Source organism: Miscanthus floridulus, chromosome 6 (assembly GCF_019320115.1).
Source record: "Miscanthus floridulus cultivar M001 chromosome 6, ASM1932011v1, whole genome shotgun sequence".
Classification (NCBI taxonomy): Eukaryota; Viridiplantae; Streptophyta; class Magnoliopsida; order Poales; family Poaceae; genus Miscanthus; species Miscanthus floridulus.
In genome coordinates this window covers 15,746,336-15,818,233 of record NC_089585.1, presented here as the reverse complement: position 1 = coordinate 15,818,233, position 71,898 = coordinate 15,746,336, and the positions used below count along the sequence as shown (strand labels likewise).

The 71,898-nt window shown below is 47.3% G+C and overlaps 3 protein-coding genes and 2 pseudogenes across 6 annotated transcripts; 2 read left to right on the top strand and 3 right to left on the bottom strand.

Annotated features, from left to right (window-relative positions):
* Positions 1-38,847: 38,847 nt before the first annotated feature.
* On the bottom strand, positions 38,848-47,232 carry LOC136460264 (uncharacterized). The gene is made up of 2 exons (XM_066460035.1): positions 46,811-47,232; positions 38,848-39,016 (listed from the first exon to the last, which is right to left on the bottom strand). Exons 1-2 carry the CDS (start codon positions 47,230-47,232, stop codon positions 38,848-38,850), a joined length of 591 nt encoding a protein of 196 aa, XP_066316132.1.
* Positions 47,233-48,814: 1,582 nt separating this feature from the next.
* LOC136461747 (uncharacterized) lies at positions 48,815-49,792 on the top strand. The gene is made up of 2 exons (XM_066461053.1): positions 48,815-49,599; positions 49,689-49,792. The coding sequence occupies exons 1-2, from the start codon at positions 48,988-48,990 to the stop codon at positions 49,788-49,790; spliced, it is 714 nt and encodes a 237-aa protein (XP_066317150.1). The 5' UTR covers positions 48,815-48,987; the 3' UTR covers positions 49,791-49,792.
* Positions 49,793-49,794: 2 nt separating this feature from the next.
* On the top strand, positions 49,795-52,913 carry LOC136461745 (probable L-type lectin-domain containing receptor kinase S.5; annotated as a pseudogene).
* LOC136461746 (carboxylesterase 15-like) lies at positions 52,758-54,739 on the bottom strand. 4 transcript variants are annotated; one of them, XM_066461050.1, is made up of 2 exons: positions 53,433-54,739; positions 52,758-52,905 (listed from the first exon to the last, which is right to left on the bottom strand). In XM_066461050.1, exon 1 carries the CDS (start codon positions 54,515-54,517, stop codon positions 53,537-53,539), a length of 981 nt encoding a protein of 326 aa, XP_066317147.1. In that variant the 5' UTR covers positions 54,518-54,739; the 3' UTR covers positions 52,758-52,905; positions 53,433-53,536. The 4 variants fall into 4 exon arrangements, with proteins under 4 accessions (XP_066317147.1, XP_066317149.1, XP_066317146.1 ...); XM_066461052.1 differs by having other exon boundaries at positions 53,470-54,739; XM_066461049.1 differs by having other exon boundaries at positions 52,778-52,913.
* Positions 54,740-70,636: 15,897 nt separating this feature from the next.
* On the bottom strand, positions 70,637-71,825 carry LOC136457740 (carboxylesterase 15-like; annotated as a pseudogene).
* Between the last annotated feature and the right edge of the window lie 73 nt (positions 71,826-71,898).

Here is a 71,898-nt window from a genome sequence, read left to right as displayed (position 1 = left end):
AAAGCATCTATAACAGCCTTATGCTGATACATCCAATTCATTCCCAAGATTACATCTATATCCTGATCCTTAAGGATAATCATGGTAGTGGGAAAAATATGCCCACCCAGGTTTACGGGTACCTGGTATACCATTTCCTTAGTACACAGACATCCCCCGAGCGACTATATAAAGAAATTTTCCTTTATTGCCCCAATTGAAATTTCATGCTTCACGACAAATGTTCTATTGATGAATGAATGCGATGCGCCAGAATCAAAAAGTATAACTGCAGGGTGATTGGCAACAAGAAACATACCCACCATCACTGGCTCCCCTTCCGGAATTTCTCCAGCTTGAATATAGAACACCCATCCTGTCTTCCTCTCATCTTTGCCCTTCTGAGCATTCTGATTGGGGTTCTTGTTTGGTGCATGACCCTGTTGTTGATTGGCAGGGGCCTTCTGATAGTTTTGATTAGCCTACCTAGGATACGGACATTCCCTAGAGAAATGACCAGTCCTTCCATAGTTGTAACACAGATAGTTGTGACCCTAGGACGTTGGAGCATTGCCACCAGGAGCATTGGTCGACTGTGAATTTGGGTAGGTTATAGCAGGACGGACATTTGATTATTGTCCGGCTTGGGACTGCGGCGGATGATAAGGAGGACGATTAAGATGTACTAGATGATAAATCACCCTCTGCCTCTTCTGATTTCCCTCAAAGGATCTAGACGGCATACTCTTTTTCTTCTTGAGCTCCTTATGCTGCCGATACTTTGCCTCTGAAGCAATTGCAATATTTACTGCCTCATGGTAAGTGACATTGGTACAAGTGGTCATCATAGTCTACAATTTGGTATTCAGGCCTCTCATAAACCACCTCTTCTTCTTGGCATCAGTATTGACATGTTCAGATGCATATTGTGATAGGTGATTGAATCTTCCCACATACTGCATCACTGTTTGATCTCCTTGCTTCAAAGCAAGGAATTCATCTAGCTTCATAGTCATAACTCCTTCAGGGATATAATGAGCTCTGAAGGCAATACGGAACTCAGCCCAAGTTATTAGAATGCCAGCTGGTTGCATAGCCACTAAGTTTGCCCACCAAGCACTTACTGCTCCTCTAAGTTGTTGAGCGGCAAACGCAGGTTTCTGATACTCCATGCATGGAATAAGATCAAATTTCTGCTCCATGGTTCAAAGCCAGTCATCAGCCTCCAATGGTTCATCTGCCTTGGTGAACACCGGTGGTCGTGTGTCTGTAAAATCAACATATGTAGCCTCATGTCTGTTATGGTGGCGACCACGGTTTCCGTGCATCTGATTCTGATTACTCTGAGCTATCTCATGAAGCAAACGAGAATTTTTGGCCGTCACATTGACAAGTGCGGTTATAGCATCAGCCAAATTTATTGGAACTGGTGGTGGATCTAGAATACCATCCTCATCTTGTGAAGTTCCAGGAATATATGAACCCCGCGTATGACGCATCTGCTCATAATAAACCAAACTTTATTCATAAGTCTTTATTGATTTGCACCAAAGCTTACTCCAGACACATTACATAGAGTTTACTTAATATAAACACAAACTCACAAGTACCAAAACAAGACTACATAACTTAACTAGAACTAACTATTATACAACTCTACTCCTTTCCTTGATTACTTCAAACTTCAGGCTTGGTATCCATTCCTGAATTATTACCGCCTTCATCATCACTTTCATTGATCATTACTAATTCTTTAGGATCTTCTTCTTCTTCCTCTTCCGATTTGTTATCATCGGCAAGGATGACACCGGGGTCCATTGCATCGGCTTGGGGCTCATGATTTGGATTTAGTAGATTGCTAAGCCTATGAACTTCCTCATGCAGATAAGTATTATGTTCTTCTAAATCTTCTACATAGAATTCTAGCTCTAGCTACATTTTCCCTATGCCAAGCTTCATTCCTTCCCTCCACCGTACGAACTAACATGCTTTCGTAGTTCCTGTGCGCGGTGGTGAGACGCCTCAATTGATCCTGTAATTCTCCTACCTGTATAGCATCCAAAGCCCTATCTCTAGAAGCTTGTGCTAACTCTACAGAAATCCTCTGTATCTTTGCCTAGGGATCAGGCCTAGAGCTGCTACTGCTAGCACCATCATTCCTAGGGGCAAGTTGGTGATGAGGAACTCCTTTGGGTCTAGTGGACTTATGAGGCGTCATCTTGGTACGAGCCATACTATAGGAAGCCAATTTAATCCAAATAAGATCATTTGATCAAAGTCTAAAGAGCAGCTAGGATGGATTACATTACTCAAACCAGACTCACTACTCAACTCCAGACTCAGAGGGAAAGTAAGTAACGAATGGATTAATCATGATGCATGAATCGTTCTTACGAACAAAAACATCAAATTTATAATGCACATAAACAACATTTATTTTTATATAGGGCATAGTAAGATTACTACTCCACCACGCAAAACCTTTTTAATCAAATAAGGAATGGTGAGAAAGAAATAAGATAAGTCAGAAGCAATTTGGACCAAATTATCAAGTTAAATTTAGTCATCCAAATCATTTTGAAGTTTTTGTAAAACAATACTACAAAAACCTTGTAACGATCGCTCTGATACCATTCTATGGTAGAACCTCATAAATTATAGGGCCCATATGCACCTGTCACTATCCGACGACCTTTGACATTTATGCACATGTTTCCGTTAACTTAAGAAGATTGTCGGGTGTCCTTGGGGAACCCCGAATCATCCACGATTTCTGAGCAGGATCACGTTATAGAGTCATTGCAGTATTACAACATTTATTCAAATATCTACACCAGAGTAAAAACAGCGGAAGTCTTATAATAACATAATTTACAAAACAGTAGTTTCAAACCTCACAACTGAGTTCGATGATTATTACAAAATGAAATAGTGGAGTGGCATTATAATATAATACAAAACACACAATAAAACTGCCCTACCCAAGGGCCACACATTTACTTCTCATCATCATCACAAGGAACAACCGTCATGCAGCACGATCCAAAACAGATCTGCTCATGAGGCTCACCTGCAACAAGGGTCAACAAACCCTGAGTACAAAAGTACTCAACAAGACTTAACCAAAATAAAACTGAGAAGACTCAGGAATGCAGGCTTAGGGATTCAAGGTATGGTTTTAGCAATAATCAAAGTTATTTTGCGTAAAAGCTCTTTAACAAAATTCTTTATTTCAATAGTTAAAACTTCATAAAATCATATACAAAGATGACACGATCTGTAATGAGATCATGAAACTTCATATCCAACACCTTTACAAACCATTCTCAAGTTCCAGTTATTAATACTACGATGATGAACAGTGAGTTGAGTCTCCATAACCGAGGAGCAACAATGATTCGAACCGATTAAAACCCAGCTGGGAATTCCAGACCACACGACATATGCAGGTCCCTGACCTACATATACCAACCTGCACTCAGATCCTCTAAAACAAGAATGGGTCCACGCCACTTGAGAATACAGTACTCCACCATTCCAGCCTATGGCCATGTGGGTACACACTACTCTCGCCATCTCTCCACTCCCAGTGTGCGAGTAGCCATTCTCTTAATAGAATAGCCGAGTAAAGGCTAACCAGAGTATATGGTTAGTACTACAAAGTCTCACCTCATGCAATTCAACAACAGTATGGACCTTACTCGACACAGACGGAAAGGACCCGCTCACAAGACCTCCATGTCTTGTGGCTCACACACACCGAGTCCGCCCGGTCTAGATTTATTACTCCACATCCCCATATCACATGATAACATAAGTAACCAAAGTTCCATTTAAAACTTGCAGGTGGTAGGTAATCACCCGACTTTCATCGTTCTAAGCATAGCTAAGCAAAACTAGGCATATACGAATTTAAAACTGGTAATATGGTAAGTATGGAATAACAAGGTTGGTAATGTACCAATTTGGTTTGTACTTGACTTCTAATCACTTAATGCAGTAAAAAGAAGCAAAAGCGAAATCAATTTGTAAAATACAAGGTAGGGTTGTATGCATCCGAGGCTTGTCTTCGTTGATGGAAAAGTCCGGTTCCTACGACGTTGCACAAGTATTCGATCTGACCTCAACAGACGGATTAACCTCCTCCGCAACTTGATTAACTACCACGTGTTCACCTTCATTCACTATACGTAGTAACAATGCCATGTTTAACATGATGCGGAATACGAAACATGATGCTCGATGATGGATGCAAAAATTAAGAATTTGAATACAACTTTCCTTCGCGGTACAGTTACAAGTCAAACTAACTAAATCTTTTTTGTATTACTTACATCAATTGCCAAGGATCATTACCACCTAATAACCCAAGGACATCATTCAATCAAAAATTCAAACAAAGCCTAAATCACTAAAGGTTACTATTTGCTTTTAAGAATTAATTAATTAAGAATTATGAAATAAATCAACATGTTCCAATTGACCTCAAAATTTTTGTAAATGTTCATTACATGATAAGTAAGTGACAAAACAAATTTCATAATTTTTGGACAATTAAATAAGCCTAGAAAAACCATGGAAATCCATTTATTAATAATTTGAGCAATTTTTATCACATTCAAAAAGTACTGAAAAACAACATTTCATATTTTCTTAAATATTATACATCACAGAGAAGTCACACAAAAATTTTCATAATTTTTGGAGCTCTAAATAAATCTATACAAAAATAACAAATTGCATCACTATTCATTCATTTATGAAAATAGAAAAATTCCATTTGAACGTTGAGTCACTGACAACCCGACCCCACTTGTCATCCCCTTCCTCCCGCGCTGACCACGGCAATGACGGCGCTGACTAGCGATTCCTCGCCGACGGTGAGACCAATGGTGATGACCAAGGTACCAAAACACTACCCTCGACTAGGCGCATCGATCTAGGGCACAAGCTGGACTAGCTACGAACTGGACCGAGCACTATGCCGGCCATGGCGGATGCAGTGACACGACAGTGCTACGTCGGTGACATGAAACTAGTAGAGCTTAAACAAAGGATCTAGGAAGCACCAGTAGCTCACCCCGAACGCGTTGAAGCAAGGAACAAGGTCGGAGAAGCAACGGAGAGGCGTGACGACGACCACGGTGATCACGGTGGAGCAAAGATCGTCGGTGAGGGAGAACCGGTGATTGTAGTGATCAAAATGAGTAAACAACAACATATTAAGTACTACAGCATCGAGACGAAGCCGTAGGTACCCTGATCATGGGCAACGGCTCATCGGAGGGCTCTGGTCACGATGACACGCCCGCGGCGGTGAAGTTGCCGGCCGTGAGGAAGAAAGACGTGGACAGCGGATTCTTGGCAATTTCAGGCGACCAATGTTAGCTGGCTGGATTCACAAGGAAAAGACAGAATTGGGATGGCCTTTACCGAGATGGCAATGGCGCTGGGGATACGATGTGAGCTCACCGGAGCGATGACAACGGCGGCGGCGGTGAAAACAGAGGAAGAAGAAAAACGACGACGACGGCGTCTCGGTACTTATAGCGCGGCTCAGAAGCTCAAGGAAGCCACGACAGAGCCATTTCCACACTAGCGCGACACCACAGACGGCCACGACGCGCCTGGAACGCCAAAGAAGGCCCACTGGCAATGTAGCTTAGACGGTGAACACTGTTCATAGTATTTACAAGATTACCATTTGCCAAAATTCACAAATTACTGTCTACTCAAAAATATCCAAAAACAAAAGTTGTTCAAAACCAAAAGTTCTACAACTTTGCTTTTATAACCAACCCCTAATTTGGTCTACATTTTGAAATGAACTTTTGAATCCAAATAGGGAATATTTAACGAATTACACCTTTTCGAATTACTCCAAATTTTTCATAACAACTTTGAAAACTCCAAAAACAAACTTTGCATAACTTGTCAAGCTCTACACTTTTGCTTTTGGGCTCAACCCCAAAATATGCTTAGATTTTGAAATGAGTTTTCAGGGTAGGATTTAAATGCTGAAAATCAGGGTTTTCTTGAAAATTTAAAAATCCAAGCAAACTTTGAACTTGAGTCAAACAATACAATTCAACACATACCACATAAATATAAACTTGTTTTAGTGTATGCATCTCAAAGTTTTCACCAAATGCCAAATGCTTTGCAATGCGTATGATGACATGTCAGGTTTTAGTATTTAAACACCCGGGGTGTTACAGTTTGTGGCGATATCTGAACATCAAAAGTCCAGTGTATGTATGCTGACAATTTGGTTGTATTGGACGCGATGTGTGCATTTCAGTAATCTAATTAGTAATGTTGTGTTAATTGGAATGGCTTATTGTGCCCCTATTTTATTTATGAATTTATTGTCTCCAGTGAATTCAGTACGGCATAATTTTTCATTAACCTGCAATTTCCACAACATCACCTAATAATTATTGTTGCTGAAATATGCAGATGCTGAACACTCGTCATACCATGTATGATGCGACTGAGGCAGGTGGCAGTGCCACCGGGAATGAGAACCGTGATCCACCACCACCGCCTCCTCCTCCACCGTACACCGCAGAACAGTTCTTCGCACAGTTCCTTAGAAGTCAGCGCAACATGGAGGGCATGCAACAGAACATGGAAGCTGCATTGCGCCATATTGCCGACAACACCCGCCGTGGGCTAAACCCAGGTGGACATGAAGCAAATCAGCATAGCATTTTTAAGGACTTTATGGACACCAGACCACCAATTTTCAAGGAAGCGGCAGAGCCCTTGGATGCAGAAGAGTGGATAAACACCATGGAAGATAAGTTTCACGTTCTAAGAATGACCAAAAGTATTGAAGATGGAGTATGCAGCTCATCAGCTGCAAGGCCCTACAGGAATGTGGTGGAAGCACCACAGCACCACTTTTCCTCCCAATGCCCACATTTCTTGGAGGGAATTCACTAAGGCCTTTCGTGGAGTTTACATTCCCCCAGGTTTGACAAAAATGAAGTTTGGAGAATTTCTAGCACTGAACCAAGGCACCAAGACTATGACCCAGTATCTATATGCATTCAATAATCTAAGTCGCTATGCCTCTAACATGGTGAATACCGATGCCAAAAAGATCGCTAGTTTCAAGAGAGGTCTGAATCCCAAGATGATGAAGCACGTGGGTACTAACACAAGAACTGGTTTCAATGACTTTGTTAGTGACTGCTTAAAGCAAGAAAAGAACAACAATGTTTATGCTACATCCAAGACTCGTAAGAGGGCTTTTGAGTCAGGTCTGTCCCAGCTAAGGGCCCCGATAGCAAATCATTCTACGTATCGTCCGCCTACCCCTGGTGCAAGGTTTAGGCCACCCCAATGGAGGAATCAGAATGCCCAGCAAACTCAGAGGAACCAAAAGCCATTTAAGATGGTGGTGCCACAAGCCAAGACCGGACAAGGCAGTTCATCTGGAGCTGCTACTCAAGTAAGAGGACTGTGTTTCAACTGCAATCAAACTGGGCACTTTGCGAAGTTTTGCCCATATCCCAAGGGGCAGCAGGCTCAGTACCAAGCTCGTGTGCACCACACCACCATTGATGACATCCCAAAAGGAGAGCCCGTGATAGCCGGTATGTTTTCTATCAACAATCATCCTGTAGTTGTTTTGTTTGATTCTGGATCATCGCATTCATTCATAAGTCAAGCATTTGCAAGAAAGTATGAGCAAAAGATAGTTGAATTGGAATGTGCTTATCAGATCAGTTCAGCTGGGGCTGATCTGTTAACTAATCAGATAATCTAGGGGATAACCCTGTGTATAGCAGACATGCAGTATATGCTTAACTTGATAGTTATGCCAAGACTAGTTCTGGATGTGATTATAGGAATGAACTGGATGACTAAGATGGGAGTAGTAATTGATGTGGGAGGAAGAAGCATTTCTCTCAAAGAACCTGTTGGAGAAGGTACATTTCAAGTAACCTTACCTCGGAGAATAGATCTGACCAGTACAACTTGTGTAGTCCAAACTACTCTTCTAGCCAAGATTCCAGTAGTGTGCGAGTTTCCGGACGTGTTTCCAGATGAGTTACCCGGTCTTCCACCGAACAGAGATGCTGAGTTTGCCATTGAGTTAATCCCTAGAACACCACTGATCTCAAGAAGGCCTTATCAGATGCCTCCAAATGAATTAGCCGAGTTGAAGAAACAACTCCAAGATTTGTTGACTAAGGGTTTGATTCGCCCAAGTTCATCGGAATGGGGATGTCCCGCACTATTTGTGAAGAAGAAGAAGGATAACTCCTACGGATGTGCGTGGACTATCGGCCACTAAATGCGGTGACAATTAAAAACAAGTATCCTCTACCTCGGATTGATATCTTGTTTGATCAATTGTCCAAAGCCAAAGTGTTCTCCAAAATAGATTTGAGATCATGGTACCATCAGATCAAGATTAGACCATAAGATATACCCAAAACCGCGTTCTCCACCAGATATGGTTTGTACAAGTATCTTATCATGTCCTTTGATTTGACAAATGCTCCTGCATACTTTATGTATCTGATGAATTCGGTCTTTATGCCAGAGTTGGATAAGTTCGTGATTGTGTTCATTGATGACATTCTAGTGTACTCAGAGAATGAACAGGATCATGAAGAGCAACTAAGAATTGTCTTGACTAGACTTAGAGATCACCAGCTGTATGCTAAATTTAGTAAATGCGAGTTTTGGCTGAAGACAGTTCCTTTTCTCGGTCATGTGCTATCTAAGAATGGAATCTCAGTGGATCCTAGTAAAGTACAAGAGGTTATGGACTGGAAGGCACCAAGCACAGTTCATGAGGTTTGGAGTTTTCTTGGATTAGCCGGTTACTATCATCGTTTTATACCAGACTTCTCGAAGATTGCCAAGCCAATGACAAGTTTGCTACAAAAGGATCATAAGTTCATTTGGATAGAGGAGTGTGAGGCAGCTTTCTACACCTTGCGGAATTTGCTAACCACTGCTCCTGTTCTGGCGCAACCGGATATAGAGAAGCCGTTTGATGTGTTTTGCGATGCATCAAAGAATGGCTTAGGATGTGTTCTAATGCAAGATGGAAGGGTCATTGCTTATGCCTCATGTCAGTTGAGGAAGCATGAGGTTAACTATCCTATGCACGATTTAGAGCTTACGGCTGTTGTGCATGCTCTAAAGATTTGGAGACACTACTTGCTTGGGAATGTGTGTAATATCTTTACAGATCATAAGAGTCTCAAGTACATATTTCCTCAGTCTGAGTTAAATATGCGACAAAGAAGATGGTTAGAGCTAATAAAGGATTATAATCTGAATGTGCACTATCATCCAGGAAAGGCAAATGTAGTGGCAGATGCCTTAAGTAGGAAGTCGCATTCTCTTGTTGTGCGACCATTGTTTGAAGATGGGTTCAATTTGTTGCATCCTGCTGTGCTGCATAGTATCCAGGTTAGTTGTACCTTGGAAAGCAAGATCATTGAGGGTTAGAAAATAGATAAGGGAATATTCCATATCAAGGAGAAAATAAAGAAAGAACCATCCAAGCACTTTAGAGTGGATGAACAAGGAGTGTTATGGTTTAATGACCGTCTGGTTGTACCTAAGGATCAAGAGCTCAAGAACAAATTGCTGGATGAAGCTCATCACTCTAAGCTGTCTATCCATCCTAGAAGTAACAAAATGTACCAAGAATTGAGACCTCGTTATTGGTGGACAAAGATGAAGAAGGAGATTGCAGCGTATGTTGCTTGTTGCGACATGTGTTGTAGAGTGAAAGCTCTTCACATGAGACCCGCAGGAATGTTGCGACCTTTGTTAGTACCAGATTGGAAATGGGATGATATAAGTATGTATTTTATCATCGGTTTCCCCACCACACCAAAGGGGAATGATTCGATTTGGGTAATTGTAGATCGCCTTACCAGATCCACTCACTTTTTACCAGTCAAAACAACATTTCGACCACCTCAGTATGCTAAGAAGTACATTACAGAGATTGTCCAATTACATGGTATACCAAAGACTATCGTGTCTGACCGTGGGTCACAATTTACCACTCATTTTTGGGAGCATCTTCATAAAGGTTTGGGTACTAGCTTGATTCGGAGTACAGCTTACCACCCACAGACAGATGGGTAGACAGAGCGAGTTAATGTTGTCCTAGAAGATATGCATAGAGCTTGTGTGTTATCATCTAAAGGTTCATGGGAATCATGGTTACCTTTGGCAGAGTTTGCTTACAACATCAGTTACCAAGAGAGTATCAAGATGGCTCTATTTGAAGCATTGTATGGTAGGAAATGTAGGACACCATTGAATTGGGTTGAGCCTGGAGAAAGAAGGTTTTATGAAATTGATTTTGTTGATGAGGCTGAGAAAAAGGTCTGTATTATCCAACAAAACATGAAAGCGGCACAGTCACGCCAGAAGAGTTATGCCGATAAGAGAAGGAGACCGCTTGAGTTTGATGGTGGTGACTACATTTATCTGAAGGTTACTCCAATGAAGAAAGTACAATGGTTTGGAGTAAAGAGAAAACTTGCTCCTAGATTTGTAGGACCATATAAGATCATAGAGAAGAAGGGTCCTGTGGCTTATAAGTTACAGTTACCAGAAGCGATGGGTTCGATCTTCCCAGTCTTCCATGTATCACAGTTGAAGAAGTGCTTGCATGTTCTAGAAGAGAGAATAGAACCTCAGAGCATTCAGCTCAAATCAGACTTGGAATACCATGAGCAACCGGTTCAAGTTTTGGACACTAAGGACCGAGTCACTCGGAACAAAGTGGTGAGAACATTTAAGATATAGTGGAGTCATCACGATGATGGTGATGCAACGTGGGAAACAAGAGAGTATCTTCAAAATGCTTATAAGGATTTTTATAACAAATGATTCGTAACTCAAAATCTCAGGACGAGATTCTTATAAGTGGGGAGGGCTGTAACACCTCGGTGTTAAGCATGCATTACCATTTCATCCCATGAGCATAATCATCATCACCTCATGCATAAGCATCATTCATGCATTTCATTTCGAAAGAAATGAAGTATCATTTCATGTGGTGCTTAAATTGATTGAAATTCATTTATGTTTCAAACAATGTGAAATGCCATGCTCATGTTTGGATGCCATGATTTCTTGTTTTGATCACTAAGATAGCTTATAAATATTTAGGATACAATTTGGAGCAAAGTTCATATTTAAATTTTTGCCAAATTTTGCTTTTAAAAATAAGTCTTCAAAATTAGGGTTTTGAATTAATATTGATTTTTATTTTGTAATTCAAAATCTATTTGGAATTTGACTTTGGTCATAAAAGCAAAGTTGTAGATCTTGAAAAATGGAACAACTTTCATTTTTACACCAACTTTTGAAACTGCTTTGAAATTGCTCAAAATTTACATTTATTGAAATAGGAATAGAAAATAATTTGGAAAAAGATCATTTCAACTTGGTGGGCCTCGCGCCTTGCTTCCGGCCTAGCCGCCCAAGCCAGCCCAGCCTGCCCCATGCCTCGCCCGCTCACCAGTGCGCCACGCCTGACCGGCGTCAGGCCCAACCACTCCACACGCTCGCCTTCACCTACCCAACCGCGCTGTGCTCCTCCTCAATCCTCCACTTCGCTCTCTCATCCGCCAGCGCAAGCAGCAGCCACTGCACTCGCCTCTGCCACGTGCCATCGCCGGAGTTGGCTGTTCCGGCCGCTCTAGCTCACCAGGTCTAGCTCCGTCTTGCCCTGAGCACCGCCTCCTCCTCGCGCACCTCGTGCTCACCTCGGTAAGCCATGGGAAGCTCCCCTTCCCCGGGAATCCCTCGCCGAAGTCATGGCTGAGCTCGCCGGAGTACTTCGCTCCATGGACCTCGCCCCTCCATCCTCCTTCTCGCTCTCCCTTCACGCGCACGAGCACCGCCCGAGCTCGGTGAAGCTCCCACGCCACTTCTCGTGCCACCTCTCGACCGGAGATGGCCGGCCGACGGTGAGCCACACCACTGCGCCACCATAGCCACTAGCTAGCTCGCTCTCGAGCTCCTCTGGCCCTACCGCTTGCACTGCCATGTCCGCCTTGGCAAGGTGGTCATGTTGGTGGTGACCTCGTCACCGGCCACCTCACCGACGGCGAGCTCACGCCGGTCAGCGTAGCCTCCTCTGCCTCAGCGGCTGGCAGGTGGGCCCCGGCTAACCCGCGGGGGCTACTGTCAGCCATAGGGGTGCACGCCTGGGAAGAAAGCCGGGTGGATCTAGCAGTTTTGAACAGGGATTTTTAGAAAGAATTTAAGAAATGATTTTTAGATTTCTATTTAAATGCTTTGGGAATTTATAACTTGCTCAAGATGGCTCCAAATTTGTTGAAACAAATTTTGTTGTGTTCCTTGTCACCAGATCTACATGATAAAAATATTGCATGTCATTTTTGAGATACTTTAATGTAGAGCTTTATTTAATTCTTGATATTGCTGATATCTTGTGAAATGTGTAGTAAATTCTATATGTATCAGAAAAATATGATTCCAAATTGGTTAGTCTATTCTTGAGATGTACTTTCTGTGAAAAATATATGTCACGTAGGTTATGTGAAAAAATATGGCTAGGTAGGTTATGTGTATTAATTGCTTATTTCTTGTAAAATTGCTAGGACTAAAAATATGAATAATACATGTAGGTGAAACTTTTTGTACAGTAATTTTATGCTCTGTAGATCATGGGAAAAATACCAAATCTGTTGTTTGACACTTTTCGTAGTACAAAGTATTTTCATGCTCAATTATCCACCATAGCTTGTCATTTTTGTGTAGGTTGTTATGCTTATCTAAATGCAATGAAAATTTTATGGTAGTATACTTAGAGTAGTACTATGCTACTGTAATTTTCTCAGATTTTTATGAGCACCAGAAATATATGTTGCTGTTGTAGCCCTAGTTTAACATGAAATAAACAAATCTTCTTTAACGCATGATTAGTTAATAATGTTTGCTTTGGTGTATCTTTGAAGCATCTTAGATTGTTGTGGTGACTTGGCATGTTAGTACCGTGGTTGCAGTAGTAGTATAGTAGTACATGTTCTTGGATGATGTTGGCTACCTTGTAGAAGGGCTTTACTTCTACTATGTCCAATACAGTTGAACATGTTCATCCACATTTCATGTATCATGATCATTACCTATCATCTCTTCGATGCACCTATGCATTAGCACTCATACATCTGCATCATACAGGTCACAGGAGGAGTTGCTAGTAGTAGTTCAGGAAGAGCAGACCGGGACAGATCCACAAGATGTCTAGGCACAGGAGGTGCTAGAGGAAGAGGAGTCGGGAGAGGACTTGCCTGAGTGCGTGGATCATCAACCTAGTTCATTCAAACGAGGCAAGCCCCAAAGCATTCTAAGTCTCCTACTTTATACAAGCAATTCTTTCTATATATATGAGTTTATATATTGTTGCATTAAGTGGTAGGAGTTGATTGAAACCGTTGATGCATTTATTACTATCCTTGCCCACCTTACTACCTTGTCACCCTATTAGGTTAGGATCGAATAACTGCTTAGCCTTACTTAGACCGGTAGCGATCGGTGATAATCCAATCACCTACATTATAGGTGGTTACTGGAAGAATTTAGCTATGGAAAGAATGATATCCTGGAATTAACCATGTGTGATGGATAATTGGAGACCGAACGGAAAAAGTTGGAGGCAACTAGATAGGGTTCTGGGGTGCTGTTAGTTTCCATCTGTGTCGATTAAGGACCGATCGTTGCTCATCCCTCTTGTCATGTTGAACGCATGCCTCACATTTAGCTGGCCGAATAAAGTACCTTTCGACCGCGAAGCTTGTGACACTATTTGAGCCGGGATAAACCCAGATTGGCGGACTGGTGCTGAAGGGGGTATGATGGGGATGCGAAGAGTGAGCCCAAGGTGCGTCCTAGCAGTCAGGCAGTCCCTGGGTAGTGCGGTCCCCGCTGTTATCCCGCGGCTACTTGGAAAGTGTCATTGGTGATCTAAGCGACCCTGATGGGGGAAGCGTGGTTTGTGTGAGGAATAAATCACCAGCTGGTTAGGAATCGATTCGAATCGCCATCGCTCCTGGATAGTGAGCACTTGACTTGAGCTACGGCATCGTAGTAATTATTATGGAACAATGATGGTTATCTAGATGGTATGGGATATGCTAAATCTAAATTGGTAACTAGATGTTATTGGTTAATCAAGTGATTGCTATAGTACAGGTGCTTACCTAGATGGATAGGTTATAATAAAGATGATGCAAAGTACTTAAAATGGTTTCTTCATGATAGCTTATGCTTTTGCAAACAAGTCAGCTAGTCCACTCAAGAAAGCCTTGCATAATCCTTGGTGTCGTTTTATTTTGGTTTAAGACGGGTAAGTCTGGCTGAGTACCTTCTCGTACTTAGGGCGTTGTTCCCATTGTTGTTGCAGATGGTCAAATGTACTACGGCTATTGCATTAACTGCCTGTACCCGGCGATGGGTGACAACTAGGACCAAGGGCAATGGTCACTCTGTATCTCTCAAATGATGCTTTTGTTAGAGATGACTACTTACTGGCATTGTATCTGAACTAAGAATGTGTGTGTGGTTTTAAAACTATTTGCTTCCGCTATTTTAGATTGAACCTGGTTTGTAATAACTTTATATTCTAAACTATGATGTATCCTACTGTCATTGCGAACTTTATGTAACATGTGACGGTACTTGCTAAACTTGTACGATCTTGGTTTGTATGTCATTTGGTTTGAAATCCTTCGTGGTTTCACGGACTACCGGGTTATACGGGCTTAAGTTTGATAAATTATCTACTTCGGCGGAAGATTTCCTTACTTAATCTTGTATAATTGGTCGGTTCTATTACAGCTTTGCCCTATAGAGGAAGCCACGTGCAGGAGGCTCATATCCCACGTACTCCCCATGTGACTCCAACCGGGGATGGCATGGGGAGTGGTTCTACATTAGGAATCCGGTGGGGGCGCCGTTTCTGGCATTTACCGGCGGGAGGCCGGTGAAGCAGAAGAGTTGGTCATGGGGCTACGCCCACATGGAGAGGCACAAGGTGGAGGCCATCAAGGAGGAGCTCTAGAAGCTTGTAAGGGATGGCCTCGACAGGGTGCGGGTGTTCCACACCCTTTACTGCCGCCGGGTCGCACCATTTGCGGAGAGGACGCACCCGATGTGGAAGTATAACGTCCGGTCGGACCCAGACCGTGCGTCGTCGTCGGAGCTACCAGACAATGAGATCTAGAGTCGCGTCGGCCAAGTGCTGCAGCTAAGGCCCAAAGAGATGGTGGTGGCCATACCGTTTAATGCCTCGATCGTGTCCACACTGGTATGCTCCCTTACTTTGCTCTTGCTTTTTTCCTCTGCCCCTCTTCTTTTTTGATTTCGGTTCATTCGTTCCATATAGGCTTGGGAGGTACAAGTCCCGGCCACACCTCCCCAAGGGGCCAGCAGGCCGAGCTCGGCAGGCTGCCTAGAAGGAGGCGGCAGACGCCCGAAAGAAGAAGAAAACCAAGGAGGTTTATCGGAAAGAAGAGAAGAAGAAGGAGGTCGCCCGGCGCATGAGAGCCGGGGAACATGTGAGCGACGTCGAGTCAGAACTTGCATCGGATGATCCTACAGATCTAGACAACATGGTCTTTACCGACAAGGAGGAGAGTTGGGAGGTCGTTGTGACCTCGGCGATGCGTCGTGACCCTATGGCGACGTCTGCTGGTGAGGAGCAGGAGGCCATGCGGCGCACAGAGATTCCTGCATCGAGGAAGCATGCGGCTAGCGTGGATGCCATCGGCGAGCGAGCGGTGAAGCGGATGCGGTCACTGCGCCCCTCGACGGCATTGCTAGCTCCATCGTCGCCTGTGGTAGACATGGCTGGACGAGCCGGGTGGTCCGAGGGGCGGCCCGACGAATGCGCGGCGACAGGACCGGTGCCAACGCCAAACTTGCGGCCGGAGGAGGCCCCACCTACTGTGGGTGTGGCCAAACAATCTAGGCGGTCCAAGGGGCAGACTGGTGCCTGGTCGACATGTGACTCACAGTTGGGGGACGCCCCACCCGCTGCTCTGGTCGGGGAGCCCCGAGCCAGAGGTCGTAGCGCCCCACAGGCTGGGTAGGAGCGGGCTGGGATGACTCCAACCCCATCTAAAGTGAGGGGGCATGGGTCGCAGTTCGGGAGCGGTCCTCATCCTATGGGCCTGTCGTCGTCGGAGCATGTTTTCAGAGTAGTGTCGCTCACCACCCGGTATGTTTCTTTTTTGTTGCTTCTTCGACTTTTGGTGGTCGAGTCTTTTTGGAGTGTGGCTTACCCATGATTTTTGTCAGGGGCCGGAGGACGCCAGGGTTGAGCGTTGCCCTGGCCTCCGTGCAGGAGGTTTGGTGGCCCACCCTGCAGCATGTTGTGGTGAGCGAGGGGGCAGCAGGGTGGTGGCGGCGAAGCCTTCCCTCCTAGGGTTGGTGTCCCCCGGGGCGACTACTGGTAATGTGATAGTGGTGGCAACATTGTTGGCAGCGATCCTGATGCCAGTGGTGGAGGTAACCCTTGTAGCCCCATCCTTTGCCAGTCGTGGTGGAGGAAACGAGGGGGGAAGAGCTCCCCGCCTCATCGGGTGGAGGGCTGCATGCCCCGTCCCTACCGTTGGAGCCAAAGTCATAGGAGGGAAGCATGGCCGGAATGGAGTTGGGACGCCAGTTGTCGTCTCATTCGAACGTGGTGGTGGAGATCCTGTCTGACGATGAGGCGGATACCGTGGCGGATCCGCTAGTGTCACCGTGGGAGCTGGTGGTGTCGCCGCAGGAGCTAGCGGTGGTCCGGTTGGAGGCTGGGCCCTTCGGCGGTTCATCGGAGGGTGACCTAGAGTGGGCCTTCCCCGAGGACCCATTGAAGGCGAGGTTCGTTCTCTGCAATTTCTGGGAGCACTAGCTCTAGGACATTTTTGGGGGGCAAGGGCATGCCGTGGTGTCCGAGCTCATCTAGTTGTCCATGAAGCTGGAGAGCTCCTAGAAGTAGGCTCAGTTTGCCCGGCAGCTGGTTGAGGTCGACCTGTAGCTCATTGCGGAGGTGAGTTTCTGGTACTTCTCCTTGCCCCTTGAATCTTTCCTCGATTGTTTTTATCATGCATGTTTTTCATAGGAAATAAGGAAGGTGTCGTCCCGCAAGTCGCACTTCCTCCAGGCGGAACATGCCCGAATGGCCGAGCTTGAGTGCCGGGTGGTGTTCGCCTGCCGCGAGTCCCAGGCCCGGGCGGCCGAGGAGGCTACGGCGCGGGTGGAGGAGCAGCGTGTGGCAGAGCGGGCGACTGCTGCCGAGCGAGGGCTTGAGGCGGCAAAGGTCCACCAGGCAGAGACTGAGGCGGGGCTACGGACGTCCCTGGCGAGCACCAAGGTGGTGCTCCAAGAGGCCTTGGTAGCCCTTGAGCCTAAGCGAGCCGCCCTAGAGTTAGCATGAAAGGCCCTAGAGGCGGAGCAGAGGGCCTAGTCGGAGGTAGATCGGGAGGTGCTCATGCTCTGGGACCAGGTGATGGGGATGGAGGACGCGAGTGCTCGGCTACGCAAGCAGGCAGCTCAGTAGGCAGAGGATCTCTCCACCCTTGAGGCCTCTCATGTCGGTGTGTACCTTCTTGTTTTCTCATGGTGTTGATTTCTTTTCCCCAGCCTATTTATGAGCTTGTCGCCCTTCTTGCAGAGCTAGGTGAAAAGGTGAAGGCGCTGGAGCGAGACCTGGAGACGACCAAGGCAAACTTCCGCTAAAATGTCGAGGAGCTGGCCAAGTCCTGTGAAGAGCGACGTGCTCTCGAAGGGGAGCTCGGCTAGATCCGCAATGCTGCCTAGCTCATCATCTCAGAAGTCTTCGGGTCGGCGCCAAGTACCAGCGTGCCTGTGGTTCAGCTGGTGGAGGTCCCAGATGCAGTCAAGGACCTTGTCAGGAGCGGGCTGTTTTATGGAGCGTCAGGGGTGCTAACCTCGGTGGCGATGTACCACCCGAATTTGGACTTCGCCACTATCTGCGGTGGCTATGCTGAAGGCCTGAGCATGGAGGACATCTAGTCAATCGGGGTGAGCCTGCTGCCGCACGCGCGGTCGGTGTCAGAGCAAGTCTCCACTGAGTGGGTGATGGATGTTCACCATCAAGACATGGCCTGAAGCCTATGTGGAGAGGATGCCTCCGAGCCTGCAGATAGCACGGAGCCTAGTTTGGGGGGGGGGGAACGTCGCCTCGGCCCTAATTGAGCCAAACGTCGTGCTGCCGGGGAGCAAGCAGCCTGCGCCTTCGTCGGTCGCGCCGTCAGCAGATGCCGCTGGGTCGGTTTAATACCTTTTTAAATTTAAGTAGTTAGTAAATGTAAGAAGTTTAAGTTCGTGGGGGGGTCCCCTGTGTAAAACATTCGTGTGTGTTTTAATGACTGCAATCGGTTTTTGTTTTTGTGATGGAGTTGCTCCGTTCAGGGAAGCTTGTTCCCTTTCGTTCCTTAGTCCTCCCTTAGCATAATTTTGTTTTAAATATCTTTCTTTCTCGTACCTACCTGTTTGTTCCATAGGTTGCAACTTTGTGAGCCTGGGGCGTGGCCCGCGAGGCTCGATCGGTCGTAACCATAGGAAAAGGCGAGGTGCAATCAGTCAGAATGTTTCAAAGCAAAGCTACATAAGGTAAAACAAAGGAACGAATTGCCCTTTTGTTCATGTAGGAAGGAGTTTCTTCATACAAAAGTAAAAGAGTACTTAAGGTAAAAACAAAAACAGAGGGGTAGTAGAGCCCCCTAGCGCCCCGAGCTGAAAAGTGTTCGGGTCGGGGTGCTCTTATAGGAGCGTTCGCTAAGTAAAGGTAAGACTGAAACTTAGGAAAAGAAGAAAAGACATAGCTGTTCCAAGGTCCTTGGAGAGAGCATCGTTGTCATTGTCCTTTAGTCGGTAGGCTTCCGGTTAGATCACTTCAGTCGTCTAGATCCTTGCCCGCTGCGCCCCTACCCTTGGCTACTGCTTCCTCGCCTTCTTCTTCCCTTGGCCTGCCAGCCTACCCCAATAGGCGCTTGAGGAGCTGGCAGTACTTGTAGAGGTGCTTGATGGGGTAGTCATGGTTGGTGCATGGGCTCTCCATGAGATCGTGGAAGTGGCCCAAAGGGTCTTGCTGGGGTTGTGTGCCCACATGATCGGTCACGGCGACCAACACGAAGTTAGCCGGTTGGCTGTGATCCTTTCGGTTCTTTTTTCCCCTCTGTGTGGAGGGGCCCTTGTCTTGATCTTGGCGCTTGGCCTTACCTTCGTCGTGGCCCCCGTTGAAGTGCGGCGAAAAAGGCACTTGCTAGGGGTGTTGGACAAAGGTCTATGGTTCCAGGCTGTTAGAGCTGGGACTCCGATCGACGCTGCGCATGTCTTGGTTCGGCTCAAGCCACGCGTAGATAGGCCGTCGACACGGGGCAGTCGTCAAGTCAAGATGAGGTGCGGTTGCGGCCTCTTGTGCTGCAATCGGTGGTTGCGGCGATGGTAGGGTGTAGTGCCCCATCTGCTGTGTCCCTGTTCCTCAGACAGGGAGCGAGGTCGCGAGTCAACATCGTGATACGGAGCTCTCCACTTGTTGAACGGCGACGGTCTCCACTAGTGCCCAGAGGTTCTGGTGGATTGCTTGTTCGTGAGGGTCGTTTGGCTCGGACAAGCTGCGCAGGAGCATTGCCGCCATGGCAATGTTCTGGCTAGCCCGAGCAAACTGCAGGGGATCGGTTCCCCTATACGGGGTGTTGCGCTGGGGCTAACGGGTGCGACCCTGAGCGCCGCTCGCCGGTCTATGCACACGGGGCGTAGTGTGGTGCGCCGAGCGCATTGGTGCAGTTGGTGGCTGATGCGGCCACTATCGTCGTAGGTCCTCCTCATGCTCACATGTGAGCTCGGGGGTCTCTGCATGAGGGCCCAGTGGGGCATGGGTCCAGAAGGACTCCGTTACCCCTAGCGGCTATTTTGGGGCATCCGCCACAGCATACTCCTAGGACCAACGGTGGCTAGGTGCCACATCACTGAAGCTGGAGCCATCGCTCCCGACGTCGTCATCCATGATGTTGAGGAAACAGGTGGGAGCATAGCTCGCCATCCCCATGAACTCAGACATGAGAGGGTGTAGTGTGGCAGAACCGCCCGAAATAGCATACTTATGGAGGCGCTCATCTTCCACCAGACACTAAGCACCCCGAAAGCAACTACAGCGAGCGGTGTCCGTCGGGCACACCCTGAGGGAGAACTTGAAAGATCCACATTTTTCCCAAGGATCCAATAATGAGAACGAGTTACAACACAAGTCCATCTCATACATTAGAGTTTCTTAAAAAGTACATTATTACAATACCAAATACAGAGTGCGGAATGATAAACAGCGGAATATTAAAAGATAATATCTAGTGATAAGATAACAAGGTTTCCGTCTGAGCTCACCAGATGGATCCTCCACACAAGGAGCTCCTCAAACATCACCTGCAACAGGGGTAAATAAACCCTGAGTACACAATGTACTCGCAAGACTTATCCGATCAGTGGGAATACTTTCCCGACTCCAAGGAACATGCAAGGCTTTATGGTTGCTGGTTCTCTTTTAGCAAAAGCAATACTAATAGTGAGTCCTTATTGATACATTATTATCATCAGCCGTGTTGGGTTTTCATCTAGTCAATCTATATAAGCACCTGTGCTACTTTCAAGCAAGAGTTGAGCAATCGATACTGTTCCTTTTCCTTTTCCACTTCCAGTTCTTACTACAGTGCTAAACCACAGACAAGCCGTACCGGATAACCCGATGATTCGCGAATCAATGTGCCCAGCTAGGTGCCCCGAAGACACATGCCCTGCTTGTACCCCAGGCACAAGCAGGACTAACCCACTACTCTCCTGTCCTAGGTGTCTAGGTCCCCATCCAAACTTGTACTCCAAGCCCCCGCCTCTGAGTCCCGAACTCAGTGCGGTGCAAGGACCTCCACCACCTCCTCTTCTCATCAGTCGGTCCAGAAAGAGTCGGATCCGCGACAAGAGAGTAGCAAGCCTTCCCTGTGCCCATACCCAAGTATGTGCTCAGGACAATAGTCTGTGACTTGACTAGAGTCATATGCAACGACCGGTCCTTAATTGACATGAACAGGGAAAAGGTGTACCTGGGCTATGCCCTATTGGCCACAGGACATAACCCCTCACACCCACCAGTACCAAATCCACATCCCTGTCCGGTCACCATTTACCTTTCCATTATTTCATCATGATATCATAGTTTAATCACCTATTTGCGAGTAACGGTAGGTTACCCACGCTACCAACATCCTGAGCATAGCAGCTACTCGACCTGTACTAGTAGGACTCATGGTGGATATATTTATGCATGTAGTTTCCATAAAATGCTTGTAACATAAATGCATATCATATAAATATATTCAGTGACCATTTAAAAATAGGGGTTATGCACCGAGGCTTGCCTTGGGCAGGTGCCGGGTTAGCAAGGTCAGTACCAACAGGCTCCTAGGCTCCCTCCTGTGCGAAGAGCTCCTCCTCGTACTCCTCGATCACCTCATCGTACTCTGGCTCGCAGACGGGTATGAAGTCTACCTGTTCGTGATCTACATGAAATGATGATGCAATGCTTAATAAGATGACAACAACAACTCTTCACTTAAAAGTACATTTATTAAACTACTAAGTGAGATCTACCCACTAAAGTCTAAGCTACGTACTAGTACCACTAACAAGTATGAACATCACACACATTCTTACGGTGACTACGGATATTCCTACTCCTAATGCCAATTTACGATAAATACACTAAAGCAAGGATAATAACTACGCTATTAAGCAACTCGCTCTATGGCTACCAATTTTATGGAAAGTATATAAAGGCCTAAGGAACCTACTGTAATAATTTCAAAGCTAAAGCTATTGTCGGTTTGCCACAACAATTCCTGCAATTATTGATCGATATAACGCTAAGCTTTCTACTTAAATCTTATGAGCCTACCATCCTAATAGCTAATGGTGAACTAACTATACTAATAGGTAGATGACATTTTTGCGAACCTAACAAACTTAGTTTCGCTATTTTTTGACAACCATGCAATTTACTATGATTTATCGAAGTTGGATTCATAACAAAAAATAAATAAACATTTCTATTCTCAGGGAAATAAGAAAAATGAATCCTCTTACATCGGCCCACAAGCGCGACTCGGCCTAGCATGCCATCCCGCCCGCATGGCCCACGCGGAGGCGTGGCCCAGACGGCCAACGGCCCACGACGGGGAAGGCCTGCGCGCGTCGGCAAATATGCACGAACACCCCCGACGTACTCGATAATATCCACGAGCACCAGAGCACTATTCCCTCAGTCTATCGTTTTACATCTACACCCTCCCACTTCTACGTCTTCACCGCGACTAAGTCCCTGGCCCCTAGGGTGCGCACTGGCACGACGACGCGGGCACTGGGCGACCATGCCGGCCTCACCCGAACCTCTACTGCCTACCTAAGGGGTAGATAGGTACCTTGACAACAAGTAGGAGCTACTGGAGGTGACACAGCGAGTAGAGATGCAGTCACGAACTCCCTCCCCAGCGGTGGCCCTTGACCTGCAAAGGCGGGCGCGTTCCCATAAGCAACAACGAAAGCAACGCCAGCACATGAGCCAACGAGCACGAGGGAGTACTCACGGATACCTCCACGTTAACAGTTTGGTCAGAGGTGGTCTGAGCCAAGCTGGCCACGTGCGCTCGCGGCTGTGCGGCGGTGCCCGACGGTGGCACTACCACGGCGGTGGGGCTGGCCTGCTGCGATGCTACGGCTAAGGTGCGCGGGGTGCTCAGGAGGATATGGCGAGACTGTGGGTGCACTGAATCGCTACGAGATGCACTGCATGGCTGGCTCGCCGTAGGAGGGCGTCTACCTGGCCTTATGGAGCTGGTGACGTGGAATTATGAAATTCCGGCCATATGCAAGGACACACATAGTAGGGTGGGGACGAGGCGCAGCCAGATGCCTAACGAAGCCAAGCCTAAGACGAATTGGAGACTACGGCTACGGTTAAGGCGAATTGGTGGAAATCATCACGGCGGCCAGTGGAGACAGGGGAGGTCATGGCGTGGCCTGGCTGGACCTGCGGTGGTCTTCAAAACAATTATTGGCGTGCATAGCCATGGGGAAATAGTAGGGCATGGCTCTAGGCGCCAGTCAGCGTGGCATGGCAGCAAGCCGATGAGGCAATGGTATGGCGACGCAACGAGCAGCATTCGACAAGCGACACAGCGCGAGTGCGACGCGAGGTGACGATGGCAAACTATCGTCCAACGCACAAGCAGCCAAAACGATGTTAATGGCGCAGAACCGGCGTGGTGACATGCGGCATGTAGCACGGGCCTAGCGCGCTCTCGGCCAAGGCAATGCAGAGCAAGACGTGCGCGTCGTGTCCCGGTGGCAAGGAGGTGTGGCCTGTGCCACGGCATGCAAGGCGAGCTAGACATGGCGGCAGGTGAGCCGCAGTGGGGCCATGGCCGTAGGCGAGCAGCAGCGGGGCAGTGGCTGCAGGCGAGTAGCAGCGGGGCAGGCGGCCAAGACGCGTAGGCCATGCGCGTGCATGGCGCAGTGGGGCATAGCTGAGCACGGCAGTGGGTGCTGGCACGCCAGCAGCGGGTGGTGACCGCGCCTAGGGCTTAAGCCAGGTGTCTTGCACGCTTCTTAAAGTAGTGAGAAACCTTGCACGCAATGCTCCAATCGCTAAACTAATTGCTCGATGCACAAGAAGGTTCATCAAACTATCGACCACAGTCATTACATCGCGCTACTTCTTAAGCCAATCGTTCCATAGAGTTTGCCAAAAGTGGCATCATCGACCATTTCTGAAACTTACGTGAATGATGTTGAAACGAACGATTCCACATTGGAATCCAAACCCAACCTACTCAAGGTACTAGCCAGCTAACCTTGTCTGACCACACCTAGTTTTTATCGCCGTTAACTACACGTTCTTTTAGCTCTTTTAGATTCCAGAACAATGCGATTACACAGCATTATATGAAATGTAACCATGGACTCATGTTTCGTACGAATGTTTCAAGTGCCGAACATCGAGTTATACTTTATGTCATACACATATGCACAATTCAGATGCTTACAAAATGTTTAAGCAAAACATTACAATGTAACACCAGGGTGTTACAAATCTACCCCCCTAAAACAAAATCTCGACCCGAGATTTCATGTGCCTAGTGTGAGAAAAAGGTAGGGAGTACATTTGGTGCAACAACTAACTATCCGACCTAGAGACGAGATGGGGGTAATGCTTTGATAAGTAGTTCTCTTGCTCCCAGGTGGCTTCATCTTCTGAATGATTTTGCCATTGCACCTTGTAAAACTTTATCACCCTGTTCTTGGTCACTCTCTCCTTCTCATCCAAGATTTTTATAGGATGCTCCACATAAGACAGATCAGGTTGGAGCGGAATTCCTTCTATTTCCATAGATTCTTCAGGAACTCATAGGCATTTCTTCAATTGCGAGATGTGAAATACATTGTGAACTATCGAGAGAATTTCAGGGAGTTGGAGACGATAAGCAACAGGACCACACTGCTGCAACACCTTGTATGGACCCACATACCGAGGGGCTAACTTGCCATGGACACCAAATTGATGTACCCCTCTCATAGGAGATACCTTGAGATACACATAATCCCTAGCTACAAATTCCAAAGGCCTTCTTCGCTTGTCTGCGTAAGCCTTCTGTCGACTCTGAGCTGCCTTCAAGTGTTCATGAATTATATTTACTTTCTCTCGAGCCTCCTTTATGAAATTAGGCCTAAAGTACCCACGGTCTCCTACTTCAACCCAGTTTAGTGGCGTCCTACACTTCTGTCCATATAAAGCTTCAAATGGCGACATGCGGATACTCTCTTGGTAGCTGTTATCATATGAAAATTCTGCCAGCTTCAAACAATGATCCCACTTCTCAAGAAAAGAGATGGTATAAGCCCGCAGCATATCCTCGAGCATCTAGTTCACCCTTTTAGTTTGACCATCAGTCTGTGGGTGGTATGCCGAGCTTCTAAGAAGACGAGTACCCAGACATTCCTGGAGCTTCTCCCAAAAATGAGAGACAAAAACTAACCCTCTATCAGAGATGATGGTGAGAAGAACTCCATGTAAGGTCACAATTCGATCAAAGTATAACTCTGCATACTTCTTGGCAGTGTATCTAGTATCCACCAGAAGGAAGTGGGTAGACTTGGTGAGACGGTCCACAATGACCCAAATAGAATCAAAGCCCATGGAGGTACGGGTAAACCCACAATGAAATCCAAGGAAATATCCTCCCATTTCCAAACAGGAATGGGCAAAGGCTGTAGATATCCAGGAGTACGCATATGATCTGCCTTGACTCTACCACAAGTGTCACACTCCGCAATGAACTGGGTGATATCTTGCTTCATGTAGGACCACTAGTACAGTTGGCATAGATCATGGTACATCTTGTTGCTACCAGGGTGGATAGACAGCTTGGAATGATGGGCTTCTTGCAAAATCTTTCTTTTTAGCTCTTCATTGGATGGAACCACCAGTCTATCCTTGTATCTTACGACCCCTTGCTCATCAATGCTAAAATGAGGTCCACACCCTTCTGCTAGCAACTTCTTGATGTGAGGAATCTCTTCGAGGTCTCCCTTTTGTTGTCGAATAATTTGCTCCAGCAACTCCGAGGTTAATGCAATCTGAGCTAGCACCTCTGTGTGGTGGAGTGACAAGGGTATTTCCTCAACCTGATGCGACTTACAACTCAAAGCATCGGCCACCACATTGGCTTTTCCTGGATGATAGTGGACTTCCAAATCATAATCCTTGATCAACTCTAACCATCTCCTTTGCCTCATGTTCAACTCAGACTGAGTGAAAATATACTTAAGGCTCTTGTGGTCAGTGAAGATATGCACTTTGTTGCCCAACAAATAATGCCTCCAAATCTTTAGAGAGTGAACTACAGCAACTAGCTCTAAATCATGGGTGGGGTAGTTCGCCTTGTGCTTCTTCAGTTGGCATGAAGCATAAGCTATCACATGCCCCTCTTGCATAAGCACACATCCCAATCCCATCTTCGAGGCATCACAGTAAACATCAAAGGGCCTCTCAATATCTGGTTGGGCTAACACAGGAGCAGTGGTCAGAAAAGTCTTTAGGGACTGAAAAGCTTCTTCACAAGCTGGACTCCAATCAAACTTAGCTTCTTTTTGGAGCAGCTTGGTCATGGGTGGGCCTATCTTGGAGAAATCAAGGATGAAACGCCGATAGTATCCAGCTAGCCCAAGGAACTAACGGATCTGGTGCACAGACCTAGGAGACTTCCAATCTAATACATCTTGACCTTGCTGGGATCTACAGAAATGCCTTCAGGTGTCAACACATGCCCCAGAAACTGCACTCGATCTAACCAAAACTCACACTTGCTGAATTTAGCATATAGCTGGTGCTCCCTTAGTCGAGTCAGTACTATCTGGAGGTGACAGGCATGCTCTTCATCATTCTTGGAATAGATCAAGATGTCATCAATGAAAACTACCACAAACTTATCCAATTCCGGCATGAAAACTAAGTTCATCAGGTACATGAAGAAGGCTGGGGCATTGGTGAGACCAAAAGACATCACTAGGTACTCATACAACCCATACCTAGTAGAGAAAGCTGTCCTTGGTATATCATGTGGCCTAATCTTGATCTGATGGTAGCCTGATCAGAGATCTATCTTCGAGAACACCTTGGCACCAGCTAACTGATCAAACAAAGTATCTATGCAGGGCAAAGGATACTTGTTCTTAACTGTTACCGCGTTGAGGGGGCGGTAATCCACACACATCCGTAGAGTACCATCCTTCTTCTTCACGAAAATCGCTGGGCAACCCCATGGTGAAGAACTTGGGCGGATGAAACCCTTGTCCATCAACTCCTCCAGTTGCTTCTTCATTTCTACTAGTTCTCTCGGAGCCATGCAGTACGGGTGTCTAGAGATAGGAGCAGTACCAGGCTCAAGCTCAATGGAGAATTCTACCTCACGATCCGATGGCAATCTAGGAAGATCTTTAGGGAAACATCCGGGAACTCACATACTACTGGGATGGAGATAAGATTAGGAATGGCTTCAGCATGGGCAGCAACAGGTAAGACCGGTTCTGAGGGTATGATGAGAGACATCCTATCCTCAGAAGATGGAAGCCGTAACTCTACACTTCTTCTCTTCATATCCAATACTACCCCATACACCCGCAACCAGTTCATTCCAAGAATAGCATTAATGCCTTGCCCAGGCATTATCATGAACTATAGATGATAAGTGTGTGTGGCTAATACCAAACTTACTATATCCGTGTGGGTATTGATGAACATCTGAGAACCCGCAGTACGGATCTTATAGGCATATGGTATAGCCAATAGTGATAAGTTGTGCCGCTCTACAAACCCCATGCTCATAAAAGAATGCGATGCACCAGAATCAAACAACACCAAAGCTAGATGGGATTCGATGGTAAACATACCAGCCATAACTGTTTCCTGCTGCACAACCTGCTGAGCATCCATGAAGTGCACCTAACTAGATCTGCTGGGCACCTTCCTCTTGATGATAGTCCTCTTAACAAGCCTGGAATTCGTAGACGGCTGAGACGACTAAGTTGCCTACTGCTGAGGACACTCCCTGGCATAGTGGCCATCCTTGCCACACTTGAAACAGGCACCAGGCTTGTTCCTGAATCCCTAACGAGGTGGGACCTGCTGTCCCTGAGTCTGCTGAGGCTGCACCTACTACGGAGGTGCCTTATACTGAGTAGAGGAAGTCTATGACGTCTGCTGGGGTGACCAGAATGGAGGCCCGCCGGATGGTTGATAGGACCCCCGCCTCACAATTTGCACCTTCTGCATATGAGGGTGGCTGGAGGATCCAGCTGCCACCCGCTTCTGCTTCCAATCCACTTGAGATGCCCACTGAAAACCCTCAAGAGCAATGGCGGCGTTCATCAGAGCCCCAAAGGTCTAATAGTTCCCTAGGTACAGTTTCTCCTGAAGAGTAGGAGTGAGACCGCGAAAGAAGCGATCCCTCTTCTTGTCATCCGTGTCCACCTGACTACCAGCATACTGAGCCAAGTGGTTAAACTGGGTCACATACTCCATTACCATCCTGCTCCCCTAGCGCTGCTCCATGAACTCGGTCACCTTCTGGTGGATAATAGCAGCAGGTATGAAGAACTCGCGGAAGGCGGTGGAGAACTCCTGCCACGTTGCCGGATGATCCAGCAGCTCCATGGCCTGGAAAGTCTCCCACCAGGCACCTGTGGACCCCAAAAGCTGCTAGGACACAAAGTGCACCTTCTGCTTGTTGGCCACTCCGAGCAGCCAAAACTTCTGCTCCAGCGTGCGAAGCTAGTGCTCCGCCTCCAACGGATCGTCCAACGGCGTGAACGTGGGTGGGTGGGTCTTGAGGAAGTCCTCATAAGAGGACTGTCCCTTAGGACGACGAGCACCACCCCCATTCCCACCATTGCCATCGGGGCCTCCACAAGCGAGACCCGCGACAGCCTGTGCCATAATCTCCAAGGCACGAGCTATCTCCTGACGAGCAGCGGCTGACTCCCGATGAGCAGCCAACAACTCCACCATGACCTCCATGGTGGACAATGGTGGAGGCGGTGGCGGCGGCAGAAAAGGATGAGGATCCAAGGGTGGAACCTCCCGAGCTCCCTCGTTGCCACGCTCAAAGGCCCGAGCACTATCACCATGGCCCTCGTTGGCCGCTCCCAAACTAGTGCTCCCATGTCCGGACCTCAGATTCATCTATAAGAGAGACGAACCATCCATTAGGACACCTTCCTGATCAGAATCTAGGGATTTAAAAAGATGATAGCACATTTATTAAAGCATTCATTTAGTTAGTCCTACCAATTTACTACTTTCATTATACATGAAGGGGGATTCCTAGTTCAAGTAAGATGCTATTATGTGATGCATGCTTCGACCTATACGTTCACTCAAGCCGGAATATAGCGGCATTCATAAAATTTTCAGCACATCGCACACTCACTATCCGTATACTAGGCGATTTCTTACGCAACGTAAGTCAGTGTACCTGCAGAAAACTAATTAGATAAAACCAGTGCCGCTATCCTAGATATACCATATAGCTAGGGCTTATACTTATATAACTTAACTTAATCGTATCCTACTTTTTGCAAAACTTTTGTTGGTCAAACTTTTAGTTTTGTAAAAGAGTGAGGAACTCGTGACCATTATTGGCTCTAGTACCAACTGTGGCAGAACTGCCCAAAATAGCATACTTACGGAGGTGCTCGTCTTCCACCAGACACTAAGCACCCCAAAAGCAACTACAGCGAGCGGTGTCCGTCGGGCACACCCCAAGGGAGAACCCGAAAGATCCACATTTTTCCCAAGGATCCAATAATGAGAACGAGTTACAACACAAGTCCATCTCATACATTAGAGTTTCTTAAAAAGTACATTATTACAATACCAAATACAAAGTGCGGAATGATAAATAGCGGCATATTAAAAGATAACATCTAGCGATAAGATAACAAGGATTCCGTCGAAGCCCACCAGATGAATCCTCCACACAAGGAGCTCCTCAAACATCACCTGCAACAAGGGTAAATAAATCCTGAGTACACAATGTACTCGCAAGACTTACCCGATCAGTGGGAATACTTTCCCGACTCCAAGGAACATGCAAGGCTTTATGGTTGCTGGTTCTCTTTTAGCAAAAGCAATACTAATAGTGAGTCCTTATTGATACATTATTATCATCAGCCATGTTGGGTTTTCATCTAGTCAATCTATATAAGCACCTATGCTACTTTCAAGCAAGAGTTGAGCAATCGATACTGTTCCTTTTCCTTTTCCACTTCCAGTTCTTACTACGGTGCTAAACCATAGACAATCCGTACTGGATAACCCAGCGATTCGCGAATCAATGTGCCCAGCTAGGTGCCCTGAAGACACACACTCCGCTTGTACCCTAGGCACAAGCATGACTAACCCACTACTCTCCTGTCCCGGGTGTCCAGGTCCCCGTCCAAACTTGGACTCCAAGCCCCCGCCTTTGAGTCCCAGACTCAGTGCAGTGCAAGGACCTCCACCACCTCCTCTTCCCATCAGTCGGTCCGGAAAGAGCTGGATCTGCGACAAGAGAGTAGCAAGCCTTCCCTGCACCCATACCCAAGTATGTTCTTGGGACAATAGTCTGTGACTTGCCTAGAGTCATATGCAACGACCGGTCCTTAATCGACATAGACAGGGAAAAAGTGTAACCAGGCTATGCCCTATTGGCTGCAGGACACAACCCCTCACACCCACTAGTACCAAATCTACATCCCTGTCCGGTCAACATTTACCTTTCCATTATTTCATCATGATATCATAGTTTAATCACCTATTTGCGAGTAACGGTAGGTTACCCACGCTACCGACATCCTGAGCATAGCAGCTACTCGACCTGTACTAGTAGGACTCATGGTGGATATATTTATGCATGTAGTTTCCATAAAATGCTTGTAACACAAATGCATATCATATAAATATATTCAGTGACCATTTAAAAATAGGGGTTATGCACCGGGGCTTGCCTTGGGCAGGTGCCGGGTCAGCAAGGTTAGTACCAATAGGCTCCTAGGCTCCCTCCTGTGCGAAGAGCTCCTCCTCGTACTCCTCGATCACCTCATCGTACTCTGGCTCGCAGACGGGTACGAAGTCTACCTGTTCGTGATCTACATGAAATGATGATGCAATGCTTAATAAGATGACAACAACAACTCTTCACTTAAAAGTACATTTATTAAACTACTAAGTGAGATCTACACACTAAAGTCTAAGCTACGTACCAGTACCACTAACAAGTATGAACGTGACACACATTCTTACGGCGACTACGGATATTCCTACTCCTAATGCCAATTTACGATACATACACTAAAGCAAGGATAACAACTACGCTATTAAGCAACTCGCTCTACGGCTACCGATTTTACAGCAAGTATATAAAGGCCTAAGGAACCTACTGTAACGATTTCAAAGCTAAAGCTATTGTCGGTTTGCCACAACAATTCCTGCAATTATTGATCGATATAACGCTAAGCTTTCTACTTAAATCTTATGAGCCTACCATCGTAACAGCCAATGGTGAACTAACTATACTAACAGGTACATGACATTTTTGTGAACCTAACAAACTTAGTTTCGCTATTTTTGGACAACCATGCAATTTACTACGATTTATTGAAGTTGGATCCATAACAGAAAATAAATAAACATTTCTATTCTCAGGGAAATAAGAAAACCGAATCCTCTTATGTCGGCCCACAAGCGCGACTCGGCCCAGTGCGCCATCCCGCCCACACGGCCCACGCGGAGGCGCGGCCCAGACAGCCAACGGCCCGTGACGGGGAAGGCCTACGCACGTTGGCAAATATGCACGAACACCCCTGACGTACTTGGTAATCTTCACGAGCACCAGAGCACTATTCCCTCAGTCTACCATTTTACATCTGCACCCTCCCACTTCTACGTCTTCACCGTGACTAAGTCCCTAGCCCCCAGGGCGTGCACCGGCGCAACGGCGCGGGCACTGGGCGACCACGTCGGCCTCACCCGAACCTCTACTGCCTACCTAAGGGGTCGATAGGTACCTTGACGACAAGTAGGAGCTACTGGAGGCGACATGGCGAGCAGAGGCGCAGTCAGAAACTCCCTCCTCGATGGTGGCCCTTGGCCGGCAAAGGCGAGCACGTTCCCGTAAGCAACAACGGAAGCAAGGCCAGCACATGAGCCAGTGAGCACCAGGGAGTACTCACGGATACCTCCACGTTGATGGTTTGGTCAGAGGTGGTCTGAGCCAAGCTGGCCACGTGCGCTTGTGGCTGTGCGGCGGTGCCCGACGGTGGCACTACCGTAGCGGTGGGGTTGGCCTGCTATGATGCTACGGCTGAGGTGCGCGGGGTGCTTAGGAGGATATGTCAAGATTGTGGGTGCACTGATTTGCTACGAGATGCACTACGTGGCTGGCTCGCCGTAGGAGGGCGTCCGCCCGGCCTTATGGAGCTGGTGATGTGGAATTATGAAATTCTAGCCATGTGCAAGGACACACATAGTAGGGTGGGGACGGGGCACAGCCAGATGCCTAACGAAGCTGAGCCTAAGACGAATTGGAGACTACGGCTACGGTTAAGGCGAATTGGGGGAAATCATCACGGTGGTCGTCAAAACAATTACTGGCATGCACGGCCGTGGGGAAATAGTAGGGCGTGGCTCTAGGCGCCAGTCAGCGTGGCATGGCAGCAAGCCGATGAGGCAATAGTACATCCGACAAGGGACACAGCGTGAGTGCGACGCGAGGTGACAGTGGCAGACTATCATCCAACGCACAAGCAGCCAAAATGATGTCAACGGCGCAGAACCGGCGTGGCGACGTGCGACGTGTAGCGTGGGCCCGGCGTGCTCTCGGCCAAGGCAGCGCAGAGCAAGATGTGCGCGTCGCGTCCCAGCGGCAAGGAGGCGTGGCCTATGCCACGGCATGCAGGGCGAGCCAGATGTGGCGGCAGGCGAGCCGCAGCGAGGCCATGGCCACAAGCGAGCAGCAGTGGGGCAGTGGCCGTAGGTGAGCAGCAGTGGGGCAGGCGGCCAGGACGCGTAGGCCATGTGCGCGCACGGCGCAGTGGGGTGCAGTCGGGCGCGGCAGTGGGTACTGGCACGCCAGCAGCGGGTGCTGACCGCGCCCAGGGCTTAAGCCAGGTGTCTTGCACGCTTTTTAAAGCAGTGAGAAACCTTGCACGCAATGCTCCAATCGCTAAACTAATTGCTCGATGCACAAGAAGGTTCATCAAACTATCGACCGCAATCATTACATCGCGCTACTTCTTAAGCCAATCGTTCCACAAAGTTTGCCAAAAGTGGCATCGTCGGCCACTTCCAAAACTTACGCGAATGACGTTGAAACGAATGATTCCGTGTCGGAATCCAAACCCAGCCTACTTGAGGTACTAGCCAGCTAACCTTGTCCGACCACACCTAGTTTTTATCGCCGTTAGCTACATGTTCTTTTAGCTCTTTTAGATTCTAGAACAATGCGATTACACAGCATTATATGAAATGTAACCACGAATTCATGTTTCGTACGAATGTTTCAAGTGTCGAACGTTGAGTTATACTTTATGTCATACACATATGCACAATTCAGATGCTTACAAAATGTTTAAGCAAAACATTACAATGTAACACCAGGGTGTTACATGCAGCGCCAGCACCTTTTGGAGTCCTTGGGTGTATGCGTCCGCAGAAGATGCGAGGCCATAGGGGAACCGGCCATATGGCGGCTGCGACGGGGACAACGGTAACCCACTGGGAATTTGGCAGAAGATAGAGCATAGTATGTAAATAATAGCATGTATATTACTCACAGTGGGGTTTGAGCAGAGAGTTTGCTCGGAATGAAGCGCAGATGCCGCGCCGTCGAAGTCGCGCGTCCCGGAGTCGATGGAGGACGTCCCTCCGACGAGTGCTGGGTCACGAGCCTCCTCGCAGAGTTGGAGTACGCGGAGCCGATCAGTGACAAAGTCTAGGCTCCCGAAGTGGAAGGCCTGGGATGGCTCGAAGACGGGTGGAACCCACGCTCTGGCGGGCGAGAGCGCGGGAAACTCCAATGAGCCAAAGCGAATCGTATCGCCTGAGCCTGCCACGGCGGGGGTGGCGGAAAAATGGGCCATCTGATTACCAAAAAAGTGTTGAATGTACAGCGTCTTCCCCATGGACGGCGCCAACTGTCGGTGCAGAAAGTGACCAACTAGTAAATATTTGTAGTTTTGTTGTACATTGTGATCGGAGGTGGCCTAGCGCTCAATGACACATGATTTATACTAGTTCGGGCAACATGCCCTACGTTCAGTCAGGGTTAGTCGATGACTTTATTCCTGAGCCTAGGCGCTCGAAGTCTATAGTGGGGGTACAAACGAGAAGGAGAAAAGAGGGGGTATACAAGAGGTTCGGTTGGCTCCGACCGGAAGGGCTGCAGTCGGAACTTGGTGGTCCTGCGGTTGTGAGGTGTTGATGTCAATCTAGTGAGTCTGAGCTTGAAGAAGTCGACCTCCCTTTGTTGGAGGGAGCGCATCCCCTTTTATAGATGAAGGGGATGGCTTTACAGGTGAGAGGGAGAGAGTACGGATGTTTCTAAGCCGTGTTGCCTACGCTGATGAAAACTGGATAATGGTTGACGCCCCCTGATACTGTTGATGTCGCTATAGGATGTTAGATGTGCACGGGGGTCGAGCTATCTTCTTCAGGAAGGATGGACGTCGGTACCTACAAATACTTCTTGATGCCTAGCGGCATGTGAGGAGCCATGCTATGTTCACCCGGTATGGCAAATCCTGGAGCCCATACTGTGATCGATGTCCAGAGACACGGGGGGGCTTACTGTATGGGAGTTGTTAGTGGCTCCAACAATACTTTGTGTCAGGGTGGCTGCAGAGCACTGTTTCATGCAGGGTATGGTCCCTGGTACAGTGGTTTTGACTTGTGAGCCATGCCTTGCCTTTCTCCGCACGTCTTCTGGTTCCTTCCGAATGGGGAGCCCCTGGCCGGATGGCTCCAGTCAGCTCTCAGTGCGCTGGTCAGAGAAGAGCGATGAGTAGGGTTCCCACGAGCCCCGATCATGGGGTCGGAGTCGCGGGGTCGGAGTAGGAAGCAGCATTTCAGGCCTTCCGATTGGGGAAACCATTTGGAGACGGCTGGTGCCCGAAGCGAGCGCTCCGGTTGGAGAGGTGGGCCGAAGAAGCTGACGAACGGGCACTTGTTCTTTTGGGTAGACCTTCCGGTCGGCGACCGGACTGCCCTTTTGGCCCATTGTGTTTTAGACTCTTGGGCCAACCCATGAACTATATCTTGTTTTCCTGGGCTGGGCCCGGGCGTGGAAGCCGGTCCTCGAGGGACCCCGGTTTTATGAACCCGACACCACCCATAGATCCTCTAGCCTATAGAATAAATTCTTGCACTGCTCAATCCGTTAATAGATCGATGTAAAACAATTACTCCTCTTTCCTCAAATAAATCTATTTTAGAGTTGTCTTAAATATAACTTTTAACAACCAAATTTATAAAAAAAATCAATATTTATGACACTAAATTAGATACCTTATGAAAATAAATATTTATGAGTTGTCTTAAACAATTACTCCTCTGCTTGGTTGGTTCTCTCCTCACTTTGGCCTACCAGGCATTCAATTTTCGATCGCCTGGGCTAAGATTGAATGCCTGGCAGTGGCTGGCGGCTGCCTGGGAGGCCACCAACCAAACACACCCTATATGTGTACATTGTAGGAACCAAGCACAATCTTTAAGAGACGTGAAAATGAACCACCTAACAAATTTGAATGGAGCATTGCAATTTGCAAGTTTCTTGGCTTATGTACCGGTATGAAGTTGGAACCCACTTCTCTTTAGGTTCCTAGTTGACCTAAATTTCTAATAGTCATATATCATGTGCCAATGTAGCCTTGTCATTTCTTGTTAGGGAAGTACAATAGGCTTGTATAGGGCGTATTCGATAGTGCTCTGCACGAACGCCAACCAAACATGCAAATGCCACTCCGCTGAAGAATCTTTGCAAATCGCGCTAAGAGGAGCGAGGAGTATCTAAAATAAGAGCTTCATCCAGTTTCTTCTCGATCCCTTGGGACCAGCAAGGATCGCCTATGAGGCCACGGCACCGTGGGCTAGGGAAGGGGAGTGGCAAACCAAGGACACGATGGAAGACGAGATGGTACCATGGCATGAGCCGAGGAACCGAGACAGTGGCGCGCCCCAAGGAGACAGCAGCATGGCATCGCACAGGCCAGGGAGGGGAGAGGAGGGTTAAGCCGATGACCATGAAGGCGTTGGAGAGGAAGAAGAAAGAGCAGAGGATATGCGTAGTGAGTTCGGCATGTGAGAAGATAAGGAGAGAAGAAAAAAAATAACAAAAAAATAAGGGCGTTATACATATTTTACTCTTTTCAACAAACAAGAGAAGTTCGTCTAAAGAACAAACAAGAGAAGTTATTTTACCAAAGTTTTTAGAGAACTAGTGAAGCTAGAGTCAGCAAAAGTTGTCTCATTGGAAAAGTTGTTGAAGTTGTTTTAACTAGGGCTGGAGCTCGATCTACTAGACATGGCTAGGATGCCAAAAGTGGTAATCATAGACACACTATGCACCTATACCAACAGACGGTGCAGCAACTTCAACGCTGAATCATTAACCAGCAAGCAAATAGTAAATTTGTGTGTTAATCTTGCTAAATAAGTCCAGATTTGGGAGAGAAAATTCAATCACAAATAGTTCAGAAAAATATTAAATTTACTATCAAGGATCGCATGCTAAGAAAGCACAAAAGATCTCTTTGGTTACACTGCACATTTTTCTCTAGCTTTTCATGGTGCTTATGATATCATCAAATGCTTTCAATCAATGGTGAAACATCGTGCAAAGCTTTATTTTTTGTTATGGATTTATTTCATAATGTTTGAATTTTGGTACCCCTTACATAAAATCCTACATCAACGAGCACCCTTATAGAACAAAAAACCTAGATCTACCACTATCAAATATATTATCCAGGGCAGTAGGGCACGGATACATCAATGGACATTTTCACGATGTTGCTTCTTGTTACCAAAAGCATATGTGATGGCTCTCATATTTTTGCAATGTTTGTAATTTAATTTTCACCTTGTTTGGAAAGTTTCAGGATGGAGGCAAACGCCTCATGTTGAGCGTATAAGAGTAAGTATAATAAGGGGCTAGAAGCAGGCTAAATGTTGAGTGGAGGAGAGAGGGAAGAAGAGAGAGGAGAAGCGGGCTGTAAATTTACAACCGACTTGGACACAAGAACTAAGGAACTCTTTGAAAGAGATAAGTGGGCAATGCATTAATAGTGAAGATGTAACTACTATATAAGTAGGTTGAGAGGTAGGTTGTAAGAATTCATACAGCCAGCAACTGGCTATATTATTAGCCTTGCTCTAATAGGGGCAAAGCAACGTGTACTTATTGGGGTCAGCCTACCCCTACAAATTTTGGCAAATGCGCCCTGTTCGCTTAGCTTATAAGCCATACTTTTTCAGCCAACGAACAGTATTTTCTCTCACAATAAATCCGTCAACGGTACTTTCAGTCATGGCTTATCAGCCAAATGAACATGGCATATATAGATTCACTGTTTGCTAGTACATTTTGTCCGATGATCAATGGTGGCGAGCTGACCCTTGTGATTTTCGTGCCTGGCTTCGCCACTGGTGTAAGGATGCAAGTAAATAGTGTTTTGTTGGATAGTTAATTGCTTACTTCATCCCCTTAAATTAATTACTAAGTATTTGGCATGCTATTTTATTCATGCTATTTAATGCCTTCGATCTTCCTAAAAAATGGGCATACAATGTCCGATTCAGTTTTTAGAGGCCTCCAAAATTCTAAATTCCAAACGTAATGATTGCTTCAAGGTGCAATCAACCATACGCGTCTTGGGTGTTTGGTTTGCATTTCGTTTAGTCACCTAAATCAGTTCTTAAACTTTAGTTAGCCCCAGTTTGGTTTGGTGGATTAAAAGAGAAAAGAGGTCTTTTAGTCCCTTTTCATCAGGGTGTTTGGCTTCAAAGTGACAAAAAGATGAGGTTTAGTTTAATTTAGCAACATTTAAGTGACTAGTTGGCTAAAACCCTTTTAGAGCCTCTTTGGCAGGGCTCCTGCAGGGGCTTCAGCTCCGCCTCTTGTAGGAGTTGTGCCAAATGCATGTTTTGGAAAGGGCTCCGCATGAGGAGCCGGTCAAGAGTCGAAGCCATTTTTTGCCTGCGCAGGAGAAGCCTCAAAAACGAGCTTCACGCGGCTCCTTGCCGTGGGTTCACGTCGTCTAGTGCGAAGGAGCCGTTTTGCCAAACATTTTCCAGAACGGCTTCAGCTCCTCCAGAGGAGCTGCTCCTTCAGAGGAGCCAGAGCCGGAGCCATTTTCAGAGGAGCCAGAGCCCTGCCAAATAGGCCCTTAGTCCCATTTATTCAAAGTGTTTAGATAAAAAGTGACTAAATGGGACTAGATTTAGGAGATGAAGAGCGAACACCCCTTTACAAAACACTTAGTGATGCTTAATGGCACAACCAACCACAAACCACGTGCGTCTTCAAATTACAAACACTCAGTGATTTCTTTCAAGGCATAATCCACCACAAATCACATGGGTTTTCCAACACAGATATATACAAAGCTTAACAGGGTGGTACACAACATAAAAGCCATGATCATTTTCCATGAAGAACATGAGACTCTCACCATAAAATGAACAAAATGCAAAAAATGACACAGCACACCAGCTTAAGCAGCACTCTGTTTTGAATTCGAGCCTAGGAAGACATCAGTGAGCACCGTCTCGGACTGCAGCGACGCCTTCAGCAACGCCAAACCCTGCTAGGCATATGGATCATCTTGAAACCAACCACAAATCACATGCTTTTTTGAACACAAATACAAAGCTTAACAGGGTGATATATATACAATCCATGATTAATTTCCATGAAGCACCATAAAATAAACAAAATGCAGAAATTAAATGACTCGGCACACCAGCTTAAGCAACACTCTGTTTTGAATTGGAGCCTAGGAAGACATCGGTGAGCACCGGCTGGGACTGCAGCGACGCCTTCAGCAATGCCAAACCCTAGGCATATGGATCATCATGAAACCGTCGTCAGAATGTAAAGAACACACTAATCAATCTCGGTGAAATCAAATGTGCCCGAAGACGATCTGAGATACAGTATGAGAAATAACCTCTTTGTGACCGATCTCCACGTCCTTGGCCTACAGCCCGCTGATGTCGGTGACGCCGAGGGAGACGAGCGCGGCGACAGCGGTGATGGTGGAGATGGGCACCACGGAGAGGTCGTCCATCACGGTGTACATCACTGTATCCCACACGTACCCGCCGCTGCTTCCGCTTCCCGCGTTCACCGCCGCTGCAGCTGCTGCGCTGCAATCGGGCTCCACGAGCTACACCTCCATGTTAGATTGATCTCCCAGCCAATAAGCCCAATGGCCTATTGGACCTTGGTCACGCGCCCTGACTTGGCATTTGTTACCGGGTTACTTGGCAGATTCCAGAGCAATCCTAGAATAGAACACTGGAAATTGGTAAAGAAAGTCTTGCGTTATTTGCAAGGAACGACAGGCCTCATGATGATGTATAGAAGATCTGATTCACTCCATATAGTGGGATATTCAGATTCTGATTATGCGGGAGATAATAGAAAATCCACGTCTGGATATGTGTTCACTCTCGCAGGGGGAGCTATTTCATGGAAAAGCTCAAAGCAAACCGTCACTACATCATCCACAATGTATACCGAGTTTGTAGCATGTTATGAGGCAATGGGGTAGGTGAACTGGCTAAAGAAGTTCATACCCAGTTTGAAGGTGGTTGACGACATCAATAGACCACTGAAGTTATACTGCGATAATAATCCAGCAGTATAGTATGCTCACAACAATAGGTCAAGTGGTGCTGCCAAACACATTGACATAAAGTATTATGTTGTGAAGGATAAAGTCTGGGATCAAATGATAAGTCTTAAGCATATAAGTACCGAAAAGATGCTCGCAGATCCGCTTACAAAAGGCTTACCACCCAACATGTTCAGAGAACATGTAGCCAGCATGGGTTTAAGGGAAAGCCTATGATTCCTGGACTATAAAGGGCCCAAAAGTTAAAGTAACTATTTTATATCAGAGACGTGCATTGTAGCTGTTAAATCCATCGGCGATTGACCGTGACGATGAAACATGCTCTATGCATCGTCTGTGAAGAAATGAGTAAGGATAAAAGGATTGAAGTTTACAGTTTAAAGATAAAACTAATAGTGAGATCAAGGGGGGGAATGTTAGATTGATCTCCCAGCCAATAAGCCTAATGGCCTATTGGGCCTTGGTCACGCGCCCTGATCGGGGGTGCCCAACCCTACATGGTTGGTGGGCCCCCGTCGCACTGCGCTATATAAAGTGGTAGGGGCCGGTGGCTCAAGGTACGAGGTTCACCGTGAGCCGCAAACCCCACCTACAAACCCTAGCCCGATCTGAGAGGGCGCGCAGCCAGTGACGGGAAGCTCCACTGACTTTGTCGTCGTCGCTGCCACACCGTCTGTCTACACTGCATCGACGTCTGTGCCACCTCTACTCCACCCATCGCTGCCCGTGCGTAGACCTTCATCACCGAACATGAGATGGCCGGCTCCAGTTCATCCATGACTCCCTCCGAGGGCTCAGGTTCAACACCAACACCTCTCTCTCTATCTCTCTATCTCCACCTCTCGGTCTAGATGTACTAGGGCTTATCTAGATTAACTGGTTACCTAGAAGTCCCTTGGTTCTACTCTAGATCGTTTCTATGGATCAAACATTGGTACCAGAGCCACGGTTTAGGTATAGATCTGGCTTAACAAATAGAAATCCAGTGCAGATCTAGAATGTAGAAAGGGGCTTCGGCCGACAAAGGGTTCAGTTGAACCCTAACCTCGATCCCTTCGGATCTGAGAAAAGATGTAGGTTCGGATGAAAGAAAATCTAACCCTAACTGTAGATCGGGTTCGGGAAAAGAAAAGAAAAGATACATCCAAACCCTAGATCGAGTTTTGGGACAGAGATGATAACAAGGTTTCAACTGGAAACCGAACTTCAAACTCGAGAAGAAATCAAATCGGGGAAAAAGAAAACAGTGGCCATCCCAAACCCTAACCCTAACCCTAATCGGCAAATCGGATGAAATCCGAACAAACGAATCAAAAGAAAGGGGAAGAAAGAAAGGGGGTGGCCTACCACGCCGTTGCGCGGCACTGCAGTCACGCCGGCGCGCGGGGAAAAGAAAGGCCTACTGGGGGCACGGCTCGCCGGGATCCGGCCATAGGGGTGCCGCGGCCAGGCCACTCGACGGTGGCGTGCTCACCCGCTGGGGAGCGCGCACGCCGGCGAGGGGGCCGGCGACGGCGTCGGAGCTCGCTGCTTACTCTCACCATGGTCGCTCGCTTGGTGACTGACTGAGGAGAGCTGTGAGGCGAAGAGAGAGAGAGAGCGAATGAGAATGAATTAGGGTTTTTGGCTTCGGAGGCGCACCGTGTCGTTTTATTCCGAGCGAAACGTCTGCTCGGCCATCCGATGCTGAATGGACGGCCAAGATTGAATGGGCCAGCGCCGCAGCCCAGGCGGGATAGGGCGCGAGGCCAAATTCCCGGCCCAGGCCCAGGTTGCAGCCTGGGCGCGGGGGAGCGCGCTGGAAGCCGCCTGTAGCCGTGGGCCGTGGGCCGTTTGCGCTGCTATGGGCCAAAATGGTCGAACACAGTGAAATAGAATTAAAAGATTTTTCCAGAAACTTTTGATGCATATTAGATGAATCTGTATTGCATTTTTTTATGCAAATTTCTGTACAAAATTTATCCAACGATATTTTTTTGTTCAGTAAATAGTAAAGTTGCTTCTGGAAAATAAAATTAAAAGATTTATTAAAGTTTCCACTGCGTACTTAAAAATTGTTGTTTTCATTATTAAATTCGAACTAACGGAAGAATTTAATTTTGAAACATAGAAAAATTTTACAGTTATTATAATGTTGTTATTATTCTGACCAACGTTGATTAATAGCAATATTATAATGTTGATCTTATTATAGTTTTTTGTTATGCATTATATCTATTTCTGTCCAACGGTGATGTAGATTTAATGTATAAAACAATTATATGTTTTAATTTTGACCAACGTTAAACTAAGGCATGCAATTGTTGTTGTTATTATTTGTGTTCTCACACTATTTGAATTATGTTTTTAGGAGGATATAACTTGATGAGTTGTATCAAAGAGATCCCCACTCTAAAAGGTGATAACTATATTGAGTGGAAGAAAAAGATAGACCTGGCTTTCATCCTCGCTAAGGTGGACTGGGTTATCACCACACCGTGTCCCAAAGAACCTGTGACACCGGTGAGGGAGACAGATGAGACTGATGCTGCATGGCAGAACAGAGAGCGGGACTTTGCTCCCGTAAAGATGTCTTTTGACCTTGAAAATAGAAAGTGGGTCACAGCCAATAAGAAATGTTTGGCTGTGATAAAGAATACAATTGAGCCTGCAATAGTGGGCTCAATTCCAGACTATGACACGGTCACAGAGTACCTAGAAAGAATAAAGAGTCAGTTCACTGGCTCTTCAAAGACATATGCAACCCAGCTGATCAAGCAGCTAGTTATAGAAAGGTACTCTGGTGGCGGCAGTGGCATTAGAGAGCACATACTAAGAATGAGCAATCTGGCATCTAAGCTCAAACCAATGGATTTGACACTCAAGGATGAGTTTCTTATTCATTTTATTTTTGCTTCTTTGCCCAAAGAATTTGACACCTTTGTTGTTAATTACAACATACAGCTTGAAAAATGGGATTTAGAAAAGCTCATAGCCATGTGTGTGCAGGAGGAGGAAAGAATAAAAGTTTCACAAGGTGGTACTGTCAACTACCTAAAAGATAAGAAAAAGAACTATAATAATAGCTCTTCCTCCAAGTCATCTGGAAAGGGTCCCATGCAACAGTCTTAGAACAAGCAATTCCCAGTGGATAAAGATCAGTGTCTCTACTGTAAGAAGATGGGACATTATAAGAAGAATTGTCCTGATTTTCAAAAGATGATAATGAAAAATAAAGGTGAGAACATTATTACGTTCACAAATGAATCCTTGTATGTAAAGTTTTCAAAATCTACTTGGTGGATTGATTCAGGTGCAACTATTCATGTTGCTAATTCATTATAGGGATTCCGTTCGATGAGAACTTTGTAAAGAAGCGAAAGTTTCATTAAAGTCGCAAATGGAGTACAAGCAGATGTTGAGGCCGTTGGCGATCTTCCGCTAGAGCTTGCTGATGGCTTCATACTTTTTCTTAGAGATGTTTTTTATATACCTTCTTTGCAAAGAAACTTGGTTAGTGTATCAAAGTTGGACCATGATGGTTATGATTGCCATTTTGGAAATGGCAAATGTCAGATATTGTTTAATAATAGATGTATTGGTCTTGCCTTCCGACAAGACGAGCTTTATTTATTATCACTTCGTGAAAATGTGAATTTTGTATGTGATGTGAATGAGAATGTATCCTCATCGAACAATGCAAACAGAAAACGAAAGAGAGCTCACGATGCGTTGTCAAAATTATGGCACTGTCGTTTAGGCCATATTTCGAGGGGGAGAATAGAAAGACTAGTTAAGAATGATATTCTTCCTCCATTAGAGCTCTCAGATTTAGAACAATGTAGAGATTGCATAAAAGGAAAGTATGTAAAGAAAATTAAGAAAGATGTCAAACAAAGCGCAAAAATTCTACAGATTATTCACACAGATATCTGTGGTCCTTTTCCTGTAAAGAGTGTGGATGGTTTTGATTCATTCATAACATTCACAGATGATTACTCCTGTTATGGCTACATTTATCCAATTAAAGAAAGAACAGAAGCGTTGGATAAATTTAAAATATTTAAAGCAAAAGTTGAAAATCAGCATGATTTAAAGATTAAGATAGTCAGATCTGACCATGGGGGGGAGTACTATGGTCGGCATACCCCATATGGACAAGTTCCTGGACCTTTTGCAAGGTTCTTACAGGAGAATGGCATAGTCGCCCAGTATTCAACACCGGACGAACCTCAGCAGAATAGAGTAGCTGAAAGGCGTAACCGTACCCTGATGGATATGGTGCGTAGTATAATAAGTTACTCCACTTTACCGATGAGTTTGTGGATGGAGGCGTTAAAAACCGCCATTCATATTCTCAATAGAGTACCAAGTAAGTCGATGCCCAAAACACTGTATGAGTTGTGGACAGGAAGAGTACCCTCACTTAACCACTTACGTGTGTGGGGAGCCCTGCTGAGGCTAAAGTTTTTAACCCAAACATTGGGAAGCTAGATCCCAAAACAGTGAGTTGCCATTTCATTGGCTACCCAGAAAAGTCAAAAGGTTTTCATTTCTACTGTCCGAACAGACATACAAAGTTTGTGAAAACGAGACACGCTGTCTTCCTAGAGGATGAAATGATTAGGGGGAGCATGGTAGCTCAAGAAATTGACCTTGAAGAGAAGCGGGTGTATGCACCCACTCTGATCATTCATGAGCCATTTTTTTCACAACCTGATGTTGCTGCACCGACAGTACAAGACACTGTGGTGCCAGCACCTGTTGTTATCCCGCCCATGGCAACAATGAATGATGATGAGGAACCTGTGCCTCAGGATCCTATAGAACCTATTGCCACACATGAGGGGGAGCAACAACAGCCTCAAACAGAAAATGTGCCAAATGAGGAGGCCCCTAGAAGGTCTCAAAGAGTTAGAAAATCAGCTATTCTTGTTGATTATGAAGTGTACAACACTGAAGAATTTCAAATGGAGGATGATCCCACCTCATTTGAAGAAGTCATGAAAAGTGATCATTCATCAAAGTGGCTTGAGGCCATGGAAGATGAAATGAGATCAATGAATGCAAATAAAGTTTGGGATTTGAAGATAATTCCTAAAGGAGCCAAAACAGTAGGCTGTAAATGGGTCTACAAAACAAAACTTGACTCTCAAGGGAATATAGAGAGATATAAAGCCCGACTTGTGGCAAAAGGCTTTACACAAAGAGAAGGGATTGATTACAATGAGACCTTTTCTCCAGTCTCATGTAAGGATTCCTTCAGAATCATAATGGCATTAGTGGCACATTACGATTTAGAATTACATCAGATGGATGTAAAGACGGCATTTCTCAACGGAGACTTAGAGGAAAATGTTTACATGGCACAACCGAAAGGTTTTGTCATGGAAGGAAAAGAACATTTGGGATGCCGCCTAAAGAAATCTATTTATGGATTACAACAAGCTTCAAGACAGTGGTACTTGAAGTTTGATCAGACAATAAAGAATTTTGGGTTTAAAGATAATGTTGAGGACAATTGTGTCTACGCAAAGTTTAAGAATGGGAAGTTTATCTTCCTTGTCCTGTATGTGGATGATATCTTACTTGCTAGTAGTGATGTCAATCTACTACTGGAAACAAAGAAGTTTTTGTCCTCAAAATTTGATATGAAAGATCTTGGTGAAGCTTCGTTTGTTCTAGGGATCGAGATTCACCGAGATAGAAGAAAAGGGGTATTAGGACTGTCACAAAAGGCATACATAGAAAAAGTCTTAAAGAAATTCAGTATGCACAAATGTAGTCCCTCACCTGCTCCTATAGTCAAGGGCGATAGATATGGGGATTTTCAACGCCCCAGGAACCAATATGAGATCGATCAAATGAAAGTGGTTCCATATGCTTCAGTTGTCGGAAGCTTGCAATATGCTCAAGTGTGCACGCGCCTTGACTTGGCATTTGTTACCGAGTTACTTGGCAGATTCCAGAGCAATCCTGGAATAGAACACTGGAAAATGGTAAAGAAAGTCTTGCGTTATTTGTAAGGAACGAAAGGCCTCATGATGACGTATAGAAGATCTGATTCACTCCATATAATGGGATATTCAGATTCTGATTATGCGGGAGATAATAGAAAATCCATGTCTGGATATGTGTTCACTCTCGCAGAGGGAGCTATTTCATGGAAAAGCTCAAAAAAACCATCACTACATCGTCCACAATATATGCCGAGTTTGTAGCGTGTTATGAGGCAACAGGGCAGGTGAACTGGCTAAAGAAGTTCATACCCGATTTGAAGGTGGTTGACGACATCAATAGACCACTGAAGTTATACTGCGATAATAATCCAGTAGTACAGTATGCTCACAACAATAGGTCAAGTGGTGCTGCCAAACACATTGACATAAAGTATTATGTTGTGAAGGATAAAGTCCGGGATCAAATGATAAGTCTTGAGCATATAAGTACCGAAAAGATGCTTGCGGATTCGCTTACAAAAGGCTTACCACCCAACATGTTCAGAGAACATGTAGCCGGCATGGGTTTAAGGAAAAGCCTATGATTCCTGGACTATAAAGGGCCCAAAAGTTAAAGTAACTATTTTAGATCAGAGACGTGCATTGTAGCTATTAAATCTATCGGCGATTGACCGTGACGATGAAACATGCTCTATGCATCATCTATGAAGAAATAAGTAAGGATAAAAGGATTGAAGTTTACAGTTTAAAGATAAAAGTAATAGTGAGATCAAGGGGGAGAATGTTAGATTGATCTCCCAGCCAATAAGCCCAACGGCCTATTGGGCCTTGGTCACGCGCCCTGATTGGGGGTGCCCAACCCTACATGGTTGGTGGGCCCCCATCGCACTGTGCTATATAAAGTGGTGGGGGCCAGCGGCTCGAGATACGAGGTTCACCGTGAGCCACAAACCCCACCTCCAAACCCTAGACCGATCTGAGAGGGCGCGCAGCCAGCGACGGGAAGCTCCACTGACTTCGCCATCGTCGCTACCACACCGTCCGTCTGCACTGTATCGATGTCTGTGCCACCTCTACTCCACCCGTCGCTGCCCGTGCGCAGACCTTCATCACCGAACCTGAAATGGCCGGCTCCAGTTCATCCGCGACTTCCTCCGAGGGCTCAGGTTCAACACCAACACCTCTCTCTCTATCTCTCTGTCTCCACCTCTCGGTCTAGATGTACTAGGGCTTATCTAGATTAACTGGTTACCTAGAAGTCCCTCGGTTCTACTCTAGATCGTTTCTATGGATCAAACACTCCGTGGTCATCTTGCGTTTGCACACGGGGCACGGTGTGCCGCTGACCCTGGTGGCGTAGTCACCTCGAGGAGCAGCTGCAGCCCTTGCACCTGAACAGCTGGCCGCCATCCGGCTTTGGCGGCGCCTCCGCCGGAACCGCCGCCGTGGGCGTGGCGCCAACGAGCTGGGGGATGGTGGCGGGCTTCAGCAGCGCGTCCTTGGCGGCGTCGTGGCAGCACACGTGGCCGCCGCCGTCCAGGCTCTCCACGCTTCGGTACAGGTTGCCGACTGAGCCGACCATGGCTCCCGTCGCCGTCGGGCGCTTGGCCGCCGCAGTGAGTTGCTGGTCGAGCGGTGAGACCGAGCCGGCCCTGGCACTCGTGGCGAGGAGCTTCGTCACCGTGGAGAGGGGGAGGGCGAGCAGGGAGAAGAGGAAATCGATCACCTCCTTGCCGGCCTTGGCGTACACGACCCGCTGCGCCTTGGTGTCAACCAGGAGCTTCATGGTGAGAACGGCGACGGTAGAGATTTACTCGGCGGTAGGTTTTGGTGCCATCTCAGGAATCGCGCGCGCCACGCGGTGGAGGAGCGGCAGCGGTGCAAGCAGTTTGGCGAAAGCAATGAGAGCGTGAGACAACTTCATGCGCTGGAGATTTATGAATATTCTGCTTGGGAGACGAAGGGATTTGCTTGCATTGCATCGATGGTAGTGTGTGTGCGAGGACGGAAGCCAAACGCTTAATTCGCCGCGACCGTCAAACTGTCTCGCCTCCGTCCTCATTCCTCGGTCCTCGCTACGGCGGACGCGAACCGTCGCAATTCTACATGCACATGCACACGACCGGTACGATTCCGGCTTGGGCTTTAATTCGGAGGCCCAGAAGCCACGTGTTGACGACGATCATGGGCCAGCGCTCGACGTACACATGTCTCCCCACTCTCTACTGGGCTAAACTTGCGTAGGCCGAGTTACCAAGCTTACTGCTAGGCCCCATGTGCCCAAAGGCTCATAAACCTTCCCATCCGGCCATCCGCATTTCCGCACACGAAACAGCAGGGGGCAAAATAGTACAGTAGTATATAGAACCCAAAAGGCCAAAACCCATCGACCTCGTCGCCGGCAGCGCCAGCGCCCAGCGGCGGGCATCAACAGCAGGCCAGCAGCACTGTGAACGCCTTCCCCTCGTTATTCACCACGCTAATCCTCCTCCGCCTCCTCTTACCTTTGATTTTTTTTCGTTCCTCTTGTTCACGCTTGTTGGTTTCAGCGGTCAACAGTATTTTCCTCTTATAAAAAACCAGCACTAGCCAGTCCAAATCAGCCCAGAAACCAATAAGCGAACACACGGATTGTTTTTATTACACGAGATGGGTGTACCCTGTCCGATTTCGACCGTTCCATCTTGCCGTGCAAATGTCGTCGTTGCTGATTTCCCTGTCTATGTTTGGATGGTGATTATCCCACTCTTCACGCGCTGCCTGGGCCGGTTAGGATTCCTAGGGTTTAGTGGTTGGGCTAGAGTTGGGTTTGGATTTGGGCCAGGGGACCAAAGCTCTATTCTGCGATGGACATGAACAAGCAGAATGTGCAGGATCATTTATAATTGACTGTAATTGAGTATCTGGGCATTGGGGGAATCTGATCCTAGGTTGTTTGTCACAATATAGGATTATAGGTTTACAAGATTCTTGTGCTCAAACGAAAGTGATTTGCACGATTTCCGCTAGTTGTGATTTAAATTTGGTTGTCCCATTAATTTCTGTCTCTCCCAAGTCCCAAGTGCTACGAAGAGTTTTCGTACCTTGTTTTTATTTCCATTTTCTGCCTCCTCTGAATACAGCTGAAGCTGTATACCTATACCAGTTTGACAAATTGGAACATGATAATGCTCTGTTTTTTTTAAAGGCCGTGATGCTGTTTTATTACTGGGCTATTGACCATCAGGGAAATGTAGATCAGTTGGTACTCAGCTAGTAACCAAAGACGATGTTCTTGTTGTGCGATCAGTTTCTCTTGGTTTCTACTTTATAGATAGAAGTTGACACAATAATAATGTTTCTCATTCTGCTTATCACCTCCATTAAAATCAATTGTTCTGTTGCAAAACTGAAACACGCATTTTTTTACTCTGTTCTGGTAAATTCGAACTCTAACACTAGTTAACTATGAACGCCTGTATAACTTCCTTTCCCTGGTGGCAGTAGCAGACACCAATAAGCCACCAAGAGATTGGAAGACTTATCATAAGGACAGGATATCATGGCTACTAATGAATTATCGTTGAAGCTCTTGATTGATACCAAGGCTCAGAAAGTCTGCTTTGCTGAGGCTGGCAATGAAGTTGTTGAGTTCCTCTCCACCCTCTTGTGCCTCCCTGTGAGCACCATTACCAGTTTGCTTACCAAGGAGCGAATGGTTGGCAGCATTGGGAATGTTCTTGACAGTCTGCAGGAACTGGACGCCAAGTATGTGATCTCAAGCAGGAGCAAGGAACGCTATGTCAGCCCAGCCGTCGCTCCCAGTGTGCTTCATCCTTTGCAGCAGCTTCTGGATGCACCGCTAAATGCCAATGATAGTTTTTTCACATGTCAGGGGAAAACGGACAGCTATGGAAGACTTGCTGCACCTGCATGTGGTTATTTTTCTGCTATAAAGGGCACCATATGCCCTAGTTGTTCCAATTCAATGAATGTTGCAATGAGACATGTCAAAGCCGATGGGTTGGTGGCTGGGACTGCCACGTACACTGTCAAGGACGATCTCTCAGTAACTCCGGCATCTAGCGTGTCTAGCATTGCCTTGCTTGCACAGAGTGGTGTGAAGGATCTGAGCACGCTGCAAGAAAGGATCGTGAAGATTAGCAAGGAAGAGGTTGCATACTTATTTATTATTCTCCTTGTAAGTTGTTTTGGTACTTTCAAACCTGTTGTGTTTATTGTGATTTCTGTATCCAAATGCAGGTGTTGGAGATACTTCTTGCTTCCTTGAAGTCTAAGACAGTCCTGACCGATGCCTTTCTCCAGAAGAAAAAAGTTCGATGCAAGAAGGAAACTGCTGCTTAATAATGCATGCATGGCCCCATTTCTATTGGGCTTCTCATGTCTAGATCACCACCAGTAGTTTACTCAGAATGGTAGTTACAAGTTAAAGCTAGTGGACAGAGGACAAATCAGCTATAACCCCTTTCATGCTCAAGAACTACTGCCAGTGGAGTCTTCCATGCTTTGATGACCATTTCACATGGTACGAAGCAAAATAGATGGATATATGGCCTTATCTTGTGTTACTTTTTTCTAGCAGTGATTGAATAATTTTAGTAGGCTGTTGATTTCTTATGTATACATTTCAATTTTCAGTTGACAGATACTTAATTGGAGGTGCTTGCAACTGTGGCCAAAATTTGTGTTGTGATTTCTGAATATTTCCTCAATTTAACCACCAAATTCTGTTGACACCATAAAATCAACTGGCTGGACTTTGGAGCAGAAAAAGAGTCGAAGCCAAGAAATTTGAATCCTAGGACAACACAGAAGCTTTTGACTTGGCTTTGGGTTATCTTCTGTGGGGAGCGGGTTGTAGGAGGAAAAAGGGGAAAAAAGCATATCCTTATAGTTCACATCTACCATTGTCAAACTTTGTGCGTGTCTTTGTCATGATTCTAGATGCTTAATAAACTTCACATTAATATAGGATAGTACTTTAGTTTATCTCTAGCACCAACCAATACTTTATTAGAAGTTTGCCTAGTCAAAGTCTCAGTGTTTGTGAAGTTCTGCCACGCAAACCCATATTATGACTTCTTCACAATGCTGATGAATAACATTTTCTTTCTTTCTTTCAATGCACACATGCTTCCTGAATATTGGCATTAGCATTAGCATTAGCATTGGCTATGATTTCTTCATGTTTCTGCCAATTATTGTGCATTCAGGCATGTCCCTATGAATAAATTCTCCTTCTCTAGAAAATAAAAACATAATCCAACTCCTCGTCTATTATACCAATACAGGAGAGATCACAAGAATCACTAACCGCCATGGCATCCAGGACCAGCTTCAAGAGCTTTCTTCTGCGAGTTTCTGCAGCTCTTGTCATCCTAGGAAACCTCACCTGCAGTTGCTTCGAATTCAGCTACCCAACCTTCGACACAGCCAACCAGGCTGATTTCAGCTTCAGCCCAGGCTCAGGAATTGCAAATGGATCCCTGCAGATCGCGCCGAGCACCGGAAACATCAGCAGCCGATCAGGAAGGGTCTGCTACGTAAGGGAGACTCTCAACCTTTGGAACAGCAATATGACAGCGCCTGTGTCGTTCTTCACCAAGTTCGTGCTAAACATCCAGCCACAGAACAGGACTGTTGGAGAAGGTATGGCTTTCATACTCACAAATAGCCCGGCACTTCCCAGCGACAGCAGCGGGCAGTGGTTCGGCATCACCAACAACCAGACGGATGGCGCAACCAAGAACCGGGTTGTCGCGGTAGAGTTTGACACGAGGAAGAGCTTCAAGGACGACCCCGATGGAAACCATGTCGGGATCGACATCAACAGCATCAACTCAACTTACTGGTACCCAGTCAGTAATCTTTCCATCGTTCTGTCTAGTGGGTCTGATGTGTGGATTAGAATAGAGTACGATGGCACTGCTGCAATGTTGAGAATACAAGCAGTCCAGAAAGGTCACACCTTCGAGTATTTTTGGCCCCTTGATCTGTCATGGCATCTCTTGTTGGAGAACCTCACTCTCGGTTTTGCAGCTTCAACCGGGCGATTTCGCTGTACTGAATCAGATAAAGTCATGGAATTTTAGTACGCCTGGCGCCGACTCCAACAGTAAATTGGGGCATAGGAGGAAGCTGACTTTGGTTCTTGCCTTACTGGCCCTATTTCTGATTGCTCTGTCATCGTCTCTGGTGTTCTTCGTATGGCGAAGGATGACAGACAGGACTGCGAAGGCTAGCCTACCGCAACCTGGAGAAGATGATCGACGGTCGACGCACATGGTCCGGTCAGATTCAAGCTCAGGGAGCTCAGGAGTGCAACTGCCAACTTCAGTCCTGCTCGTAAGCTTGGCCATGGCGGCTTCGGCACAGTTTACCTTGGCTTCGGCACAGTTTACCTTGGCTGCCTTCAGAGGATGACGATGAACAATAGAGGTGGCCGTGAAGCGGGTGTCGACGACCGGAAATTCCAGCCGAGGGGAGCAGGAGTTCGTGGTGGAGGTGAACACGATCAGCAAGCTCTCACACCGCAGCCTCGTGAAGCTCATCGGGTGGTGCCACGAGAGGGGCGAGCTGCTCCTCGTGTACGAGTACTTCCCCATGGGCAGCCTGGACAGGCACCTGTACGCCGGCGAACGAAGCGCCGCCCCCTCGACAGCGGCGACAACCGCCGCTGCTAGTCCGGAGCTTACTTGGTAACGGCGGCACAAGATCATCTGCGGCGTGGCGTCCGCGCTGGAGTACCTGCACCACGGGAGCAGCAGACGGATCCTCCACCGGGACGTGAGGGCCAGCAACGTGATGCTGGACGAGGAGTACAACGCGCGGCTGGGCGACTTCGGCCTCGCCCGCGTCATCGAGCGGGACGGCGTGACGCACCATTCTACGAAGGCGGTGGCCGGCACCCGCGCCTACATGGCGCAGGAGAGCTTCTTCACCGGCCGCGCGACCCTCGCCACGGACATGTACGCGTTCGGCGTCTTCGTCATGGAGGTCATCAGCGGGAGGAGGCCGAGCAGCACCGTGCTGTACGGCAACGGCAACGGCGACGAACGCGATGAGCCAAGCCGCAGCAGGCGTGGCCGGCACCGGCAGCAGCAGCAGCCCATGTACATCGTGGACTGGACCTGGAGGCTCTACAGCGAGGGCAGAGCTTGACCCGGCGCAGGTGGAGCGCGTGGTGAGACTAGCCTTGGCGTGCTGCCACCCGAACCCGAGAGAAAGGCCGTCCATGAGGACGGCGGTGCAGGTGCTGATCGGCGGAGCTAAGGCGCCAGAGCCCCCATTCCACAAGCCCGCGTTTGTTTGGCCTCCTAGCGGCGGCGAGCCAGAGATCGATCGAGCTGCCGGATGTCGGGTTGCTCTTCACGGGAGGGCAGACAACCTATAGTTCGTTGAGCTGTTCTTCATTCGCTGGAAGGTGAGATACGTCGGCTGTATTTGTAGTTTTGTGCACCTGTTAAGCTAGGGAATTAAAATACTAGTCAGTACAAATCATTCGTAATACTGCTGAAAGTGTGTTGTATCCGTATGTGCAATGACTTGCCTAGTTTTCAGATAGTGTAATTACCCAGTTTATATGGGGTATATACAAAGTATTTCGTGCTAACAATGATATAAAAAGCATTTGAGTTACATTTTATTTGCAGGTCACTGCCCGTGTAAACATTGTTGCATGTGTTTGTTTTTTTCAATCCCTTTCTGCAAACTCCTGAGTTTTTTTTTTTGTGCGAAAAAGACAAATTTCTGAGTTCATGCAACTTTTGCCTGATCATTAGTAGGAATGCGGGCATGTGTTTACTTTAGGGACTTCTAGGGATGGAATAGACCCATCCCTAATTTTTGGGATATACATCTGTTTCTATAATCCTATCCTATGTTTGGATTTGGGGACACATGCAGTGAGATGAGGTAGCTAGAATATGGGACTCATGTGATCAAACAGTAGCCATTGATTCAAGACTATTTACTCTAATGATTTACCAGATTCAAGTAGACAAATTTGAGCTAAAACCCATGCCTTGTTGTGAGCAACTTGTCAATTCCCAGTGTAAGAAGACTCCTGGCCTAAGCGCCACTGCTTCACCTCAGTTCCGCGTGGCACCTTGGTTGACGAACCGCTTCAAGATCCGGACCAACTCCTCGTTCGCCTGGCTCCACCCTCTTACGGAGAAGCCATGGCGCTCCCCCGCAAACTCGGCCAACTCCACTACCTTTCCCATCTCCTCCAACCTCGCCGCGTAGCGCCGCATGTGGTCCCGGAGCGTGTCAAGCCCTGGCACCACGACGAGCGCCGGTGGCAGCGGCAGCGGCTCCAGGCCGGGGCTGTCCCGGGCGAACGGGTTGGCCAGCGGGTGATCTCTGGTGGCGCACGCCGGCAGCACCAACCGCCAGATCTGATCGAACACGGCCGTCAGGGACACGTTGTCCGCTGACTCGGTCTCCGTCGCCGTGCGCTCGGCGCTGCCAAAGAACGCGGACAAGAGCACGTAGCCGGCGATGCGCGCTGGGTGGACCGCGAGCTTCCCCGAGGCGATCTGAACCACGACGTGGTGGGCGAGGTTCGCGCCGGCCGACACGCCGGACACGAACGTCTGCGCGAAGTCGGCCGACTCTTGGAGCCACGGCTCGGTGCCTTGGGCGCCCGCCGCGGCCTGCCTTCGCAACCAGGAGAAGAACGTCACGCCGTCGTCGATGGCCGCGGGCAGGCGGTGCTCGGGCGCGAGGCGGTACTGGACGGAGAGCACCACGGCGGGGAGCTCGGCGGCGAAGCGCTGGCAGCAGGAGTGGAACATGGGCTTGTCGTAGCCGCCGGTGCAGTACCCGCCGCCGTGGAAGTAGACGAGCACGGGGAGCTTCCCGCGAACCGACGACGACCTGTACACGCGGACCTTGAGGCCGCGCGCCGCGTCGTAGGCGACGTCCTTCCACTGAACGCCGGGGGCGTCAGGGAACGGCCCTGCCGGCATGAGGACGGATTCGTCGCCACGGACAACTGAGCCGTCGCTGAGGAGCCGGACGACGCCGAAGAAGTCCTCGACGACGTGCGGCGCGGCGTCGCTGGACATGGTGAGCGATCGATCGACGGCGTCGGCGAGACGAGAAACTGGCCTTGAAAGTGGCAACACGCCACGACATGCACGGTTTCAGCGTTGGATCTGAATGCAACTGAATAGAGGCTGACACAGACACCTCGCACTCGCTCGCACCGGACGTGCCAGGTCGAACATGTGATTGCGAGGTTTCATATGGCAGCCATGGCCGGGAGAGAAATATCTAAGCCAACTCAATAGTCAACACGAGTTTTGCCCCAATATAATAAATTAAATACTTTAAAATCCGAATACTAATCCGGATACGCCATACGAGATGTGACGATACGAGAGTGACTTGAAGCCACTGCCAATATATCAAATTCTGAATCGGAGGCCCGTAGGTTAGATGGTAAGTACTTTATCTAATTAATTAAGCTCCTAAGTGATGATATGCTTGTTGACACTTAGGATGATTTATGGAACAATGTTCATGTAGATCAACATAAAATTACTAGCTTAACTGAAACTATACATGCAGCCATTTATTTAGATTATAAAGCAACGATTAATTAGTTGCATACAACCAATTACTTCTAAGCCTTACTATTAACATCAACAGTTTATATGTATCACAAGCACCATAGAAAACATCATGGTCCAGCATAATTTATTTATTTAAACGCATTTATTAATTTAATTAGATAATTAGGGGAAATAACAAACATAAATCAAATATGCACAATAAATTCTCAAAAAAATACAATGGCCTCCGAGTGCTCCCAATAGACTACTGTAAAAATTTCACACCATTTGAACATGCAAAACATCCTCTACAAAAATAACAAGCTGGCAAGGTTTATTTTAGTGAAAATAGTTAACCCTATAGAAAAGTGTCAAACAACCGATTCTATATTTTTCTTAGCTTCATACTAGTGCCATAATATTGTACAAAAATTTACAGGGCAACATATTCCTTATTTTTATCCCTATAATTTTCATCAGAAAACATCATTTATTAATAGATAAATAGAAAGATCATATTTCAATCAAGTTTACTGTAAGTTTATTATTTTTCCTAGCTAGGGCATGGTCAACATCGAAAAAGCACTTTATGAGAAAGATCATATTTCAATTGGAATCTCAATTTTATCACTTTCCTAGCTCAAGTTACATATTTTAAAAAATTGCAAACATCCAAAAAGCACTTATCTAGCTATATTTTATTCACCATGAAAAATACTAGAAACAGTATATTTCATATTTTTATAAAATACTACACTTCATGAGAAACACAACAAATTTGGTTCATCAAAATTGGACATCTACAACTCAACTTATGATTTTTCAAGGTTAGTGCAAAATCTGGAAAAGAATAAACTAAAATCCTAAACTGTTCTCACTGACATCAGGGACCCACGGGTCAGATGACCCACACGTCAGTGAGCCGAAACAGAGGAGTGCGTTTGACCGGCGTTATCTCGCCGACGGCGAGCTCTCCGGCCAAACCAACCTCACCATCGTGTTCTACACCTTCACCCGCGTCGATTGATACCCTTGGTGGCAGCGCGGACGCACCGGAGCTACCTCGTCGCCGGCCATGGCGGCACGGTGGCGCTGCGCTGAGGTACGCCGGCCATTACAGGCCACGGCAAGGCCCGACAAGAAGCGCACGAGCTCCTCGGTGACCAAGCGACTCTATTGCGACTACCTAGGCTAGGCGAGATGCTCCAACGAGATCCGGCCACGTGCGCGGTGGCGCGGCGACGAGAGCGCGGCGGCGTGGACCAACGTGTTCCACACCGGCCAGGCTACTGTTCACGGTAACGTCATGCCACGAGCTAGTACACGTCCTAACCAAGCCCTAACGTGAGGAAGCAGAAGAAATGCGCATGCGAGCCGAGCAGCAGCGAGCTCACCGTGAAGGTGGCCATAGAAGCCGAGCTTTCCGACGAGGCAAGAATGGCGATTTCGCCCTCACCTAAGCTTATCTAGCCCTGCGGCTGTGGCTAGGAGGTGGAGAGGAAGACTGCGTAGCTGCTAGCAAGATAGAAACGGCGACGGTGCGGTGGCGTGGGCGCTAGGCGACGGCGGAGCGGTGCGGTTGCGCGTCGGCGAGGGAAGCTCCGTGGCGAGAGCAAGAAAGAACAGTGGAGAGGGAGGGAGCATGCTGGAGTGAGTGAAATGAGGCGCGCGGGTTCTCAAATATCGCGTGCCAGCACGCTGCGACGAGGGCCCGACGCTGGCCAGCGGTGTCCACGCGGCGGCCAGGCTGTGCCTCGGTCGGCCACGACGGCGCGATGCGACTTCGGCCATCAGAGCCTGATAGGGCGACTGACAACGCGTTTTGACGATGCTTAAGCGCCTAATCCACGGCTAATTAGCGAAAACTCTCTTAGTAGAAGTTGTAGCTCTACATACCGGCTCCAACATTTCTTAAATGAACAAAGTCTAATTCGCAACGGTTTGCAAGTTAAATCATCACAAAGTCAGCCATAATGAACTGTTAAATCAGTTAGGACTTAGAAAATTTCCTAAGTGCCAAAACTAGTGTTTTGCTAATTTTTGTGAGCTTAAAATGACCAAGTTAGGCACTGAATTAGCTTAAGACCCAAAATGAAAGTTGTTGCTCTAATCAAATACTATAACTTTGCTTTAGGGTACACAATAATGCAAAGGCTCTATGATATAATTCAACCTAGGTCAAACATATCACTTGTAAATGATGACTTACACTATAACTATGACTTAGAGACCAAACTATCCTTAGTCATGAATACCAAAGTTGTTCCTGGTAACATTCTAAACATGTTTAAGGTATTCCTAAGGTTCCACAATCATTTTATACATTGGTTACATATAATACTTCCTAGGTCAACAAGCATATCATCACTTAGGAGCTTAATTAGATAAAGTGATCTACATGAACATTGTTCCATAAGTCATCCTAAGTGTAGCTAAGGTGTTTTAGTGATCAACATCAACCACTTGCACTTATTCACACATGATCATAAGCATACACATATGGAAACATAAAATAACAAGACATGTTTTATATGTTTCAATCGTACGTTTCACATGTAAAAGCTTATATATGAATGCTTGATGATCATGCTCATGCAATGCAAGTGCAATTATGCAAGTCTAACACCTAGGGTGTTACAGTCAACATGGGTTTTGCCCCAATATAATAAATTAAATACTTTAAATCCGAATACTAATCCGGATACGCCATATGAGATGTGACGATATGAGAGTGACTTGAAGCCATTGCCAATATCTCAAATTCTGAATCGGAGGCCCGTAGGTTAGATGGTAAGTATCTACAATCTACATCTTGATCTACAACCAAGTAAAAAACGTCGAAGGGTTTCGTCCACCGAACCTTGGTGCACGTGCCTGCAATAAAAGAGCCACGCCGACATGTGCGCCCCTCGCCAGCCACGTCCGTCCGTAGCACGGCTTTCTCCTCTCGTCCAATTTCCTCGCGCGCGCCCATCCTGGGCAAGCGTCGCCTTCGCGCGCGTGTGCAAGCAGCTAGCAGCGGTGGCACCGCATGCCGAAACCCAGCCGAGCGGGGCCATTCTTTGCTCGATGCAAATGTCATCGTGACATCATGCTTACGTCATGCACTTTCTTTTTCCTTGGAAAATACTTCCACCATCCCAATACTTCCACGTATTAACCCCAAGTTTAACCACTCGTTTTATTAAAAAAAAATGTGCAAACATAGTCAAATTTAAATCATTTTTGAAGAACTTTTATTAATAAAGCAAACCACGATAAAAAAAAGTGATATTTTGCACAGATTTTTGAATAAAACGAGTGGTCAAACTTGGTGTCAAAAAAGTCAAACATTTTATAATTTGGGATGGAGGAGAAAATCAAGAATACACTACCAATACTAGAAAGCAATGCGCAGGAGCCGCCGCTCACCTCACACTCTAAGTGGTTTGCCCTGCTAGCGGTGGGACCCACTCAAACAACAAAGGAGCATTTGCAAATGCTTTTGTAAGCGTAATTAAATTAATTATTAAATGATTAGAACATTTACATGTATATTGCAGGTGTAACTATAAGAGAAATTATTATTGGTTTTTTTCTACGATTTTTGGAGAACTTATGTAATGCTTGGGTTCTAGAGCAAACCAAAGATGCCATGCAGATGATGGACTTTTGATTTACTTTTGACTTTTAAGATAATTAAATGATAAATGTCATGAAATGTGCTCTGTATTTTCTATGTAATGAGATTTGTAAATTTTAATACATTTATCTAAGCCACAGGCCAAGTGTGTCGTTGTCCTCGTGGATAAAAGTTCATGACCCGGTGCAACGCACGGGCATATATCTAGTCATTACACTATAAAAGAACGAGTTTTTTTAGGGGGCTCTCCCTCTATGATAACCGTTTGATTTAAACGTCGTGCTACATGAGCCCTCCATCGTCCGTGATCTTACACGTAAGACGTAAGACTCCTCCTAAACCAAGATTTCTCCTAGACTTCCACGTAATCTCTCCCGTAATCTCGAGATTCCTAAACCAAGATTCCAACACACAACAGATCATGGCACAACACGTCGGCCGCCGAGCAAAGCCGTGTCCACGCTCGAAGCCGTACATCGAGGACACCCTCGGCCGCGACTCTCCTCTCTTCACTACTGGAGACGGCCTCTTTGCCGAGGGCCTGAGGACCTCGGCAAAGGCCCATTAACCCTCGGCAAAGGCATTGCCGAGGGCGGCCCTTGGCAAAGAGCTCTCGGGGAATTTTGAGTCGACGAAGAGGGTCTTTCCCGAGGGCCCTTTATCAGGCACTCGGCAAAGCCTTTGCCGAGGGCTGGAGCGGCACTCGGCAAAGAAAAGCAGCCGTCACGGAGCCGGCGCCTGGGACGGAGTCTTTGCCGAGGGTCGTCTCTAGGGGCCCTCGGCAAAGAATTTTTTTTTTGAAAAATCTTTGCCGAGGGCCTCCAACCATGGACCTCGACAAAGAAATGTGCAGAATTTTTCCAAAAAATCTTTGCCGAGGGCAATGGGACGGCCCTCGGCAAAGAATTATTCTTTTTTAAAAAAAATCTTTGCCGAGGGCTTCCACATAGGCCCTCGGCAAAGAAATTTTATTTTTTTAAAAAAAAGTCACCATGGCCCTCGGCAAAGAAATGTTGCAGAAATTTTATTTTTTTTAAAAAAAATCTTTGCCGAGGGCAATGGGACGGCCCTCGACAAAGGACCCTTCTTTGCCGAGGGCCTTGGTCATTGCCCTCGGCAAAGAGGCAGAAATTTAATTTTTTTTTGTTTTTTGCATTCCATCGACACAAGCATTTCATATATATATATCAACCATCACATATATATCACACAGAACTCATTTTCTCACAATATATCACAACCATAATTGTGAACCACAAATCACAATATATTACAACGACAAGTCACATGTTCATCATCATTCACATGCTTATTACGACAAGTTCATGAAATCCAAGCATAAGTCAGAACCATAAACCACAAATATTACAATAAAGTCCAACCACATCACCTAGCACTAGTCCTCATCAAGGTAGCCTATGAGACGGTGGTGAAGGAAAGGCGGGATCAGCTGGTGACGCACTACCGGGATGATTGGAACCCGCGGACGGAGGCTGCACAAAGGAGCAGAGATTGCATGTGTGAGTAATCCGGGAAAACAGTTTTGGAACTTAGAGATTGCATCTAGTAATCTAGGAATACAAAAAGATTAGACTCAATTGAAAATTTCGGCAGCACCTCCCCTGCACGGGGAGGTTTCCAAAACCTACAAGAAACAACGGCACGAACGCCAACATCCACAACGGCACGAAGGCCGACATACATGCAAAGCACAAGCGGAAAGTAAACTTTCATACTTACAGGAGTAGCTGCAGGAATAGAAGGTGGAGGAGCTGAAAATTGCACAGGTACACCCGATGCTTGCCCAAGACTTTGCATGATCACCATCATCTCCGCCATCTGCTTCTGCGCGGCCTCGAACGTGACCTGCTGGGCCTACAGCTGTGCGGTCAGTTCCGCGTTCTGCTCTTGACTTTGCCTTTTTGTTTCTTCCAGGTCGGCCTGCAATATTTCACTCTAATGTATCAATAATGCAAATTTAATTTAGGTGTGTAAATATCAACGTACGACGAGTAAAACAGGAATTACCTGGAGTGCCTGGACCTGCTGCAGTGTTGGAGAAGGCCGTGAGCGTATGGGCTGGCTGGAGCTCGTGGTCCGTGCTCGGATAGCGTCGAGGGAGGGAACAGTGGTGGAGTCGATGGCGCCGTCTGCAATCCATAGCCGCCCGTGCTTCTTGCCTCCTCCGAGCCTCATGATCATCTCTGCATCAATGGGCTCAGTGCGCACATTGTAATCTTCCCCATAGATCTCCCTTACCAAGGACGTGTACTCTTGGACTTTAGTGTACACGTTCGGGTCAGAGTACACTTGGGGCGGGGCAGCCGGTCGAAGGAGACAGAGGACGACGCTCTACCCATGTGGGACATAGCCCACGCAGAGAACTCCGAGACCTCCTCGCCCGGGTGCGCAGCCTCCTGCGAGAAAGACGGGAAGATGGTGAGAAATCAAGCAGAATTGGGCATCAAAATAAATGAAAGAAATCACTTACGTATGCTTGTTTGTATCCGGGGAGGCTACGGCTGCCTTGATGGTGAGTTGGACCTTGCCTCATCAGACGCTGTTCCCGCTGCCTCTCGTGCGTGTCAACAAAGTCCTGTGATAACCACTTGTCCACGATCATGGCCCAGCACTCGGGATACGATCGACATCACCAGGGAATCACCTACAAGTCATCGAGTATTTGACATATAAGAAGATGAAATTGAACCTACTTAATATCAAAACGAATCATTATGAATGTTATTCGCCTATCTCAAGGTACTGGTCCCGAGTCAGCGTAATCAGTCTTGCTTGAGGCTTGGGGAGGGACTATTTAAGTACCGACCTGTAGTAGTCTATGTGGGCTTGGATGCGCCCATGGTGGTGCATCTCGGTGACGTACTTCCTACAAGCTGCGATAGCCGCCCAATCCGCCTGGGCCTCAAGTCCTTCTTCGGCCTTGAAAAATTTCTGCATACAAAACTGATGTATCCATTCATTATTTCAATAAAACATTTAACCAATGAATGAGATGTATTAAGCAATGTTGTGCGAGAGAAACTTACCCAAAACTCCACCAATACTCGCTCCTGCTTGTTGCGGTAAGTGTCATCCATGACCAACGCGTACCTGTCCTAGCTGGAGGTCGGCTCCCGCACCACCAACTCTTTGGATAGTTGCACAATGCCGGGGTACCATTTCCTGCACAAAACACCAAGGATGCTCGCGGGGGTGCGTGCTGGAGTACCTGACAAAACCAACCAGGCCCTGCACAAGTGATTAAGAAAATTTATCAGTTTCTCTTATGATTTCCAACATATCTTATGAAGTAGTTGTGATAACATCTATAGTTACTTACCTCTTTGCCATAGGCCGAATCACTGGGCGGTTGTGAGGAAGCAGAACCGGAGGGAGGCTCGCGGGACCTCGCTCATAGGGAGTCTGGGTAGCGGTACCCCCTCCGTCGCCCTCGAGCCCCTTGCCACCCTTACCCTCGAGCGCCTTGCCTCCCTCGCCCTCGAGCGCCTCGCCTCCCTCGCCCATCTGCTGACCCCTCTTGTCCTCCGATGAGAACGTGGCCATGGCCATCACGTGCTCCTCCTCCAGTACCTCGTCACGTGGCGAGGGAGGAGACCGCTGCCTCCTGCGGCTGTTGCCCCTGGTCCTCCTCTCATCACCTCCTACGGACGCTGCCTCGGACGACGACCCCTCACCTCGAAGGAGAGGGCGGTCTCTCCTGTAAACCGAGGGCGTGTCATGGCGTGGACGTCTACTCACCATCTTTGTTCAATCACCTGCAATCACAAAGAATGAACAAGACTAATTAGTACATATATTAGAAATAGATTCAAAATATATAAACAAAACACAAATTAAAAAAACATAGTATTACATGTATTATGAATAATCTTCATGATTGGGATCATAGGTCTCATCATCACTGTCAAAATTGTCCAAATGGGCAACACTATCCGAAGGTTCTATGTTGTCATCATAGTCATTGCCTAGAAGTAATCGCTCAAGCATTGCTATGTCCTTGGCATTTACCACCACATCTCCATCGACCTCGCCATCAACCATTTTGTTGTCTACTTCCATTTCGATTGCTTTGGGTAAGACTATCTCAAACGTGCCTGGTAGCCCATCTTCTTGATAGAACTGTCCATCATATGTGTTTGCGTTGAAGTTGTAATCATCATCGTTTAGGGCAGGTAGTTTACTGTGTGGAGATACCTGGTGCACAATAGCCCAACCCTTAAGATCCTCTTTGTCTTGGTTGGTGTATCGAGTATAATACACCTGCACGGCCTGTTGAGCCACAATGTAGACATCTTTTCCAGGATAGATGGAATCTTCTCGAATCTCGACTAGCCCAAGATGAGGGGTTTGTCTCGTTGATCGAGGATTAAACCAGTGGCATTTGAACATGATAGGTTTAAGAGGTTTGTCTCCATGAAATGAGAGTTCATAGATTTCCTCAACTCTACCATGATAGTCGAGGCCATCAGTGCCGGGCGTACAAACTCCGCTATTTGTGGTTTTTCGTTTGGGCCGAATCTGCTCGTAACTTGTTGTGTGCAAGCGATATCCATTCACGTCATAGCCGGTAAATGACTTCACCCTAACGTCACAGCCATTTGCAACCTATTTCAACTCATCACTCATGGACGAACCGGTCTGGGCCTACAAGGTGAAGCATGATAGATCATTATATTAATCAAACGTACGATCACCTTGGATGATCGAACATAAGAGCTAAATTGGACATTACCTTTTGTTTGAACCAAGAAATGAAATCAGGCCTCCCCGCTCCCGCACCCCGTGAAACAAGGGTGTCTTGTTCATGCGAGGTAGGATCCCTTGATTGATGCCAGAATTCACGAACAAATTCCCTGTTCGAACGAGAATCAATGGGGTTGGATGCAGAATAGTGACGGCATATTGAAACAAGTTCGTTGAGAACTTACTTGATAAACGGCTGCACCTCGGTAAGGTTATTCAACACATATAGCATGATACTATGCCACTCTTCATTTCTTAATAGCTTCGGGGTTGATCCACTTGCGCTGCCGAGTTGGCCTTGGAAAAGGCCGAGGGTCGATTCATTTTTTCCAGCATTGTAATGAGGGAGTGGATTATGATTGCTAGGAAGGTTTGGCTTGTAGTATTGTGTTGTGAAGTTTGCCACCTCCTCCCGAAGGCATGCCTCTGCAATGGAAGCCTCAATTCTGGCTTTATTTGTATATTTTTTGCGAAGAGTCTTTAGACATCTCTCGATTAGATAGCACCAACGGGCCTGCATGGGCCCCCCAAACGTGCCTCAGATGGGAGGTGCACAATCAGATGCTGCATCGGCAAGAAGAAGCCGGATGGAAAGATCTTCTCCAGCTTACAGAGCAACACAGGTGCCACTTTTTCCAAGTCCTGAGCGATGGTCTGAGATATCTCCTTGGCACAAAGCTGGTGAAAGAAAAAGCTCAACTTTGTCAGCACTAGCTAAACATGCTTAGGGACATAGCCTCGGACCATCGCTGGAAGAAGCCGCTCAATCCATATGTGGTAGTCATGACTCTTCATCCCGTTGACTTACAGAGTGCCTAAGTTCACTCCCCTGCTAAGATTCGTTGCATATCCATCTAGGAACATTAACGTCTGGATCCAATTTAGTACTTCCATCCTTTGATCGATTTGCAAGACGAAATTAACCTTAGGCCTTTTTCAGTTCTTGTTTCGGCCACTAGGAGGCTGCATCGCTTGATTCGGTCTATCGCACAACATTGCTAGGTCCACTCTAGCCTTAATGTTGTCCTTAGACTTGTCAGTGTCCATGAGAGTTCCCCAAAGTGCCTCGGCGATATTCTTTTCAGTGTGCATTACATCAATATTATGTGGTAGAAGAAGGTCATCGAAATAGGGGAGCCTCGTCAAGCCGGACTTATGAGTCCACATATGTTCCTCACCATATCCCACAAAACCACCTTCTTCATTGGGCACGAGAGCATCTATCTGAGCACGAACCTCGGCACCAGTCCTCAAGTGCGGTTTAGGGTCTGTCACTTTGACACCTTTCGTAAAGTTCTTGATGTCTTCTCTGAATTCATGGTCTAGAGGGAGGAACTGACGATGTTGGTCAAACGACGAATACTTGCCACCCTTCTTCAACCAAATGAACCTCATAGCTTCCTTGCATATTGGGCATGGGAACTTCCCGTGAACACACCAGGCGGTAAATAACCCATACGATAGGAAGTCATGCAGGGAGTAGTGGTACCAAATGTGCATTTTGAAGCTTGTCTTTGTAGCTCAGTCATATGTCCATACCCCCTTCTCCCAAGCGTGGATCAATTCATCAATCACAGGCTCCATGAACACACCCATATTACTCCCCGGGTGTCTAGGAATTATCAACGACAAGAATACGTTATGCCGTTGAAAGGAGATGCTGGGAGGGAGATTGAGGGGGATAACAAAAACGGGCCAGCATGTGTATGGGACAGCCATCATTCCATAAGGATTGAACCCATCTGTTGCCAGCGCGACACGTACATTATAGGCCTCCGCTGCTTTGTCACGATGTTTGTCATTGAAGTACGTCCATGCTTCAACATCAGACGGATGTACCATCTTACCAGGATTGTACCGTTTGCTATCTTTGTGCCATGTCATCTATTTTACGGATTCCTCGATCATGAATAGCCGTTGGATCCTCGGCAGGAAAGGAAGGTGCTGTAGCACTCTCGCGGGGATCGGAAGCTGCTTTTTCTGACCATCACTAGAGTCTACCTCCAGGTACCTAGAGGATTTACACTTCGGACAGTAATTTGCGTCCTTGTGTTCTTTCCTAAATAGGACGCACCCCTTCGGACAAACATGTATCTTGTCATACGACATCTTAAGCATATGAAGAAGTTTCTCTGCCTCGTACAAGTTCGTCGGCAAAGTGTGCTTCTCCGGTAGCATGGTGCCAAACATGGCCAACATCTTATCGAAGCCTTCTCGACTCAGGTTTAACTCGGCCTTCAACCCCATTACGCGTCCAACCGCATCCAGCTGAGAAATCGTTGTACGCTCGTGAAGGGGTTTCTGTGCCGAGTGCAACATTTTGTAGAAGTCCTTTGCGGATTCCTCCATCTCCTCCTTCTCACGTCGTTTAGCTAAGTGAGCTTGGTGGGCGTCATCTAGCATGTCTGCTACCCCGGCATCATCATCAAAAGCCTCGAGGCGTGCTCTCACCACCTCCGCTCTTATACGATCTGCTTCACCATGGTAGATCCACTACTGGTAGCTAGGCGTATAACCATTGAATACAAGATGTCTACCCATGGTCTTATCATCTACCTTTCTCCTATTGTCACATTTGCTGTAGGGACACCAAACTAGAGAATGTCCTCCTGCTCCTGGGCCAAATGCATGTTTCAAGAAATGATTTGTCCCCTTCACCCATTCATAGTCGTAGTCACTCCCGCTTCTCTAGCCCGTGTACATCCACTGACGGTCCTCCATCCTTTAACATTTACATCACAGAGTATTGTGACCATCAATTGCATCTACGTGGTGTTCCTAATGTCTAATAGGTGAGGATAGGTCCTAATCCCACCCGCGAATGCGTAGATGAGGTCAGTTTCCAGGCTCCGCTCCTCTCTGAGATAGAATTTCGGCAGCACCTCCCCGCTGTTCTCTCGATACATGTCCTGCCAGGGAGAGTGTGTATCCGGAGAACAACAGGGAGGTGATGCCGAAACTCCATCTCGGACCAGAGCGGACCATGGAAACTAACCCATCTACGCATCCATGGGCTGTCCAAAAAACATGGACAATCCGAAACGGATATGGTCGCAGATATGCAAAGATCCGCATACCTACGACCGTATCTCTTTCGGACGGGAGACGCCTAACTGGGTTACGCGCGGGCTACGACAGACATGCAGAAAAAGAGGTTATTTATACCTAGGGTGTCGGTGAAATCAGGCTAGCGAGGCAGTGGCGAGTCGACGCAGTAGCGAGGCGACACCGACGAAGACGATCGGGGTCCTCTGGGTCCCCTCCGACGTGCTCTTCTCCTGCATAAAAAGGCAATAGGTTATTGTTTGTTCAAAATTTCGGCAGCACCTCCCCTGCACGAGGAGGTTTCCAAAACCTGCAAAAAACGACAGAATGGTCGATATTCACAACGGCACGAAGGCCCTCATCAATTTACGGCACGAAGGCCCACACAACCACATACGGCACGAAGGCCAACAATGAGAGTTTTACCTAGGGTTGCGGTGGAGTCAGGCGTCGTGGTGCGGGGGTCACTTTCTTCTCCAGCGAGGTCGAGCGGCGTCGGAGTACTCCTCTCCCCCTCTTTCCTTCTCTCTTCTCCGCTTCTCCTCTTCCCTTCTTCTCTTTCTCCTCCTCATCTCCTTCTTCCCCTTCTTCTCCTTCTTCTCTCCTTTTCCTCTTCTTCTCCTTCTCTTCCCCTTCCTCCTCCTTCTCCTCCCCTTCCTCCTTCTCCTCTTCTCCTTCTCTTCTTCCTCCTACTTCACCCTTCGCCTCCTCCCCTCCAACAGCAGCCGCCGATGGGGGCGGCCTGGGGGCTGGTGTCGGGGGGCGACGGGGGCGGGAAGGCCAGCGCAGGGGGGGGGGGGCGGCGGGAAGGCCGGCGCGGGGGGGGGCGTCGGAGGGCCGGCAGGGCGACACTGGGGCGGCGGGGCGCGCAGGGCGGCCGGCCACGCTACGGCGGGGGGCGCAGGGCGCGGGGCGGCGGCGTCAAGCAGCAGCGGCGTAACGGTGTTCTGTGGGCGGGGAATTTGGGCCGCTAGCCGATTTAGGGTTGGGCCCTTTGCCGAGGGCCCAGATCCAGGGCCCTCGGCAAAGATTTTTTATTTTTTTTAAATATTCTTTGCCGAGGGCCATTGGTCAGGCCCTCGGCAAAGACCCCCTTTGGCGAGGGCCATGCTAGGCCCTCGGCAAAGATTTTTTTGGTCTGTGGGCGGGGAATTTGGGCCGCTGGCCGATTTAGGGTTGGGCCTTTTGCTGAGGGCCCAGATCGAGGGCCCTCGGCAAAGATTTTTTATTTTTTTTAAAATATTCTTTGCCGAGGGCCATTGGCCAGGCCCTCGGCAAAGACCCCCTTTGCCGAGAGCCAGGCTAGGCCCTCAGCAAAGTTTTTTTTTCAGGCCATCTCGACAAGTTTCATGATTTTCGGACTTCGTATGGATTTTATATAATTTAAAAACACTTTTCCGACAAGTTCCTCGTCATGTTACGTGAAGAAGATGCCCGAAATTTGATGCGAGTTCATGGATAGGGACTCAACATACACCAAATACCATGAATAATATTTTTCGAATCACTAAATTGCATTATTCCATCCACCTGCAGTTCAAATTTGAAATATTAAAAAAACAACGAAAAGAAATAAATTAGGGAAATATATAAAAAAAGTCAAATTTGGCCCAAATTTTAAAATTGAGTTTTAAATAATGTATTATAGCACCACAAAAAAACTGGGTTAAAAAAACCAAAAAAAAATCTTTGCCGAGGGCCTAGCCTAGCCCTCGGCAAATGGGGTCTTTGCCGAGGGCCTGGCCAATGGCCCTCGGCAAAGAATATTTAAAAAAAAATCTTTGCCGAGGGCCCTGGATCTAGGCCCTCGGCAAAGAATATTTAAAAAAAAAACTCTTTGCCAAGGGTCTAGCCTGGCCCTCGGCAAAGGGGGTCTTTGCCGAGGGCTTGGCCAATGGCCCTCGGCAAAGAATATTAAAAAAAAAATCTTTGTCGAGAGCCTGGCCAATAGCCCTCGGCAAAGAATATTTAAAAAAAAATCTTTGCCAAGTGCCTGCTGGCGGGCACTCAGCAAAGACTGACGCCAGTGGCCGCCGTGACCCATCCGGCCATATTTGCCGAGGGCCAATTTGCCGAGGGCCCGGCCATATTTGCCGAGGGCCAATTTGCCGAGGGCTAGGCCCTCGGCAAAGATTTATTTTGCCGAGGGCCGTTTCTTTTCTTCGCCGAGGGCCTAGCTTTGCCGAAGCCTCCTGAGGGCTGGCCCTCGGCAAAGACCCCTTTGCCGAGTGTCCGAGATCTAGCCCTCGGTAAACCCAGAGGCCCTCGGCAAAGGCCGTCTCCAGTAGTGCTTCAACTCCTCACGCGTTCGAAGCCGTACCTCGAGGATGCCCTCGGCCACAACTCTCCTCTTCGACTACTCACGAAGTTCTTGGTTCGTCGATGGAAGACGGAACGCCAGAACAGACGCAAGCAGCCGAGTAGAAACCGACGAAGTCGAATCCGTAGGGCTGGCCGAGCAACTGCTACGATGTGCAATCAGGATCCATCCTAGAGGCAACGGGCGATCGGGCCGGCAGCTGGTGTCGTCGCGTGTGCGATCCAGCCAACATTGGCACTGATGCGGCTGCCTACTGGCTGCTAGCTGCGTAGTCGCTCTCGGCAGCCATCTGCATGCACGTTGAAGACTAAACTTGCACTCGTGGTCTCTTGAAGGTAATCAGATATGTGGACATGTAGGAGTCAATTCATTTTGCTGTTTTGCACTTGCACTAACCTGATTAGTATTTAATATTTTGTAATTACCTTACCTAAATGGTTAAATCAGGTAATTACAAAATATTAAATACTTGGCTGACCGGCCAGCCTATTATTCTTGGCTTCTTGCCTCTTGGACTTGAATTCGTATCAAGGTTAGATAACAAGCAAATTTTCTTTCTTTATTGGTTACTATAAACTTCATCCTTAATTCTTTATCGCTCAGCATATATGTTGTGTTTGGTTTTATTGTGTTTGCCATTCATGAACTATTTGCTTCTAATGTCTTCTAGAGTTAGAAAATATGATTCTTGTCATGAAAGGTACAAGAAGAAACAATAACCTGAACGGTTTACTCAGACTCAGAAAACAATGCTTAAAAAAAATAAAATATAAAGATATAATTGAAGATATTTCAAAGAGTATAAGAGGAATAATGCTTTTTTACTAAGAAGATATGGGTAAGATTCACCTATTACTCCTTTAGCATGAATGCCTACTATAAATCTTAACTCTTTTTAAAAAAAAATATTTATGTCTGTTATAATGTGAAATCCAAATTCACATTCATTATTTGTATTTTCCTAAAATATCTAGGCCTCATTTGTAGTTTGCACTACAGTCTAAAATTCTTGGATATCGGTTCTTCGCCTTGGCACACCTAGGCCCTAGCTGATGATGTTCCGCTGGATCAACATGGTGCAGACGTCCGAGATGATCATGTCGAAGTCTGGAGGCGGTGGTGCGGAAGATGCAGCAGCATGGAGGAAGGCACAGGACGAGTTGGACCAGCGGGATGACCTAAACACTCGCCTCCTTCCCAACTTCTCCAATGCTGGTGCGGTCATCTCTCGCCTTCAGGTACTTTAATTTATTGGATCATCCTCTCGTGTAGTCCCATGTCCCAACTTGTCACAGCCAGTTTGGCAGCCCAAGGTTTCACAACCATGATGCACTTTGAGACTGTTCTTTCATAATTGTCGTGCAGCACTTTCCTGAGATTGCAACAGCAAATTTTGAGGCTTCCTAGAATCCTTGATTGTTCTGTTAGCTATTGGTGGTCTGCAGTTTTGCTATTCGCAAAAGATGATTTATAAAGTTTTTCAGTCTAGCTATTGTCACAACTCAAAAAAGGAAATCAATTTGTTTATGTAACAACTAGGCCTACCAAAATAGCTGCATACAGGAGTGATTGGTGGTCATCGCTATACAAATTAATTTGCTAGGTTATGTGGATGGATCATTACCTTTTGTATAAAATATAGGAATAACCTTTCTCAATTTTATGGTTATTCATCTATTAATGAGGAAAAAAACTATAAATACGTACGCGTCACAAGTGCATATCAACCATATATAATATTTGGTTTATAGTGTCATAGGAGCAATTTTCATCACATTTTTAGATGAGTATGCCTTACTATAGACACGTGCGTGTCGCACGTGGCTACTAGTATAATAAAATACTCCAACTTTTATTTAGAAAGAGAGAGAAAACCCGATAAATTTGAACTTTCATTCAAAGTTATTATTATTGTGTGACAATTGTGAGCTGGATGGCTCGAGTAGATAACAACACTACCAAGTAACCAACCTATGACCTCACTTGAGCACGGCGGCGGCGGCGCCGTGGTTTCTGAACTGCTTCAGGATTCGCATCAACTCCTCTGTCGCCTCGCTCCACTGTCCGACAGAGAAGCCATGTCGCTCCCCAGCGAATTCGGCGAGCTCCACGGCCTTCCCCATCTCCTTGAGCCTGGCGGCGTAGCGAAGCATATGGTCATACAGCACGTCGCGCCCGGGCGCCACGATGAGCGCCGCCGGCAGCGGCAACGGCTCCAGGCTTGGGCTCTCGGGGCCGAACGGGTTCGCCAGCGGGTGGTCCCTGGTGGCTCCCAACGGCAGCGCCATGCGCCAGGCTATGTCGAGCGACTCCACCGTCAAGGACACGCCGGCCGGAGGATGGGACTCCGACGCCACGCGCTCGTCGCTGCCGAAGAACGCGGCGAAGAGGACGTATCCGGCGACGCGCACCTGGCCAGGCACGATCTGCCCGGAGGCGATTCGGACCACGACGTGGTGAGCCAGGTTGGCGCCGGCCGACACGCCGGACACGAACGTCCTGGAGAAGTCGGCCGATTCGGCAAGCCACGGGTCGGCGGCCGCGCCTGGTGCCGGTGCGGCCTGCGCGCGCAGCCAGGAGAAGAACGTCGCGGCGTCCTCGATGGCAGCGGGGAGGCGGTGCTCGGGAGCGAGGCGGTACTGGACGGAGAGCACGACGGCGGGCCGGCGGGGACCTCGGCGGCGACGTGCTGGCAGAAGGCGTGGAACCAGGGTTGGTCGTAAGCACCGATGCAATAGCCGCCTCCGTGGAAGTACACGAGCACCGGGAGCCGCCTGCCGCCTTTGGGCGCGGCCACCGGCGACCTGTACAGGCGGACCCTGAGGCCGCGCGCCGGGTCGTACACGACGTCCCTCCACTGAACGGCAGGGACGTCGGGGAATGTCGCTCCCGGTGGAGTCAGGACGGATTCGTCTGCGCGGACGACGGAACCGTCGCTGAGGAGCTGGACGACGCCCAGCAAGTCCTCCACGACGTGCGGTGCGGTGGTGATACCGGACATGGTGTGTCAAGGACGCGGACGGGCTCACGATTTGCAGCTCAGCTCGACGCTGGATCTATCGACAAAATTTCTGCGTGCGTGCGTCTGCTTTCTTCTAAATGGAAATCGGGAAAGTTAAATAGGGCACGCGATCGCGAATT

Excerpts from the sequence above, each read along its gene's own strand:
- LOC136460264 (XM_066460035.1), bottom strand. The coding sequence starts at position 47,232 with ATGAAGCTCCTGGTTGACACCAAGGCGCAGCGGGTCGTGTACGCCAAG. Across the intron at positions 39,017-46,810 it reads GGCTGCAGCTGCTCCTCGAG|CGCAGCAGCTGCAGCGGCGG; the intron begins GTGACTACGCCA and ends GCCCGATTGCAG.
- LOC136461747 (XM_066461053.1), top strand. The coding sequence starts at position 48,988 with ATGGCTACTAATGAATTATCGTTGAAGCTCTTGATTGATACCAAGGCT. Across the intron at positions 49,600-49,688 it reads TGAAGATTAGCAAGGAAGAG|GTGTTGGAGATACTTCTTGC; the intron begins GTTGCATACTTA and ends ATCCAAATGCAG.
- LOC136461746 (XM_066461050.1), bottom strand. The coding sequence starts at position 54,517 with ATGTCCAGCGACGCCGCGCCGCACGTCGTCGAGGACTTCTTCGGCGTC.